At 51.9% G+C, this 66,602-nt stretch overlaps 6 protein-coding genes across 12 annotated transcripts in view; 4 read left to right on the top strand and 2 right to left on the bottom strand.

Annotated features, from left to right (window-relative positions):
• Nucleotides 1–16,032: 16,032 nt before the first annotated feature.
• On the top strand, nucleotides 16,033–37,924 carry AGFG2 (ArfGAP with FG repeats 2). Of its 3 annotated transcripts, none has more exons than XM_027125976.1 (13): nucleotides 16,033–16,417; nucleotides 24,857–24,950; nucleotides 25,800–25,915; nucleotides 27,028–27,181; nucleotides 27,748–27,913; nucleotides 28,589–28,714; nucleotides 29,359–29,391; nucleotides 34,427–34,547; nucleotides 34,736–34,818; nucleotides 35,009–35,089; nucleotides 35,957–36,100; nucleotides 36,382–36,467; nucleotides 36,796–37,924. In XM_027125976.1, exons 1-13 carry the CDS (start codon nucleotides 16,197–16,199, stop codon nucleotides 36,853–36,855), a joined length of 1,485 nt encoding a protein of 494 aa, XP_026981777.1. In that variant the 5' UTR covers nucleotides 16,033–16,196; the 3' UTR covers nucleotides 36,856–37,924. The 3 variants fall into 3 exon arrangements, with proteins under 3 accessions (XP_026981777.1, XP_026981778.1, XP_026981779.1); XM_027125978.1 differs by lacking the exon at nucleotides 16,033–16,417 and adding an exon at nucleotides 16,430–16,899; XM_027125977.1 differs by lacking the exon at nucleotides 29,359–29,391.
• Nucleotides 37,925–39,890: 1,966 nt separating this feature from the next.
• Nucleotides 39,891–44,655, top strand: LOC113630495 (insulin receptor substrate 1-like). Of its 3 annotated transcripts, none has more exons than XM_027125975.1 (3): nucleotides 39,891–41,665; nucleotides 42,038–42,467; nucleotides 42,751–44,315. In XM_027125975.1, the coding sequence occupies exons 2-3, from the start codon at nucleotides 42,074–42,076 to the stop codon at nucleotides 43,992–43,994; spliced, it is 1,638 nt and encodes a 545-aa protein (XP_026981776.1). In that variant the 5' UTR covers nucleotides 39,891–41,665; nucleotides 42,038–42,073; the 3' UTR covers nucleotides 43,995–44,315. The 3 variants fall into 3 exon arrangements, with proteins under 3 accessions (XP_026981776.1, XP_026981774.1, XP_026981773.1); XM_027125972.1 differs by having other exon boundaries at nucleotides 41,333–42,467; nucleotides 42,751–43,883; nucleotides 44,273–44,655; XM_027125973.1 differs by having other exon boundaries at nucleotides 39,891–42,467.
• Nucleotides 44,656–44,805: 150 nt separating this feature from the next.
• SAP25 (Sin3A associated protein 25) lies at nucleotides 44,806–46,351 on the bottom strand. The gene is given in 7 exon segments (XM_027125982.1): nucleotides 44,806–45,173; nucleotides 45,256–45,353; nucleotides 45,430–45,577; nucleotides 45,673–45,793; nucleotides 45,869–45,969; nucleotides 46,180–46,202; nucleotides 46,205–46,351. Coding segments are annotated over 7 exon segments (906 nt in total). The 5' UTR covers nucleotides 46,326–46,351; the 3' UTR covers nucleotides 44,806–44,879.
• Nucleotides 46,352–46,662: 311 nt separating this feature from the next.
• On the bottom strand, nucleotides 46,663–59,450 carry LRCH4 (leucine rich repeats and calponin homology domain containing 4). 3 transcript variants are annotated; one of them, XM_027125971.1, is made up of 18 exons: nucleotides 59,195–59,447; nucleotides 55,539–55,683; nucleotides 55,264–55,390; nucleotides 54,963–55,068; nucleotides 51,161–51,297; nucleotides 50,926–51,041; nucleotides 50,686–50,785; nucleotides 50,349–50,439; nucleotides 50,176–50,252; nucleotides 50,006–50,067; nucleotides 49,779–49,895; nucleotides 49,599–49,667; nucleotides 49,402–49,505; nucleotides 49,181–49,264; nucleotides 48,873–48,958; nucleotides 48,562–48,699; nucleotides 48,392–48,469; nucleotides 46,663–47,047 (listed from the first exon to the last, which is right to left on the bottom strand). In XM_027125971.1, exons 1-18 carry the CDS (start codon nucleotides 59,412–59,414, stop codon nucleotides 46,943–46,945), a joined length of 1,962 nt encoding a protein of 653 aa, XP_026981772.1. In that variant the 5' UTR covers nucleotides 59,415–59,447; the 3' UTR covers nucleotides 46,663–46,942. The 3 variants fall into 3 exon arrangements, with proteins under 3 accessions (XP_026981772.1, XP_026981770.1, XP_026981771.1); XM_027125969.1 differs by lacking the exon at nucleotides 46,663–47,047 and adding an exon at nucleotides 47,455–48,077 and having other exon boundaries at nucleotides 59,195–59,449; XM_027125970.1 differs by lacking the exons at nucleotides 46,663–47,047; nucleotides 49,599–49,667 and adding an exon at nucleotides 47,455–48,077 and having other exon boundaries at nucleotides 59,195–59,450.
• On the top strand, nucleotides 51,888–52,490 carry LOC113630498 (dihydrofolate reductase-like). The gene has a single exon (XM_027125980.1). The coding sequence runs from the start codon at nucleotides 51,888–51,890 to the stop codon at nucleotides 52,449–52,451; it is 564 nt and encodes a 187-aa protein (XP_026981781.1). The 3' UTR covers nucleotides 52,452–52,490.
• Nucleotides 59,451–61,627: 2,177 nt separating the features above from the next.
• Nucleotides 61,628–66,602, top strand: part of FBXO24 (F-box protein 24) — a 7,915-nt gene continuing 2,940 nt past the window's right edge. The window contains exons 1-8 of the mRNA XM_027125981.1: nucleotides 61,628–61,940; nucleotides 62,182–62,280; nucleotides 62,378–62,561; nucleotides 63,514–63,743; nucleotides 63,982–64,216; nucleotides 64,648–64,806; nucleotides 65,073–65,194; nucleotides 65,460–65,591. Of these exons, the coding sequence (XP_026981782.1) occupies nucleotides 61,869–61,940; nucleotides 62,182–62,280; nucleotides 62,378–62,561; nucleotides 63,514–63,743; nucleotides 63,982–64,216; nucleotides 64,648–64,806; nucleotides 65,073–65,194; nucleotides 65,460–65,591 (1,233 nt within the window). The 5' untranslated portion in view covers nucleotides 61,628–61,868. The remainder of the gene's footprint in view (nucleotides 61,941–62,181; nucleotides 62,281–62,377; nucleotides 62,562–63,513; nucleotides 63,744–63,981; nucleotides 64,217–64,647; nucleotides 64,807–65,072; nucleotides 65,195–65,459; nucleotides 65,592–66,602) is intronic.

Raw genomic sequence — 66,602 nt, forward strand, 5'->3', positions numbered from 1 at the left:
ACGAGGAGTAGCCCCTGCTCGCCACAACTAGAGAAAGCCTGTGCGCAGCAACCAACACCCAACGCAATCATAAATAAATAAATAGCAAAGTGAGTGGACCAACCAGTCTCTGTTCTCTGCTGAGGCCAGGCTGACCTTCTGCCTGTGGCCACACTCGTTGTTGATGGATTGAAATGCTCTCCTATCAATTGGGAAATAGCAGCCCAGAGTCCCCTGATGCCTCACCCCCACCTACCTGCCTCCAGGCCACTGGACCTCCCTCTGATCCTGCTTCTAAAGGGTTAACACCCAGCACAGCTCTTGGCCTCCTGGAATCTATCTCTGTGCTAAAGTCAGTGCCTATTCTAATTGGCTGGTGGCCATGTGGTAACCAGCTGCTAAATATGTTGAATATCACCCCTAGCTGTGGCCACAAAAAAGGCCAAAGCCAAGTAGGTGTGGTACTTTTGGTACAAGAAATGGCCTAACTCACTGAGTTGAGGTTTTGGCTTCTGCTTGAGGCATGGGCAGGAACAGGACAGATGGGCAGGTCTGGGTTCTGCTTGATTTGTACAGCAAAATAATTCCTTAGTTTAACAAACAAAGATGTAACTCAAGCCAGCACACTACACAGTCACATGCCCTCTGACCGTGAACATCCCTGAGTCAGTTATTGACCTAGAGCTTGGGAACCTTGGAGCAAGGCTGCTAAAGCACCATTCCATTCTCCAGGCTGGTTGGTACCAAAGGTTGACAGGACTTGAAAAATAATGGAGGGTTACCTCAAGCTTAATTAGGTGGGTACTTGATATATGATAAAATTTTTTTTTTTCCTGATCTCTTTACCCATACCAGCAGAAGCTATTTCTCTTCCACTGGCAGGTAGAACAGCATATCTTCACAGGGACCTAGTCTACCTTAGCAAAGATGACCAACTATCGGGTTTGCCCAGGGCTGTCTGAAAGTTCTGCATCCCAGGAAACCCCTGGGTCCCTAGCAAACAGGGATGCTTGATCACACTAATTTGCTCTTCCATGAATGTCACCTTAATCTGCTACACTGATGATATCATGCTGATTGGCCTGGACATTACAAAGGAACAAGCATCTTTGTTATCTTCTTGGGACATGAATGTAATGGGGGTGTGAGCGAAAATTTGCAGAAATAAAAGGACCTGCCACATCAGTGAAGTTCTTAGGAGGTCAAAGTATAATGGAATCTCTCCCTCAAAATGAAGGGGCAGGGGGAGACCATGAAGGACAAGTTGCTACATTTTATACCCTTTCACCTAATAAGGAGTTTTGAAAGCACCGCATATCTCTATTTTAGCAGGGCTTTTTTTCATTGCAAGAAACAAAAGTTCACAAAGCTCAGGTAAGGGAAACATTGATGAGAGAGATGAAGTCTCCCAGATCTGAGGCTCTAGTGGGATCAGGCTTCACATAAATTGAAACCCAAGGAAGTGTGGAGTCCAGGAGAACTCTGGGAATAGGAATTTGTGGATTTTCTTCTATCCCAGATTGTTTGTGTGGCTTAGCCACTGTCTACCACTCCTGTTAGTGTTTGTCTCCTACCATCTGATTCCACATTTCTCACCTGAAGAGCCCGAGAAAGAGAATCTGATTACCTTTTCTTTTTAAAAATTTATGTTTTATGTTTAATAAAGTTTGGCGTGTACATAATTTAAAGAGTTAGATACTTCCAAAGGCTTGTTAGAAAAAAAATGGAAGAATCCTTTCAACCCTTCTTTATTTCCAGCTCTTCGGAAGTAGGCACTTTTTCAGTTCTTTAGCTGATTATTTTGGTACTTGGTATTTATCTCCATATTTCCAAATAATATGGTTATATTTAGAATTCTTGATTTTTCCAGTTTTAACCATTATCTATTGACTTACCACTGTGGGACAAGGAGATCTAGCTCTCTTCCATTACCCAGTCTCCACGCCCACCCACCCCCTACACACACCCCATGTCACCATGCTCCAAATATACATTTAGAATTCTAGTTAGAAAGATATTTAGGATTATAATTTTATAACTATGTAAATGCTATTCACAACTGAGCCATATGTTATAATGTTATTACTTTCCCACATGTTTTCCTTGGAGTTCACTGCCTTGGAGTTCATAATTGCCTCATCTTTTCGTTTGCCTCGTTTTCTAAGCATTTATTCCTAATTGACCCCCTGATACATAAATGTCTTCTCATTATATTCAAACATATGGAGTAGACTGTCACAGAAGTAAAGGTACGTTGCTGTGCCTGCCAGGTGAAGGTTAATTATGAGGTCTTCTGTCAGTTTCATCTTCTTAAAGAAATCCCTACTAGAACCATCTGACCTTCTTTACCCTGGGCTGGCTGCCATTTAGGCCTGTAGCTCAGCTGTCATCTTGAAATCTCCTTTAATCAACACCCCGGGGAGTCCCTTTATCTTTCTGGTGTTGGACCCTCACTCATGGATCCCAAGTCTTCCTCTTTCTTGCTTTAGTCCTTCACTTTGGTCAGTTGACCCTCCACAGAACCCACGGATATGGAGGGCCAACAATACTGTGCCATTTTATATAAGGAACTTGAGCATCATGGATTTTTGGTAGGGACGGTTCTGGTCTGAGTCCCCTGCAGATACTGAGGGACAACTGTATACAAGTAGCTTCTGAAAAAGAGTGCTCAGGAAATGTTCACGACTGTGTAGCAGAGACTGCTACTTATTCCACACGTCTGTCTTCTGTTTTTCCTTAGTAATAAAGTTTTTAGCTGGGCACAAGATCATCCAAAATCAAGTCTTTATTTCTACATTTCCAGCCTCCCTTGCAGCTTCGTGTGGCCATGTGGCCAAATTCTGACCAATGGGATGTAAGCAGAAGTGTCATTTAGCACCTTCTGAGAAACTTCCTAAAGACATAGCTGGCAAATGCCCCTTGCTCCTTCTTCATCATCCCTTTCTCCATCTGGTGGCTGGTACTCAGATGCTACCATCCTGGACCATGAGGATGAAGCCCACACTCTGGGCATGGCAGAGTGAGGGCTGGAATGAACCTGAGTTGCTGAGAGTTTCATGGAACAGAACCACTCTAGTGACCTGGATTTTTATGTGAGAAAGAAAGAAAATTGTAACTATTGTTTTGGGTTTTCTGTCGCTTGCATCCGAACCTCGAATTAATGAATATGCCTTTATTCCAGAGTAATTCATAATTGCAGGTTAGCTGTGTACGGAATTGCAGGTTGGAAATTATTTTTTGACAGAATTTTTAATGCATTGCTCCTTTGCCTTCTAGCTTCCAGAGGTGCTATTATAAATACTAATTTGGACCATTTGTTTGTATCCTTAGAAATATATATGTATTAAATACATATATTTAATCTCCACTATTTTCAGTTTCACAAGGATGAGCCTTGGTGAGGTTCTTGGTTTTTCTCAGTTGTGTTGGGACACTTGATAGGCCCTTTATATCTAGAAACTCATGCCCTTCTATTCTGGGAAATTTCTTAAATTTTTTCAGTTACACTTTTCCCTCCGTTTTTTTCTCTTCTCATATTTTTTCGTATTTTTAATTTCCAACATTTCTTTCTCGTTCTCTGACTATTCTTTTTAAAAAAGCATCTTATTTTTGTTTCATGAAAGTAGTATCTTATCTCTCTAAGGATATTAATTATGGGGTTTTTTGTAAAATCTTCTCTCTGCATTGTATCTGTTTCTTTCAGGTTGCTTATTTCTGTTTTCGGTTTTGGTTTTTTGTTTGTTTTTGTTTTTGTATCTATGCCTTTCACACAAGGTGTTTCCCTCAGAAATACCAGCGATCCTTAGCAGGGCACCGCAGTGAGTACTAAAAGGTGACTGGCAGCTCTGTGTGCCTGGGTAGAGCTTTCTGCCTGTGGGGTTCACTGTAGGGTGATCCAGCTCAACCATTTCCATGGAGAAACTCCAAACTCAATGTCTTTAAGTCTATTCTCTTCGGCTAGTCCTATTTCAGAAAATATTTCTTTGGGGCCAGTCATATTTCAAAATATACTTTTAAGCTTCTGCCTGGAGGATAAAGGCCGGCTACCAGCATTTTGCGAGCTGAGGTCGGGGGCGGAGGTGGGTTTGGTGTCCCAACATTTGGTGCACTTTAGCTTTCTTTAAATCCCCATATTTTCAATAAGGTACCTTCATCTTCAACTGGGCTTGGATCCCACAGTCCAGAAACCTTCTGTTTTACCTTCTGCAGGAATAAACTTCCAGTGTTCTTTCGAGGTAGAGAAGGGGCAGTCACCTACCTGTGGGCCCTAAAGGGGAACGGAACCTAGTTGTCTAATGTCTTTTTTATAAATTGAGGTGAAATTCACATAACATACAACTAACCATTATAAAGTATACAGTTCAGGGGCATTTAGTACATTCACAGTGTCTATCTAGTTCTAAAGCATTTTCATCACCCCCAAAGAAAGCCTCACAGACCTTAAGCCATCACTCCTCATTGCCGCCTCCCCCAGACCCAGCCACCAGCATGCTTTCTGTCTCTATGGATTTACCCATTCTGGACATTTCCTATAAATGGAATCATACAACTTGTGCCCTTTTGTATCTGAACTCTTTTACTTAGCATAACGTTTTTGAGATTTCTCTACACTGTCACAGGTGACGGTACTTCATTCCTTTTTATGGCTGAACGATATTCCATCATATGTATGTACCACAATTTCTTTATCCATTTAACCACTGATGGACATTTGGGTTGTTTCCACCTTTTGCCTATTGTGAATAATGCTGCTATGAACATTTGTGTACAAGTATTTGTTTGAGTACCTGTTTTCAATCCTTTTGGGTGTATACAGGCATACCTCATTTTACCGCACTTCACAGGTATGGGTTTTTTTTTTTGTTTTGCTCTGTTTTGTTTTACAAATTGAAGGTTTGTGGTAACCCTGCACTGAGCAAGTCTATCTGCATCATTTTTCCAACAGCATTTGCTCACGTCATGTCTCTATGTTACTCTAAACTCTAAATTACAGTTTAGTAATTCTCAAAATATTTCAAGCTTTTTCATTATTATTATATTTGTTACAGTGATGTGTGATCTTTGATGTTACTATTGTAATTGTTTTAGGGCACCACAAACCGCGCTCATATAAGACAACAAACGTAAGTGATAAATGTTGTGTGTGTTCTGACTTCTCCACTGACGGGCTATTCCCCCACCTTTCTCCCTCTTTTGGGGCCCCTCTATTCCCTAAGACAACAACATTGAAATTAGGCTAATTAATAACCCTACAATGGCCTCTGAGTGTTCAAGTGAAAGAAAGAGTCACATGTCTGTCACTTTAAATCAAAAGCTAGAAATGATTAAGCTTAATGAGGAAGGCATGCTGAAAGTCAAGACAGACCAAAAGCTAGGCCTCTTGCATCAAACAGTTAACCAAGTTGTAAATGCAAAGGAAAAGTTCTGGAAGGAAATTAAAAGTGCTAGTTCAGTGATCATATGAATGATAAGAAAGCAAAACAGCCTTACTGCTGATATGGAGAAAGTTTTATGATCTGTACAGAAGATCAAACCAGCCACAACATTCCCTTAAGCCAAAGCCTAATTCAGAGCAAAGCTCCAACTCTCTTCAATTCTGTGAAGGCTGAGAAAGGCTAGGAAGCTGCAGAAGAAAAATCTGAAGCTAGCAGAGGTTGGTTCAGGACGTTGAAGGAAAAAAGTTGTCTCCATGGGCTTCCCTGGTGGCACAGTGGTTAAGAATCAGCCTGTCAATGCAGGGGACACAGGTTCGAGCCCTGGTCTGGGAAGATCCCACATGCTGCAGAGCAACTAAGCCCGTGCGCCACAACTACTGAGCCTGTGCTCCAGAGCCCACATTACTGAGCCCACGTGCCACAACTACTGAAGCCCACGTGCCTAGAGCCTGTGCTCCACAACAAGAGAAGCCACTGCAGTGAGAAGCCCGCGCACCACAACGAAGAGTAGCCCCCGCTCACCGCAACTAGAGAAAGCTCACATGCAGCAACAAAGACCCAATGCATCCAAAATAAATAAATAAAAATAAATAAAGAATTAGGCTAAATCTACTCTGCTCTATAAATGGAACAACAAAGCCTGCATGACAGCACATCTGTTTACAACATGGTTTACTGAATATTTAAGCCCACTGTTGAGAATTACTGCTCAGAAAAAAAGATTTCTTTCAAAATATTACTGCTCATTGACAATGTACCCGGTCACCCAAGAGCTCTGATGGAGATGGACCACAAGATTAATGTTTTCATGCCTGCTAACATAACATCCAGCCCATGGTTCAAGGAGTCATTTTGACTTTCAAGTCTTATTTTCTTCCCTTTGCTTTGTTTTTAAATTTTATTGAAGTATAGTTGATTTACAATGTTGTGTTAGTTTCAAGGGTATAGCACAGTGATTCAGATATGTATCTTCTTTTTCAGATTCTTTTCCCTTATAGGTTATTACAAAATATTGAGTATAGTTCCCTGTGCTGTACAGTAGGTCCTTGTTGGTTATCTATTTTATATATAGTAGTAAAGTCTTATTATTTAAGAAATACATTTCTTAAGGTTATAGCTATCACAGATAGTGATTCTTCTGATGGATCTTGGCAATCAACTGAAAACCTTCTGGAAAGGATTCACCATGAAGAACATTCATGATTCATTAGAAAAGGTCAAAATACCAACATTAACAGGAGTTTGGAAGAAGTTGATTCCAACCCTCATGGACGACTCAAGACTTCAGTGGAGGAAGCAACTGCAGATGTGGTGGAAAGAGCAAGAGAACTAGATTTAGAAGGGGAGCCTAAAGATGTGACCAAATTGCTACAATCTCATGAGAAAACCTTCATGGATGCAGAGTTTTCTCTTCTGGATGAGCAAAGAAAGTGGTTTCTTGAGGTGAAAACTACTCCTGGTGCAGATGCTGTGAAGACTGTTGAAACGACAACAAAGGATTTAGAATATTACATAAACTTAGTTGATAAAGCAGCGGGAGGGTTTGAAAGGATTGACTCCAATTTTGAAAGAAGTTCTACTCTGGGTAAAATGCTATCAAACAGCATTGCAGGCTACAAAAAAAATCATTTGTGGAAGGAAGTGTCAATTAATGTGGCAAACGTCACTGCTGTCTTACTTTAAGCGACTGCCACGGCCACCCCAGCCTTCAGTAACCATCACCCTGATCAGTCAGCAGCCATCCACACTGAGGCAAGACCCTCCACCAGCAAAAAGATTATGACTTGCTGAGGGCTCAGATGATGGTTAGCATTTTTAGCAATAAAGTATTTTTTTTAAAATGTTTCTCACCCCCTCTTTTTAAAAAATATTTATTTATTTATTTGGCTGCGCCAGGCGGGTCTTAGTTGCGGCACGTAGGATCTTTAGTTGCAGCATGCAAATTCTTAGTTGTGTCACGTGGAATCTAGTTCCCTGACCAGGGATCGAACCCGGGCCCCCTGCATTGGGAGCATGGAGTCTCAGCCACTGGACCACCAGGGAAGTCTCAGCAATAATGTATTTTTAAATTAAAGTATATACATTGTTTTTTAGACATAATGCTATTGCGCACTTAAGAGACTACAGTATAGTGTAAACATAACTTTTATATGCACTGGGAAACCAAAAAATTTGTGTGACTCACTTTACTGTGATATTCGCTTTATTTCGGTGGTCCAGAACCAAACCCACAATATCTCCGAGGTACGCCTGTACCTAGGAGTGGAACTACTGAGTCATATGGTAATTCTATATTTACCTTTGTGAGGAACTGTCAAACTGTTTTCCACAGTGGCTGCCCATCAGCAGTGTACAAGGGTTCCAATTTCTACACATCCTGTCTGACAACTGTCACTTTTATCTTTCCTTTTTTTGAAAAATTATAGTCATCCTAGTGGGGGTGAAGTGGTTTTGATTTGCATTTCCTAATGACTAATGATACACTGACCATCTTTTCATGTGCTTATGGCTTTTCATATATCTTCTTTGGAGAAATGTCTAATCAAGTCCTTTGCCCATCTTTTAAATTGGGTGGTTTTTCTTTTTGTTGTTGAGTCTAATGCCTTTGTAAACTGACTTTCAATTAAATCTCACATCTTATTTTTAGTCTCTATATTAACCCCACTTCCAGAGGTACCTGCTGCCACCAGTTCCTGAGGGGTGCACCTGAAGTTGTGCCACAGCTTACTGGGGTTCTGTTTGTTTGTGGGTGTTTTTCCCATCTTTTTATCCCCCCTATATTTCATTTTCAGTAGTTTCTATTGGTATGACTTCAAGTTCATAATCTTTTTTTCTGTAGTGTCTAGTCCACTGTTTACCCCATTCACCATACTTTTCATCATAAAATGTCTATTTTATTTGTCATTTCTAGAACTTAGATTTGGGCCTTTTTATATCCTCTTTATCTCCTCTTATCATGCTCATACTTTCCTCTACCTTCTTCAACATAAGATATATATTTTGAACAGCTGTTTTGCTCTCCTTGTCTACTAATTCTATCATCTGTGTCATTCCTGGGTCTGTCTCTATTGTTTGATTTTCTTGCCTCACTATGGGTTGTTTTCCTGCTTTATTTGAATCACTGATTCTTTTTTTTTTTCTTCCATGCTGCATGGCTTGTGGGACCTTAGGTCCCGGACCAGGGATTGAACCCGCACCCTTGGCAGTGAAAGCGTGGAGTCCTAACCACTGGACCGCCAGAGAATTCATATCTGATTCTTTTTATATTAGATGTCAGACACCGTGAATTTTACATCTGGGTGCTGAATTTCTTTGTATTCCTTTAAATATTTTTGGCTTCTCTGTTGGGATGCAGCTAAGCTATTTGGAAATAGTTTGTAATTTTTTTTCAAGGCTTGCTTTTAAGATTTGTCAGTGGGGACCAAAGCAGTCTTTAGTCTAGGGCTAATTTGGCTACAGTACTATTTAGCAAATACCTTTTGGAGTACTCTCAATGCCTTGTGTATTATGAGGTTTTCCATTCTGGCTGTTAGGAATGTGAAATATTCCTAGACTTGTGTGCTCTCTGGAAAGTGTTTCACCTGTTCCTTTCTGGTGGTTCAGTATCCAGCCTTGAGTAGTTTCTTCACCCACACGTGATGATGAGTACTCAGCCAAAGACTCAAGGGGAACCCTCTGAAGATTTCAGGACCTCTTTCTCTGTCTCTGTGCAGCTCTCCTTCCAATACTTTGCCCTGTAAACCCAAGCTCTCTTGGCCTAAGCTCTATCTCATCAACTCAGGGAACCCAGTGGGCTGTGTGTCAGGTCCCCCTTCTTGTACTGCAGCCTAGGAACTCTATCCAGACAGCAAGCTGGGGCAACGATAGGGCTGACCTCGTTCTTTTCCCTTTTCTCAGGTATCAATGTCCTGTGCTGCCCACTGTCCAATATCTGAAAACAATTGTTTTATATACTTTGCCCCTTTTTTCAATTTGGCTGCACCGCGCGACTTGCGGGATCTTAGTTCCCAGACCAGGGATTGAACCCGGATCCTCAGCAGTGAGAGTGCGGAGTCCTAACCACTGAACTGCCAGGGAATTCCCCTTTGCCCATTCTTAAGTCATTTAAAGTGGGAGGGTGAATGCAGTCCCTGTTACTCCATCATGGGCAGAGATGAAGTGTCCTTGCTTGTCTCATCGCAGCAGACAACTCTAAAGGCCATAGGTCATGGTATGATTTGTCTGTCTTAGGATCATGGGTCTTCCCACCTTTCCCATCAGTTGCGGTCAGTGACACTAAGCACAAAATTCTACTGCTACAGTGGGCTGCCCACTCAGTGTGGGCCATGGGAAGACGGGGCTGATTTCCTTAGAAGAATCTGTGAGCCCGGATGGGCCCATGGCCAACTTGCGTAGAGTGAGTCTGCTTAGGACTCCTTCTTTGACTCATTTACCAGTTGGCCTGAAAATATGTCCATTCGAGGGAGGAGAGGACAAAAAAGGAAGTTTTGAAACTTCGAGGGAGGAGAGGACAAAAAAGGAAGTTTTGTCCAGGCTGCAGAGCAAAATGCCCTTATGGCCTTGCCAACCATAGTGCTGGAGGTGTCTAGTCCACTGAACTTTGGCATGGCCAACAGAGCATCACAGTGGGGCTCCTGCGGGTTTGAAGCAAGATGACATTTCAGCAGATAACCATTCTCCCTTCAGGAAGCATCTTCTATTGTGCTCCTGAAGTCTGGTGTAAATATCGGGGATAGAAATTTATCATGAAACCTGAACTGAGCACTGTTTATCCATCTCGCCTCAGAATGGGGCAACCCAGAGCTTTCCATAACTAAGTAGACTCCAGATTCTGAAGGCCTAAGTAAGTTACCTGAGACATTGTTTACATCTTTGTATGCTTCTCCCCTCCCCCGTCACATATGTTTTCACTTGGCCCATTTGGGAGCGAGTCCCCTATGACGAGGTAAACGGGGGTAAAAAGACCCTAGCCAGATTTACAGATGGTTCCTTGTAGTATGCTAGTGCTACCTAGAAGTGAACTGGTTCAGCATTATTCAATCAAAAGCCCATAGACAGTTTCATTTTGAAGATGGCAGCATTTGCCTTATGCAAAGGCAGCATTTCCTCTCTACCTTCTCGCAACCATCCAAGAGCAATGGAGAGAATAAGAAACAAAAACACAAATTCCAATTTCAGCAAAACAATCAACTAGCTCCAGCTTCAAACCACAATTCCAATGGAATGGCTGCCGAAAGTAGTGGAGTTCTAGAGGTGTGTGTGGAAGGAAGGGTAGCAAGGTCACTGCTATTGTAGATCTCAAAAACAGCCAGGACAATACATTTCTCAAGGATGAGGGGCATACCATAGCACGCAAAAGGCCTTGAGGGTCTGTCTCAGGTGTTTGAGATGGGGAACTGAGTAGGTCAGAGAGGAGCTTCCTGGACCCAGTTTAACTCAGAGAAACAGAAGAGTTGGAGTGAATGACAGTCAGACTGGCAAGTCCCGGCATGAGGCCCTCTCTCTCTCTCTCTCTGGGGTAGCAAGGTAAAAGAGGGACTTTACCGGACATCCCTGGTGGTCCAGTGGTTAAGACTCCGTGCTTCCACTGCAGGGGACGAGGGCTCGGATCCCTGGTCGGGGAAGTAAGATCCCGCTTGCCACATGGTGCAGCTAAAAAAAAAAAAAAGAGAGAGAGAGAGAGACACTTTACATTATGAAAAACTCTACAAGTAAGTAAACAGGGAGTTGGATGAACTCAACAGCATAATAAGGTAGGTCTGATATTATCAAACACACCTTAGTTTCAGGTACCCAAAGAAAATTCACAAAACTTGGCTATATATTAGGCTACAAAGAAAGCCTTGTTAAGCTTGAAAAAATAGAACTAATACACATCCATCATTCTCTGATCACTGTGTAGTATCACTAAACATTAAGATTAAAACTAAGAGAAAAAAAATGTCCCTATGACCTGAATATTTTTTTATTTTTCTCTTTTAAAAGAACTCTTTTTTTTTTTCAGGCTGAAGGCAAAGGGAACATGAACCGGCTGGTGAAGAAGGGAGGTTATTCATACCAGCTACAGCTTTGTTGTAGAAAAGTTCTATAGCTTCTACATATATTTCTTTAAAAGAAACTTGAGTCAATAAAGAAGTACAAATCAAAATGCAGAATATTTAGAAAATAACAAAACCACAACCTTACAGAATCTATGAGATACAGCTAAAACAGTGCTTTTAAAAAAAAAATTTTTTTTTTTTTGGCCGCACCATGCAGCTTGCGGGATCGAACCCGGGCCCCCAAAGTGAAAGCGCCGAGTCCTAACCGCTGGACCGCCAGGGAATTCCCTAAAACAGTGCTTATATGAAATGTTTTTAGCCTCAATTAATAAAAAGTTAAAATAAAATAAGTAAGCATCCAATGCAAGAAATTAAGATCTTTAAGACGTTGACTGGTGTGTGGGTCACCGTGGAGCCACGCCTCTCCATTGCCTGCTGGGCTGTGTGCCCCCTCCTCACTCTACAGCCAGCAGTAAGCACGCCCCACCTCACATTCTGCCTATGGCCCACCTGCCAGCTCCCAGCCCTTCCCAAGGTACATCAAAGGGCACTGGTAATACTTTGTGAAGACCCCTTTTAAAGCTTTACATGCTTTGCCCTAGTCCATGCTGTTACGAGTCCAGTCAGCAAAGGAGAAGTACCAAACCACCAGAACCCTGGCAGATGGTCACAGCCAGGGCAGCTACAGCTTTCTTGTAGAGTTTCTTCTGACATTTCTCTCCTTAAAGAAGGAGAAAAGATATCCACTATTATTTAACTAGTTCTAGATGCTCAAAAACTAAATTACACAAGAGAAATTAGAGATTTTAAAAAATCAAAAGAAGTTAAAACTATCACTATTTGAATGTCAGGGGATCTCTACCTAGAAAAAATGAAGAAAATAACCGAAAAAAAAAAGTATTATAAACAGTAAGTGAAATCAGTAGGAGGTTGGATACAGTCCTGAGGCCCGAATGGAGCACCAGGTTTCTTGGGAAACTGTCAGGAATGTAGTGGCAGGTCATGTCTATCAGATCCCTTCACTGAGGGTGTGGTCATTTAAACATTCTGGAAGAAACACTTATTCTGTATTTGGGTTTTCTTTCCCAGCAGGTCATGCCTCTGAGTATTTCACCAACCCTGGAATTACGGACTTTGCATAACACAGGGGGGTCCAGACAAAATCTCTCCAACCAGGAAACTCATTTCCTAGTGAGAGAAATAAGACAGTTGGCCAGCCATGGACCATGATCATATTTCCCATCCACAAGAAGCAGCTGGTCCTATAGAACAATGAAACGGTGTTCTGAAAGCAGATCTAGCAGTACCCAGGAGACTGCACCTGTGAGGCTGGGACACTTTCTTGTAGAAAATGATACGTGGAAAAAAAAGAAAAGAAAATGACATGTGATCTCACACAGTGACTGAAACGCAGTGTCAATTCTCCCTCAGCCGATATTAGATGTTCAGAAACCAAGGGCTGGGGTCGGGGGTGGAAGGTGGCAGCTCTCACTATTACTTTGATCTCTAAAAATATTTCCTTTCCATCCCCCAAATCACTCATGTTCTGTGGACTTGACTGTCCAAGTGGGCGAGGTATTTTCACCAGGGAACCCGGTGAGGGTTCCACCTGGCCATCTGGGACTCCTCCCACCACAGGCTAATGGCAGAAAAGGGTGTTCCCGTGCTAGCTGTGCTCTGATTATACAGGGGAAATGGGGTTGTTACTCCCCGATAGGGTTTGGGAGGGGCAGAGGAGGTTGCCTCCTTGCACCACCACACCCAGTGGCACAAATTAACCGAAAACGATCACAGTGCATATTAACGTTCTAATTTTCCTCCCCCACGACTATCCTGTACACCAGGGTTTGCGGTAGCTAAGACTACCAATTTGTTCAAGGTTTCAGGATAGTAAGAAACAACCCTCGGCTGACGGGAAATACAGGAGGAATGGGCAGCACTTGGAAACTGTGAACTCCAGAAGGAATGTTTAAAGTGGTCCGAGATGTCACAGCTGCATATCTGGATGTGACTTGGTGTCATCTTTTTTTCTAGGGGGCAGGGTGGGGGCAGCATTTAAGTGCATTTGCGGCTGTGATAACTGGAGAGATGAAACCAAGTACACATCAGGGTGCCCAGAGCTTAGTTCTGGGCCCTCTTCTCTGTCTACATGCTGCACCTAAGCAAACTCACCCAGTCTCATGGCTTTAACTAGCTCCTGTACACCGATGACTCCTAAACCTACATTTTCACTTCCGGCCTCACCTGCAAATCCAAACTATATATCCACCTGCCTACTTGATCAACTACTTGGAGGCCTCACAAGTGTCTCAAATCAATATATCCAAAGCAAAGCTACTGATTTCTGGCTATCAGCATCCCCTAACCTTCTTCTGCCACAGTCTCCTTTTTTTTGTCAATAAATGGCACCATAAGCCACCCAGTTGCTCAAAACAAAAATCTAGAGCTGCCCTGTCTAATATGGTAGCCACTAACCACATGTGACCACTTCAATTTAAATTTTAATTAATTAAAATAAAGTAAAATAAAAATTTCAGGTTCTCAGCTTTATTAGCCACATTTCAAGTGCTCAATGGCCACACGTAGCTAGTAGCTACCATACTGGACAGTCAGATACAGAACATTTCCATCGTCACAGAGAGATCTATTGGACAGTGCTTCTCTAGAGAGGTTGCCATTGATTCCTCTTTCCCTCACCTCCCACATGTAATCCATTGAAAAACCCCATGGATTTTACCTCCAAAACATTCCCTGAATCAATCCATTACTCTCCAACCTACTCCTACAACCCTAGTCTCTGCCACCATCACCTTTCACCCCGACTGCTGAACTCACTTCTTAATTGCCCTAGTTTCAATCATCCCCACTGTAACCATTTCCGCTATAGCAGACAGAATGATTCTTTTTGAAACTGAACATCAGATCATCTCTTGCTCCTGCTACAATCCTTCCAATGGTTTCTGTGGCAGAGGCTGTGGTTTTATCCTAATATCCTTTCTCCCCTTCCACCTCGGTAATAGAACCTCTGAAGTTTAGGTGAGCACATAGAAGCCCAAAATAAAGAAAACATTTTCCAGAGTCCCTCCTTGCACTTAGGTGTGGTCATGTGACTGAATTCTGACCAGGGTGAGCCAATGAGGTTGTGTGTATGTCCTTAAAAAGAGCAGGTTCTTCCTGCTGCTGTAACAGACATGATGGCTAAAGCTGGAATAGACCATGAGGTGAACTTGGGAGGGGAGGTAATGCACTGTGGAGCAACAAGATAGAGGGAGTGTGGGTCCCTGACACAGTGGAGCAACCCACCAGCCCTGGAACACCTACCTAGACTTTTACATGAGAGAGAAATAAACTTCATCTTGTTTAAGCCCCGATTATGTGAGGTATTCTGTCATAGTGGGACTTAATTCTAATACAGCTTCCCATCACACTTAGAAGAAAATCCCAAGTTCCTTACTGAAGTCTGTAAGGTTCTACACGATCAGGTCCCACTCCAGTATAATCACTCCAACCTGCTTTGTTCTTTGCTGCTTCCACACACCAAGCTTCCTCATGCTTTAGGGCCTTCGAACTTGCTTTTCCTTCTGCCTGGGTTGCTCCTTTTCTGTTACTCAGGTCTTAGCTTTAAATATCACTGCTTCAGAGACAGTCCCCTGACCAATCTGAAATACCCAAGTCACTCTCTTTTACAATACCTTACTTTGGTTCTCTGCATAGAACTTACCAGAGCTGATGAGTCTTTGTTTATTGTCTGCCTCTCCTACTAGAATGTAAATTCCATGAGGATAGGAATTTTGATTGGTTGGTTCACTGCTGTATTCCAAGTGTCTACAACAGTTCCTGAAACCTAGTAAACTACTCAGTAAGTGTTTGTCAAATGAATGCTCAAATACTGTTCCACGGATAGGGTGGTGGTTAAAAGCAGGGCTTCTAAAGTCAGACGTCCCAGAACAGAACACTGGCTGGGCCACGAATCAGTCGTGTGACCTACCTAAGTTGTATACCTAAGACTCTCCGTAAAATGAGATTTCCTACAGCATAGGGTAGGAGTAAAAAATATATACATATATAGCGTTTATAAAGCACTCCCTCTCCTTCTCCCTTCCTTACTCTGACAGCTCCCGTCTTTTCTCCCTCTCTTTGGCCCCTCACTTGGCCACTTCCCTTCGGCTTTGCGTTCCTCTCGGCACAATATAGCTGAAACTAGTCCTTTGAAATTTAGCGGGAATTATCATCCCTCAGGAGGACCATAGCTGCGCACGCGCAGGACACCCACTCTTTCTCGTCAGCAATCTTTGCAGCCTCGACAGCCAATCAGAGTTATCGTCGGAGCCGAGTTCCGAAGACTCACCAATCGAGTGTGGGAGGCGGTCAGCCCTGGAGGCAGTGGCGAGAGGGGGCGGGAACAAGGAGAGAGCACGCACAGTTCTCGCAGCCAGGGTCTCAGCAGCCCAATCCGAGAGGCCTGAGGTCTGAAGGCAGTGGGGCGTGGCGTTGGCAGCTCCCGCAACTCGAGGCCGTCCAATGCCGGGCCAATCAGACTGAGGAGGTGGAGGAGGCTAGCCAATCAGCGTGCAGGACAGGAGACGCAGGGGGTTGAGGAGTCTCGCGCGGCTGCTGCCGGCTCCCTAGCTTCTGTCGGGGGAGCCGGGCGTGCGGGGGCGGTTGAGGAGGCGGGAAGGCGGCAGTGGTTGAAGGGGCGATTCCTGACTTGCAGGGAGGAGGTCCGAGGGGTTGAGCAGCCATGGTGATGGCAGCGAAGAAGGGCCCAGGGCCGGGTGGCGGGGTCGGCGGGGGAAAGGCGGAGGCGGAGGCGGCCTCGGAGGTGTGGTGTCGCCGGGTGCGGGAGCTGGGAGGCTGCAGCCAGGCCGGGAACCGCCACTGCTTCGAGTGCGCCCAGCGCGGGGTCACCTACGTGGATATCACCGTGGGCAGCTTCGTCTGCACCACCTGCTCCGGCCTCCTGTGAGTGGACCGGCGCGGGGGGAGGACCGGGAAGGAGCGGCGGAGAGTTGGCGTTGAGGACAGCGGGGACCCGGGGCGAAGGGACAGAGCCGGGGGCGGTGGGGAGGCCTGGGACGCGCAGGATGTGCCGAGAGGGTCGTCTGCTGCAGGGGTGTCACGGGGAAGGCGAAGGGTCAGGGGCGACAAAAAACGATTGGAGTCGCGATGCAGGGGAAAGGAAAGACAGCGTGAGAACTGGAGAAACTCCCTAAAGGAGGCGAGGCGATCCGAAAGTGGGGAGAATTGAAGGAAACTGGGGTCGGGTGGGGGTTAGAGATTTAAGGGGCCAGAGAATGATAGACACCTTGAAAGGGAACTTCATGTAGGTGGAGGGCAAACAGGAAAGAGGTAGAGCAAGCTAGACTCAACATGAAGGGGAAGCTTTCTTCCTTCTGGCTTGTGCCCATCCTGGATTGTGAGACGGAGAAACCAATTTAAAATAGGTAAGTTAACCCAGGTTGACAGCACAACGGTAATGGCAGGTAAAGAGCCACGTTCCAGTGTTCAGGAACAGATCCTAATCTTGCAGGGCTTTAGAATGCTACCCAGAGGGAGATTTCTTACAATTCTAAGAGATGAATGCTGATGGGTTGCCCTGTTAGAGAACTTAACTTTTCCAGAGGTTTGGGGGTCTGGATGAGCCATCCTTAAGTGTAATAATTTACACCTTTAAGCTCCTTGTTACCATGGCTTGCTCGTGGTAGTAACATCTGGCGACTCTTTCTAGATTTGGGGGGGGGGCGTTGTTGAATAATCTGCAGTGCTACCTTGGCACTGGCACCGAATTTGGTCATGCCTGAGCTAATTTAGAGCCACAGATTTCTAGCCCAGATTTCTGGTTATATAGTAAGGTTCTTTTTTCCCCCTAAGGGAGTTATCTGGTTAGATGCATGACTAACATTTGATACCAAGCCTGCATGTCTATCTTTATAAGCTTATCAGGGGCTTTATTTTGACTTTTTTAGTATTAATACATTAGTTTGGTTGGTTTCATTTTTAACTAGGAGCGCTTTCCTTGTTCTTACATCTTTAGGAGCTGAGGAGGGAGTGGTATTGTTCTTGCGTGACAGATGGGAGAACAGAAGCAAAGAGAGGTTTAGTAACTTATCCAATGCCAGATGGGGGTTGCTGTTTTCAGCATTTGTTGTTCCATATTAGTTATGATCATGGCAGAGCAGAAATGAGGGTCCAGGTCTCCTCATGCAGTTTAGGATTATTTCTCTATTCGATTCTTACTTCCTTAGCCAAACTTCTATGTTTTAATCAACCTTACTTGTGTGTTGTGAGGATAGACTTGACTTCCGTCTAAGTAAAAGCATTGTGGCTCTTGGGATAGTGGTTTAGAACACGAACAGTAACGTGTCAAAAGTTGAGATAGAGGCTCAAAGGAAGTCAAAGGATAGAGACTCGAGACTGGGACAAGTACTTTGAGGAGAATAGGAGCAAAGTTTAGGAATATTTATAGTGCAGAGTACAAAGAGCAGATTCCTGAAGATCCTGTTATGAGAAGGCAAATCTGATTACAGAGTCTGGAGAGAAGTCAAAGGAAGCAGGGGGATAACACTGATGGCATATCAGAGTCTAGGTCCCAGGAAGAAAATACCAGGAAGCAGTGTTAACTCATTCCCCTAGTCAGCTGCGAAGGCGTGAAAGCTAAAACGCTGAATAAATGGAAAGTGCTGACATCATTATCATTATTTTATAGATCTTGGTTTAAAGTATCCCATAGACAACACTTCCCTTCTATAATGAATGTCCCTCAATCAGGACAGAAGGAGGGCCAAGGGATCTGGCTCACATTAAAAACCCGGTTTCTTTTGCTGGACAAGTTAACTCCTTAAACATCAGTGCACAATTTGCAGAACTTTACCACTTCCTCCTGTGGTCACTATTGTTGAGCTCACTGGTGAAAAGTCAAACACCTGTGATCTGGACAGACAGTGGGTGGGGCTGACGATGGCCTAAGGTTGCTTAATAGAGAAGTACCTCAAGAGGCCTGTCTCTGTCTGTGGCGCACGTAACTTCCAACTAGGGGCTTAGCTCCTTAGGAAGCTAAGTTCCTATAGGACCAAGTGGTGGGAATCTACCAGCCTCCCCCTTTTCTTTTAGTTTCAAAAGATTCTCGAAAGGACATTTTTGCTTAGTGTTTTGGTAAAGCATTATGGGAATCACTCAGAGTGATTCTCAAGGTGGTAGACTTTAGGGAACGCATTTTGGTGGTGGGGAAATCAGAAGCTAGGCCAACTGTTTGTTAGCAGGAAGTGAGGGTAGAGTGAAGGGTCAAGAAGCTGGACCAATAAATGAAGCTGAACTGAAGGCATGTTGAGATTATAAAGAGACAAATTTCAGAAGAAACTCTACAAGAAAGGTTTAGTTGCCCTGGCTGTGACCATCTGCTGGGGTTCTGGTGGTTTGGTACTTCTCCTTTGCTAATTGGAGTCGTAATAGCATGGACTAGGGCAAAGCATGTAAAGCTTTAAAAGGGGTCTTCACAAAGTATTACCAGTGTCCTTTGATGTACCTTGGGAAGGGCTGGGAGCTGGCAGGTGGGCCATAGGCAGAATGTGAGGTGGGGCGTGCTTACTGCTGGCTGTAGAGTGAGGAGGGGGCACACAGCCCAGCAGGCAATGGAGAGGCGTGGCTCCACGGTGACCCACACACCAGTCAACGTCTTAAATCCACATGGTTGCTTGCCCACAGATTTGGATTTTGTGGTGCTAGTGAAAATCGTAGTAGTAGGCCAATATCTTGCATCAGTCTATCAGTCAACAAATGTTTGTCAAGTGTCTTTGAGCCCCAGACACTGTTTTAGGCACTGGAGTTGTGGTAATGAACAAAACTGACAAAGTCCTATCTTCATGTAGCTTGCATCCTAGGGGAGGCCTTGGACTCTAAATAAACCATGAAATATATAATTTCAGGTAGTGATAAGTGCTACGAAGTAAACTAAAGTTCAGCATGGGCTAGAGAGTGATGAGAACTCATATTCAGCTATGATGATGAAAAGAGAAGAAATATTCTTGCTTAAAATAAAGAGGATACTGAAGGGGAAGAAATTGAAGTATCATACTTCACACCATAGCCAGAGAAAGGAGACAGAGGCTTGGCTTTCTTTTGAAAGCCAGTTTTCTGTTGAGTGTGTTACAAATATGTCGACCACTTAGGGGGCTGGAGTGTTCTGGGGCAGTGAGCAGAATTGCCAGGGTTCCCTTCGGGCTGGATTGACTGATAATAACAAAGTTGACTGTTCCAGCCAAAGTTGAATTTCCCAAGATCTGAAGAAAAATTGAGATTTTAATAGTGGGGGCGGGTATGGCTGTGCCTTCAGCTCTGCATATGCGAGCTCATTCTTTCTGTCTTTTTCAATGAGAAATTTTTTCTCAGCTCAAGCAGAAACCCACAGTGTTGGTGTGAGGGCCTGAGAGAGAGGCTGCTAATTTCTGCCGTTTCTAAATTTACATACATGCTGCCACAGTGGTAGGTCCCAAATTTGACCTAGTTTTATTCATTTGGTTTTCTTCCAATACCTAATTTCCTTAACCTGGATAGAGATCCTTTTACTCTCCCTAATCTATTCATGCGCTTGTCTGTTCAGTTATACTTCTAACTCTTCAACTAGAAGACGAATCTGCCATCTGAAGCTAGGGGGGGTAAAAATTGCCACTGAAAAGGACTTCTTTCCAAAGCAGTGCCTCAGTGTTCCTTCTTGTTCTGGTTTGCTTGGATGCCTCAGTGGAGAAATGAAAAGAAAAGAAAAATGCCTCAACTTTTCTTTAAAAAGGAAATAGATGGAGAGGCCTGAGATCTCATTGGCATCTGGGCTAGGCACTATCTTTGACACCCAGTTTTTCAGCCAAGTATGTGACATGCTTCCCTGACCTGTCTGTCTGAGTCTATCCTTTAATCCATCATCTTTCAGGTCTCAGTAGTGGCTATTTGTCTCTTCTACTTCTTTACAACTTTATTCTGACAGTGGGATTAAGTCAGGATTGAGGCGGACGGAGACCTGGACTGGATGTCAAGAGATGTGCTTGACAGCTCTTTATTTGTGACAAGTTGCTACCCTCCTGGTGCCTTAGTTTCCCTGTCTGGCTCGCTAATAGCTGTTCCTAACCGAAACACTTTTATCTCCATGGAAGGAAAGGTATAGTATGTTGTTCAATAATTCAGTACTTTTCCATCTGTCTGGGCTGGAGAGGTAGACGTATGCCTTGCCCTTATTTTAGTCCTGTCCCTCCATCCCCTCGCACCTCACCTTTCTTTTTTAAAAAAAATTATTTTATTTTATTTTTGGCTGCGTTGGATCTTTGTTGCTGCGTGCGGGCTTTCTGTAGTTGCGGCGAGAGGGGGCTACTCTTCGTTGCGGTATGTGAGCTTCTTGTTATGGAGCACGGGCTCTAGGCGCACGGGCTTCAGTAGTTGAGGCACAAGGGCTCAGTAGTTGTGGCTCGCGGGCTCTAGAGCACAGGCTCAGTAGTTGTGGCGCATGGGCTTAGTTGCTCCACGGCATGTGGGATCTTCCCGGACCAGGGATCAAACCCGTGTCCCCTGCATTGGCAGGCGGATTCTTAACCACTGCTCCACCAGGGAAGTCCGCATCTCTCCTTTCATATTCACTTCTGCCAGGCAGAGATGGACAGAGTCTCTAAAATTACAGATTTAGGCATTTTATTGTATAGGGCCTTTGGACAACTTGAAAAGCTCCTAAGAAAATAATAAATTAACAAAGGGATGAGAAGAAAGGGGGCAAAATGTGAAAGGATTGAGATTGAGCCTGAAGAGGAAGGTAGCTGGTAGTATCAGGATTCCACGTGTCTCTACGTGAGGGCAGCTGTTTATTATTGTCACTGAGGAAGAACTTCAGGAAATGGATCGAAGCAGGGGACTTTCAGTTAGGAAGGAGTTCCTTAAAATTAGTGAAATTGACCCTGGAGCAGGGTAATGGGGAGCCTTCCTAAGAGGAACTCTTCTTGGTAATGTTTGGGTCCAAGATAAGAGCTAACCTGGTTTAGCTGAACCCTGCTCAGAGGCAGAGGAATGGAATCCCAGGGGCAAAGAAACACAATCTAGAGTGTATGAATTTGAACACAAATATTCAGAGGTAAGGAATGCCCGAGTCCAGATCTGGCACAAATGAAGGAACTTGGGTGCTGGGTAGAACTGTTTTTTTCCACTGCCGACCTGGCAGAACCCTTCTTATCTGGGCAGCTGAGCAGGTTTGAGGCTTCTATGAAGCAAGATAGAAACAAAACATGGGCCAGTTTGAGGGTGATGACCACAGAGAAACAAAAGATGTGGTATTTGCAGAAATAGTAGTATGCTTAATACAAGCAAAGGGAAGGGAGAGAGGCAAAGAGAGGGAGGATTGGGCAGACTTTAGGATCTCTGCAAGTCGCTTCACTTGCCAAGTGATTCAGAGTGCTTCAGAGAGTGAGTCAGAGTACTTCAAGTGCCATTTAGGTGCCCTGTGAAAAGGAAACTGAAGTAGAAGAAGACATCATGACTGGGCTGAAGGCTTGAGCCCTAATAATGTACTTGCCTTCAACTAGAGAAACTTGCCCTATTCTGGGCAAATACCTTTATCTCTATTTCCCCAGCTCCTCCTGGTTAGAAATAATAGAATAAATTTGCTGTGATAACCAAAGAGCAGTGCCTCCTTCAAGCTCTCACTTCTTCTTGTTTTGGGGAGAACCTGAGAGTTATGTTGGGGAGACTGGCTGCAAGTTGGAGAGTTGGGTCTGTTTAATTCCAGGCCAGTGATTCCCATCTGGCCCAGTGCATGACCCTGGTTTGTACCCGGTAACACACAACACTCCTAGACCATTTGATTTCGGCTCCTGGGAGGAGAGGGGCTCTCATTTCTAAATTGCTTCTCTTGGCCAGCAGTGGCCTCCCTGTGATTCAGAGACAAACGCTCTGACTCATAGGCCGTGTAACGAGGCCCTCTTCCTGGGCTGCAGTGTTGCCTTGTAGACTCTCCCTGCCCCCAAACCGTGGCTCTGGTTATACATGATCCAGTCTACAGACATCAAGGTCAGAGCAGTGCTTTTTGTACTGTGCTATGGAAACATCCTGTTCCACCAGATTCATTTGGCCCAAAGCACCTAAATCACTTCTTTTCTCTGCCTTTCCTTTAACCTTTCTCCACCCCACCTCAAAACCCCTCCAATCCAAGCTCAGCCAGAGGAAGTTCTGTTGCTCTAAGCATCCCCTCTAGACTGATGAGTGGGTCAAGTTCCCCGCCCCCCACCCCTGCCAAGGAAGCACACCTCCCTGTTTATACTTTGCTAACAGTTCCTGGTTGTCCTGTCAGGAAATGTCAATGACCTTTTTGTGATAGGCTTAGAATCTGTTTTTCTAGTGTAAACATAATACATTTTACTTTTCCCATGACCATTTCTCTTCCCTCACTGCTGCATCCTGGTGCCACGTCCTCCCCCATCTGACTGTGCGCCTGCTGCATTGCGAAGTACCCTCTCCGGGCTCTTTGGCTCCTTCTTGGAAGCAAGTGATCGAGGACTAGGTCCTATAATTTTTGCATCCCCCACAGTGCCAAACGCAATGCTTTGTGTTTTATTTAGCAAAGTAAATATTTGTCAGTGGGAGGTGATAGGGCGGCCTGGGATCATAGGAACAGAGAGGTCTGCTCTGGCTAGACCTCGGAAAGGCCTGGCATTCCCAGGGGGAAGGGCACAGTGGTTAAGGTGAGAAAGGGCAAGGGAAAGAGTATCAAAGTGGGAAGTCTGGACTGCGGGATGTCTGGACTTCAGGACCAAAACAGAACCAAGCCACTGGTAAGAGAGGCTTTAGGAGAGAAAACTGGAGTCTCTGAAATGCAATCAGAAGAGAGTCTTCAGGTCAAATCAGGTTTAAGAGCTATGGTTTGACACCGAGTTACAAAGCCTGGCTTTTGGTTTTCCCGGCTCTCATCTTTCCTCAGGGCATCCGTCCTCTTTGATATTGCTTATCTTTTAAAGGGGTATTTTGAAACCCATCCAAGTCTAGTAGCAGAATTGCTGAAAACACCCCCAGTTGTAGCCTCCAGTGTCCTTCCTGTCCTTGGTTAGAATCCCATAATCGGTAACTTGTCCAAAAGAGCAGCTGTCCTTCACTGTTTACCTTGTACTCTGTCTTCTGCCCATTCTCCCCGCCCAGGCTGCCTTCACTCATGCTAACCCACGCACTGCCGTTCTGCCAGGCTTGCCTGGGCACCTGTATTCATCGTGTGTACCTGTAAGCCTGCATGTGTGATTTCTCCACCTTTCCCTAAGATTTCCATCTGGTAAATTTTGTTCGCTTTCCTGAGGGCGTCAGCCAGGACCGTATTCTAGAGTTACTTTTATTTTCACGTCTTGCTTTGCCCATTTTTTCCAGGGGAGTGAAAACCAGAAGAGGGCTTATCAGTTGAGACTGTCTTTCTTGCATGTGCCCGTGGTCTTTCACTCTGACCCCAGGGTCTAATTTATTTGTTTTGGTTCAGCCAGTTGTGTTTTCATGTGATGAGGGCCATAGGTTCAGACTAGAGTAAAACTGAAGGTAAGGAAAGGGGAACCTCTGAAAGCCTGCCTGGCTTGGCCCCAGGCTCCCGTTAGAGCACTCTGGAGGGCAGCTGAGTGGGGGCGAGGAAGCCTTCTCAGCTGTAATCTCCACAGGGCATCTGTGGGCAGAGCTGGACTCCCAGGGAGTTAACAGAATACACAGAGCTGGCACAAAAGCATCCCTACAGGGTATATGTTCCTGACTCATGCCCGTCTCATACTCATGATTGAACCTGACTTCCTCCTGCTTCATTGAAAGATCTAGAAGTGAAAGAAAGTCTGGAATACTTCTTTTCCCAGAGATCACTCCCTAAAAAGGGGGGCCCGCTCCATCCCTCCACCACACCGCCCTCCTGTGTAGTCAAGAGGGGGAGCAGCCAGCCTAGGGACTCTTGTCTCCAAATCTTATCTGTGTTGGTATTATCAGGGATAGTCACGGGCCTTCGTTTTTGCTTTCCCTCATGCATGAGGGATTTGTGTCTCCATGGGCTCTGGGACCCTGAGGATGTGCTATAGGTCTCAAACAGTGATGAAGCAGGAAACGGGAAGTGGGCCCATGCCAGAGTTCCCAGAAATACCCCTCAGCCTGAACACTCAGCTGCTGTGGTCTGAGCCGAGGTAGAGGAGGCTCCTGGATGGGCAGGCTCTACCTTTCTCTCCAGAATGACTGGGGTTCCCTGTCTCTCATGAGAAGCCTCCAGAACATTCTTGCCTCCCTTCTTTCCTTGAATTAGGAAGTAGCTTCAGTCAGAGAGTTTCATGTACGTGTAGTTTTATCCTTTCCCCCTCCCTCTCCTCCCATAAACAGACCTGCAGTGCTGGTGGCATTCTACTTCTCTTTTTTTCTATTTGTCTCCCACAGGAGAGGCCTGAACCCCCCTCATCGTGTCAAGTCCATCTCCATGACAACTTTCACTGAGCCTGAAGTAGTGTTCCTGCAATCCCGTGGAAACGAGGTGAGCCACCCCAGACGGAAGGGTTCCAGGCTGCAGTTGCCCTATCTGTCGGTGGAGCTTTGCCTCAAGAGTATAGAAAAGCCCTACAGTTTTCTTTTTTGTTCGAGTTTCCCTTATTTTTTAATATGTAAGGTATCTTAACTTATGTCCAGGTGTACATTTACAGACTTAGTTATAAAATTTGGGGTTTGTCCAGGCCCCTTGTTGGAAGAATCAGGGGAAGAAGCAAAATCTCTGTCGGGGGTGGCTCCTGGGCACTCGAGGGGGGAAATGCTCCACAGTGACGAGCGTTCAGGGTTGACTGAGCCAGGCCCTCCGAGCAAGAGCTCCTGGAGCCAGCTCTGCTGACTGGAGCCTCGGCAACTGGGTCTAAGCCATGTCGTTTACTTGAAAGGGAGTTAAACCCCTTCTCCAGCTAAATCTGCTGGTGGGAAGATGCCAGCCTTGGTGTCAGCAGTATCCCTAGCTTATGGGTGACAGACTTAACTTGGAGGGTGCAAACAAGGGCCTCTAGGGGGTGTTCTGGAAGCCACAGTTCTGAAAATTGCTCCTGACCCCACCTCCATCCAAATTTAGTCCCTCTTAGTTCTCATGGCCCTCTGTTTTCTTTCACAAGATGTGTCACAGTGTGTCATTATAAATGTATTTTTATTTATCTAAGGCATGACCTCCCCGTTAGATGATCCACTCTGCGAGGGCAGGGATCATGTCTGTTTTGTAGGTGTACCCAGATCCTCACATTGTGTCCATGCTCGATAAACGTCTATTGATGAATGAGCTGGAAATGGTTTGACTCCCATTTCATGCTTTCTGCCTCAGTTTCTTTGCCACCTGACTTCATTCCTTTAGGTTTGCAGGAAGATTTGGCTGGGTCTTTTCGATGCTCGCACATCTTTAATACCAGATTCCAGGGATCCTCAGAAGGTGAAGGAGTTTCTCCAGGAAAAATATGAGAAGAAAAGATGGTAAGGAGGAGGAAAGAGATTGCTCTGGAGACATGTGTCCAAGACACACTTCATCTTACAGTCCAGTTTCCAGAGCTGAACTGGGGCTTCTCTCAAAGGCTAGACGAGGGTTGAGTCTGTTCCCTTCAGATTCAGTTAGGGCCGAATTCTGACTTCAAAATAACAAAGGTACAGGAAAGAACAACTTGCTCTTGGTCACTAACCTTGCAGATTTGATGTCCCCTCTTTTGGGGAGACAGTACACTGGTTGGAGGGGAGAGCTAGGGCCCCCACTAGGGAGTCTGGGTTCATTTTTATAGCTCAGCTGATCTCATTTATGGAGAGAGGTGGCTGGGAGCACATGTCCTCTAGCTTCAATGCTTTTAACCCGTGATTCATATGTCCCCTGTTTTCCTGCTGAGGAAACAGCATCTCTGTTCTCTCTTGCCTTTTCTCTCCCCAGGTGTCACTTCCTATTGTTCGATTTCTGGGGGGTGGGGGGGTGTGCACGGTTGGGGGTAACTCTGGGGTGGAGAAGAGAATTCAGGGAGCAAGGAGACTGGTGTGGATAAAACAGAATTTTGGAGTCCCTTCGGGGGGCGGTCCTTGGGATAAAGAAAATACATCCGGAGTAGAGACCACATCCACTGGAGTGGAAGGGGATTTGATCAGAAGGCGCAGCAGCTGGCAGGATAGACCGTGAGCACTTAGAAGACGAGGTGGCAGAGAAGGAGGAACCTGAAGATACTCCCAGGAAATAAAAGGGGGCCCTTGAGTAGGAAGTTGGAAAATAGGATCACCTGTTGCTCAGCATGATTGCAGGTGTTATTACTTGAAACCCAGATGGTTTGATGTGTCAGAAAGAGGAGGGAGAGATGAGGGGAAGACCAGCACAAGCCAGAGCCAACTGAACATCCCTGCAGGAGAAAAATGAGCACCTGACAGTAAAGGGGAAGCTCAAGTTAGGCAGAACTTTGCTAAGTTGCTAAATTCCCTTTGGTTCAAAAAAGAGAATCAGTAGGGAAAGTGAGAAAGGACTTTGACTGCTGTAACCTGTGTTTTCTCAAGCACCTAAGCTGACAAGGTCCAAGGTTTCACCCCTCTCCTCTTAGCCTAACTGTTCTTTCTCCAAGGTATGTCCCCCCAGACCAAGTGAAAGGGCCCACTTACACCAAAGGTGGCACCTCCACCCCCGTCCAGGGCTCCATTCCAGAAGGGAAGCCCCCGCGGACACTTCTGGGGGATCCTGTGCCATCTCTCTCGGCTGCTGCCTCCACTTCCAGCCAGGTAACTCTCAGATGTGCCCTGCAACTTATTTTGGGATTTGGGAGGCAGGGGTATCAGTTTCCTAAATCCAATCGCCTGAACTTAGCAGACGACGGTCCAAGAGGTGTGAGCAGGTTGTCAGCCCTGCTGTTCCCATGTCTTGCATCTCTCACCTTGGATCTGTATGTTTTGGAAGAAAGACCCCAACAGGAAGTGGTATTTAGGGAAGTCAGAGTATCAACTTCAAACGTGACCACTCCTCCAAGGAAATACAGGGGCCAGGACACTGCTTCAGGCGCCTGGGAAAGATGAGGAGGGGCTGTTGGGCGACATCCCTGTGTATCTCAGGGTTGCCTTGACTAACGTGCTCTAAAATACGTGGTTCTGGGAGCTGCTGCACTGAGAGGACAGGAATTAGGGATGAGAAGGGCTCAGGCACCTTCTGCCCGGGAACCCTCTGGGTTGAGGGTAGTTTCTGCCTCTCTTCTCTCTCCACTCGCCTATCTGGGGGCAGCCCGGGGAGCCATGCAAGGGCCTGGGTCATGGCTGGGATTCCGAGTGCTATATGTACTGCCTTCTCCTCCAAGTCTGTCAGTCAGTCTCAGCCCCGGACGTCCCAGCCCCGGAGCTCTCAGCCACCTCCCCCCTCCTCGGTCAAGAAAGCCAGTACTGACCTGCTGGCCGACATCGGCGGAGACCCCTTTGCTGCTCCCCAGGTGGCACCAGCTTTTGCTGCATTCCCAGCCTTTGGGGGTAAGTGGGACTTGGGAAGAGAACCTTCCTACAACATATGTCCCCATCACACAAGGAATTCACTCGGCCCTAGCTCTCTGCACAGGAATGAACGTGATGGTAATTCTGAAGTATCACGGCTGGGAGGGTGTGGGTCAGATGAGTACAGCTGGGATTGGTTTTGGGAGTTTGACCAGAAAGCATGGCAGTTGGGGGCTCCCAGCCCTCCCTCTTAGAGCATTGGAAAGAGCCTTTTTCTTAGTTTCTCTCTCTGTTAAAATGGGGCAAGGGGATTGTCACAGGTTCCATTTCCCCTGCCCTCTTCCAGAAGATCAGTAGTAGCCAGTAGAGGGTGGAACAAAGTGATTATCTAGTTTCCCTTTTTCCTTTTTAAAGCCCTTCCCCACAGCAAAATCTTTTTCCATGATTCCGCCTAAACTAGGCCCTGACAAAAATGTTAATGCCTCACGGAGTAAGGATAAAAAGTGGGGAGTGAACTTGGAGGCCTCTGAGGTGCCCTTTCCCCTGCATGTTCTGGCTCTCTGCCCCAGGCTCCTGCCAGCTCCCTCTGAAGAGGACCCTGCAGGAAGGCAGATGTCCCATTGAGCAGCCCTTGGCCTTCAGAACTAGTCCGTGTGATATGGATTACATATACATCATATATAAACATAACCTTTATATTCTCTCCACCTATAGGCCAGACGCCTTCCCATGGGGGCTTTGCCAACTTCGATGCTTTTGGCAGTAGCCCTGGCTCTTCTGCATTTGGAAGCATGCCTCCAGCTGGCCAAGCCCCGTTCCAGGCGCAGCCAGCACCCCCAGGTAAGCTCTGCCCCTCTGGCTTCCTTGCTTGCAACTGTGACCCACTGTCCACACCCATACATCACCCTGCATTCACATCCGCACCCACCCAAAGTACCGCACAAAGAGGAGAAGCTCCAGGAAAGGATGAGGGCAGTCTGATGAGGTTCTTGTCAGGAAGAAGGGGCTCTGTTCTCTTTCTTCATGTAAGGAAATGGCTAAAACTGCATCAGGAGTTGTGCAGGCTGTGCACTAGGAGGTCGCTGACTGGGAAGTAATGGAGACCCGAGTCCTAGAAAACATGAGAATGGACATGACCTTTCCCCGAGAGGGCCCCCAGGGCAAGGTCTGAGTCAGCGTCCTAGGTGGTCTCCAGAAGTCCTCAGGCATCCCTCTTAGAGCAGAAGCTTGCCAACACTGCGTCGTGTTGTTCCTGTGGGATGGAAGGAGAGTCTAAAGGCCCCTAAAGCACTTGGTCCCTCCTGAAGCTCCCAGACATCAATCAGGCTTCAGAGCTTTCGGGCTGCCTCCTTCCTTTGGGCACCCTGCACACAGGAGGGCAGCCGGAGCGCTGTGAGGACAGATGTCTGGGGACGGCCAGTGACTGACACTCTCTCTCTCCTCCCCACCTACCTGCCCTTTCCCTGCCCTACCCTCACTGCCAGCCAGTCGGATGCTAACTGGAAGTCACAGCTTCGGTAAGTTATTCCTCCCACTCCACAGCCGACCCAAGGCAGAAGCCTCTGTCTCAGGTCCTCTGACCCTAGAGTTTTGAGGTCTGGAAGGAACCCCTCAAATTTAGCCTTTAACAAAGGAGGCAGTTAGCAGTTTCCCTAGTCATGCAGCCCACAGCCCAGCAGAGCCCATCCCACAGCGCAGACTTCCTGACTCTCTGCTCTGTCCACAGCGCCCCCACCTCCCACTGTTGCTCTTGTCTTTAATTTTTTGAATGGAACAGGAAGAGACATTTTATATTGACAGAATTTAAAATTCACAACAGAGTTCTCACATTGTGAACTTAAAGTAACTGACAGAGTAGCCTTGAAATCCATAAAGCAAAAACTATTAGACGGAAAGAAAATCTGATAAATCAACAGATGGAGACTATAATAGATTCTCTCACAAGATTCATAGGTGGAGTAGATAGACGAGGAGGGAAGAGAGTTGACCATTTGAGGAACACTTTAACAAGTTTGACCTAAGAAGTATAAGTAGAACTTTGTAACAAAAATACAGAATATACATTATTTTCAAACATATAACCCTTTTATAATTTGACCATATACTGGGAAACAAAATCTCCATAAATTCTAACAAGGAGAAATTGTTATGTTATTCTATATAACATGTTATTCTATATAACATGTTATTCTATATGGTAAAAGATGTCCTAAAAAATATCCCCACACAATGTTTCATGTCCTTAAAGGCATGAAGCAGATGAGGAGAAGACACTTACAACATGGAAAACAGACAAAAAGCTAATAACCATAATGTGCCTTTTTAAACTCCTATTAATAAGAAAGACTAGAATAATGGACAAGGAATAGAAGCAGATAATACCCAGAAAAAACATGAAAATGTCCTCAACCTAACTAATCAGGGGAAACACAAATTAGAATAAGATAGTAATTTTGCACATTATATTCACAAAATTTTTAAAGATGAATAATGGCCAGTATTGTGTGGGGAAATAGGCCCTTTTGTATGCTGTTGGCAAACGTGTATACTGGTACAGGAATAATCAGTTTAGCAAGAGGGAACTATTCCCAGGAATGGGATCTGGAAAGGAAACAGCCTATTACAAGGTGGTTATAAATTGGTTGGTTCAGAGATGCATTCCTAGCGCAACTGATTAGTTTAAAGGGAGTGCTTAAACTGCCAAGCTTTAAAGGAGAGAAGGGAGGCGTCAGCCCTGGAGCCATCCCAGGCTGAGCCTGGGATGGACCGTCTGTCCAGTGTCTGCTCATCTCAAGAAGCAGACAGCCCACGGCCGGACCCAGAGCCCACCAGCGCTGACGGTGCTTGGGGAGCACCCCCGTATCATCTCCATGAGGAAAGAAAGCTCTGTTTTGCAGCTGAGGAAACTGGCTCAGCTTGGCCGAAATCAAATGTGTGATCAGTGGCAGATCCCATTCATTCCCAGCCACACCATGACCACGAGGGGGTTACTGTGAGTGTGACGTGAGGAACCACTGGGGAGGAAGTAGGAAGATTTGGGTGAGAGGTGGATGTCTCTTCTGACAAGGCTGGTTGTATTGTTATATATCTGAGGGGGAGTATGGAGAAGGGGGGTTTCTAAAAGTGCGGTTTCCCCTGAAACTGTTAGAAGGCAAGTCTACTAATCCAGCTGTGTGGAGTGAGGCTCTGGCAGTGGATAGGAAGCAAAGGAGCACAGGTATTGGGAGCGTCGGCCTCCTTTCTGAGGACGCGCCCTCGGTGCAGGGAGCCCAGCCTGCCTGAGCCAGGGCCGCTCTGCCCTCTAGCGCCGGCCAGGAGGCACACAGCACTCTCTCCCCGCCCTCGGCGGAGAGCCTGGTCCTCACTGAGGGGAGCACCCTGACCCAAGGGCCCAGAGCAAGACTGAGGAGTCGGACCCCAGTAAGGACGGGGAGCTGTGTCCGCTGGGAAAGTCCATGTACCTCGAGTCCGTCGGGCAAAGGAAAGGCCTGGGGTCTGAGAAGCCAAAGATCCACCACCGCCCTGGTGGCTTCCCAGCCTTCCTCACAGCCTGTGGGTGCGAGAGGACTGAAGACCAGGGCTCGCAGTGGCCACAGCCTAGCACTGTCCCTCAGGAAAGCCCAGGGGTTGGGGAGGGAGAGGGGCTGAGGAGAGCACTGTCCCCTGAGTGCTGGCTCTCAAGAAGCGGCCCATCCCTGGAACCTCGCAGGCAGGCCCTGGGCACTCGGCTTCCCTGCTGGCTTCTCGGCCCTTCCACGTTACAGCCGGTCCCCCATCCCCATCAGGTATGCTCTGTGCCTGGCACCAGGAAGATACCCTTAAGAGAGGGGTTTGGATAAACACAGCAGCCTCACCCTTTAGAAAAGGAAGATCCACATTACAGTTCTGAGGTGCTCAGAAGAAAGCCCAAAACTGTACTGACAAGAAACGAGGGCTGAGGTTTGAGGGGACCAGGGAGCAACGCGGATTTGAGAACCACCCCGGCCCTGCCATTTCCTTCCTTGCCTTGTGTCTTTATCTTTTCCTTTCCCTCTTCTTCCTCTCGTGTCTGAGAAAGAGAAGTATCTTCCCTTGTGAAGGTTACCTCCCTCGTCCTTTCCCACTTTCTGCAGGGCTTGGTCCCATCAGCTTTCCTATCTGAATTTCACCTCCACTTTCTCCACCTCTACCAGCATGTCCCCTTTTTCCCACAAATACACTTCAAGCTCCCGTCCTACAAAATGTCTCTGCAGCCTGACCCACGCTGGTCTCTCATCTCACCTCTCCACGGCTGTGCCTCTGGTGCAAGGAGTCAGTAGCCTTCACTTACTCATCTTTTATTGTCCTGTTTTCTCTCTTTTTTTTTTACTGAGCATTTTATGGCATAATATACAAGCTGTTCTGAACCTTGATTTTTCTTTAACTTAACAGTACTATTAGGGACTTCCCTGGCGGTCCAGTGGTTAGGACTTCACGCTTCCACTGCAGGGGGCATGGGTTTGATCCCTGGTTGGGAAACTAAGACCCTGCAAGCCGCATGGTGCGGCCAAAAAAATAAATAAATAAAATAACAGTACTGTTAGTTTTTTTTTTTTTTTTTTTTTTTTTTAGCGGTACGCGGGCCTCTCACTGTTGTGGCGTCTCCCGTTTCGGAGCACAGGCTCCAGACGCGCAGGCTCAGCGGCCACGGCTCACGGGCCCAGCCGCTCCGCGGCACGTGGGATCTTCCCGGACCGGGGCACGAACCCGCGTCCCCTGCATCGGCAGGTGGACTCTCAACCACTGCACCACCAGGGAAGCCCTAGATTTTTTTTTAGTAGTACATTAAGAGCTTCCTCATTCTTTTGTATAGCTGCACCACTGTCCAACTTATGTCTAGACCATAATTTATCTGCTCAGTTCCCTGTTGTTGAATATTTAGGATGTTCCAGTCTTTTGCTGTTAAACAGCGCTGCAGTTAATAACCCTGCTTCGGCACATTGGCAAGTTATATCTGTAAGGGAATTCTTGGCAGTGGAATTGGTATAGTGGGGACCCAGTTGATACAGAAATAAACAAAAATACATCACTATAAATATGTCAAGTGCTAGGAAGGAAAAGAACAAGGTGCTAGGAGAGGAAAACCAGGATCAAACACTGGAGTCAGGAAGGCCCATGGAAGACATGGTTCTGTTAAGCCTGCAGGGTGAGTAGGAGTTAGCAGGCCAAGGCCATGGGCAAGGCCTCTTGTTCAAGGCAGCGTGGAAAGGCCAGAGCTGAGGGCTGTGGGTCGGGCCCTTTCCGCTCGTGTTTACCATCTGAGCCAGCCATCCTGTGTTTCCTTTGAGACCTTGTCTTGCTTCTCTGACCCTGGAAGTAGTATCTCATAGGTATGATAATACCTCACATTTGTGTTATGCTTTGTAGATTTCAAAATACTTTATCTCAGAGGGCCTTTACAGCCACCCTACAGGGGGCGGGGTTGGGGAGCAAGAACAAAAGTGGGCTCCGGAGAGTGAGAGAGATGGTTTGCTGAAGTCACAGCGGTAGCAGGTGGCAGAACCACAACTGGAATCCAGTTCTTCTCCCTCTGCCTGTTCAGCTGTTCATTCAGCAAACCCTTCCGGAGCACCGTCAGGAGGCGGGCACTACGTAAAGTGTGTTTCCCTTCGGTAACAAAAAGTCTTCCAGCACTCAGAAAAATCAAGCTTTTCCCCATTTGTAGCCTCATTTTACCCTCACTGTAGCCCAGAGTAGTTGGCAGGACCCCACACTACAAATGAGACTTAGACACTCAGATAAAGAGGCTTTCTTAAAATGACAGGGCCTCAGGCCTCTTCCTTCGAGACCAGGTTGCTGATTGGACCCTAACCCTAACCCTAACCCGCCCCGAGGGCTGTTCTGTAAACTTCCCCTGTGAGGCTCTTCCATGTTGACTATGAAGACCAGGGAGGGCAGGAGAGCCCTGCTGTCGGCCTTGCGCCGTGGGCAGTGCGTCCCAGCCCTGATCTGAGGTCCTGGCGTCAGGGGGCTCCCGAGAGGGGAGCAGGCGGCTCGATGGGAGTGAGAAGGGTGCTGGCGAGGCCGGAGATTTATGCTCAGCACCTCCAGTGCCATCTCCGCGTTCCCCGAGTCACCCAAGTGTCCCTGAGCCTTTCTGCCCTTCACAGCTCCTTCCCCACCCCTCTACCTGCCCCTTCATATGATTTATTCATAAATGGAAATGCTGGTTTAGGCAAAAGACAGACGTTTCCATCTCTTAAGGAAAAAAATGGGAAGTGTAATCCAGACTAGAGCAGGAGGGACGGTGACCTGGACGAGGAGGAAGAACTGCTTCTCTCTCTGCGGTGGCGGTTTTGAGCACTAGGGAGATCAAGAAGGGCTGAGTCTCACATCGCCTAGAATTCTCGGTGGGAGACAAACCCTCCTGAACTGGGTGATCCGATCCGGGGGAAGAACGGGCTGCCTCAGAGGACCCCGTTTGTGCCATCCCTCCCCTCCCCCTCCACTGCACCTCTGCCTCCATCTCTCCTCCTGCCCTTTCCGTCCTGTCTCATGCCAGCACCCCCTGTTTTACTTCCTGTGCCTGCCCAGGGAGCAGCCAGGGGACTCCATTTGGTGCCTCTCCTCTGGCACCTGCCAGTCAGCCCAACAGCCTTGCAGATACGGGCAGCCTCCTGGGACCCGGGGCATCAGCTGGAGGCATCCCTAGCAGGTAGGTCCAGATGTTGGGGAGCTTGCCATCGGGCAGGAGAGCCGGCCAGGAAAGCCTGGCCTTGCTTATACCAGCCACTCGGCTCCTCCCGTCCGGCAGGACAGAGTTTGCCATCTCCTAGTTCCTTGCCCAGCTCACCTCCTTGGTGCTAGATGATGTGCACGCCGACTTTTCTCCCCATATCACAGCATGTTCGGGATGGCCAGCCAGGTCCCCACGCTCCAGTCGGCCACCACTGGTGGAGGCGGAAGCACAGGGCTCTCCTTTGGAGGTGAGTCTTGTGTGTAGAGACCCAGGGAGGGGATCTAAGGCCAAGAGGAAATTGGGGACCCTGGAGGGAGGGGAGTGGGGAGAGATGCACACCAGGATTTAGAGGAATGCTCAGTTATCACGATATTAACCAAATGAGAAAAAAATAACCAGCTCTTCATCCCTCCTCTACCCCATTCCACCCTGAGCAGCCTTCAACCCTTTCACCACACCTGCTGCTCACGCCCAGCTGCCTTCCACCAACCCTTTCCAGCCCAATGGCTTGGCCACAGGTAAGCCTCCCAGACTGTCCCCTGGCCCTGACTCTCTCCATAGTCACCAGCCCAGGCCAGGCCGGTTTAATTTCCAGTCCACCTAGTGGGCAAAAACTAGAGGCCCCTAAGTCACCAAATCAGAATTTCGGAGTTAGAAAAGACAGGCTGCCCCTTCCCTGAGCCAGTTCCGAAGGGTTAAGGCTGACTGGTAGTGGTGGTGATTCTTTTTTCTCCAATCCTCAGTTTCCCTCTGGGAGCCCAGCCTCCTTCCCTTCTGTGTCCCACCTGAAACCATGGCCCTGTTCCCTGCCCTCCTCAGCTGGAGTCCTGTGGTCTCCTGCCCCTCCCCAGCCCCTGCCTCTGCTTTTCTCTCTCCAAACTCACACTCATGCCCCCCTTCGTTTTTTTGTTTGTTTTTTGTTGTTTTTTTGTTGTTCCTCTAAAACCTTCAGGCCAGGAAGAGAGAATAATATTCGCTACCAAGCTGACCCACGTGGCAGGCCCAACACTTAGGGCTTTACATCCATTATTTGATTTTCACAGCAGTCCGAGGAGATAGGCATGGTCCCCGTTTTAGAGATGAGAGAACTGAGGCAGAGAGGGCTGGTAATTTGCTTTGATTTATGCAGTTTAAGAGGTGGCAGAAAGCTGACCCCATGATCATAACTACCCTGCTGTCCGAGCCACAGGCCACAGGCCGGAGAGGGCAGGGTTGACACGATGCTTGGATGCTGAAGGGTTTCGTGCTCATTTCGGGTACTTCCACACCTCTGGGTGGTGAAAAACTATATCCCATTTCTGTGTCTTGGAGGGACTTAGGAAGAACTGTTCTCCTGCCCACCTTCCAGAACCTCACCTACCTCATGTCCCTCCCTCCCTCCACAGGGCCAGGCTTTGGGATGAGCGGTGCTGGGCCTGGCTTCCCCCAGACGGTGCCACCCACCGGGGCTTTTTCCAGCCCCTTCCCCCCACCGCTCTTCCCCCCACCGCTCTTCCCCCCACCGACCTCAGTGACTCAGCAGCAGAATGGTAAGGGATTCAGACCGCGCCCTCCTTTCTTACCCCATTCCCACCCCCAGGGCATCTGAGCTAGTTCCCTTTTGGACCAGCAGGGGGAGACCAGGGAAGCAACAGACCTGCCTGTGTCCTCTGATTGTTCCACAGATTTCTTCCTGGCTTTGGGGAGGCCCCCGTTGGCTGCCCACCTTGGGATGTAACTGGGCCTGCCCTGCAGGGAGGCAGGCGAGCTAGGCAGCACTAGCCCCGAGGGGCAGGGTTCCCGTCAGCTGAGTTTTTGCTCTTCCTGCCAGGCTCTTCCTTCGGAGACCAGGGATCTGCCAAGCTGGGGCAGAGGCCACTGAGCCAGCCAGCTGGGATCTCCACCAACCCCTTCATGGTGAGTGGCCGGTGCAGGGCCCGGGCCTGGTGTGGGTGTGGCCTTTCACTCTGGGGGTTGGGACAGAATCCTTCCAGGAGAAGAGGGCAATGTGGGGCGGAACCACGCCTCTTCCTCGTGAAACTGCCTTGGCCCAGCCAGGGATGAGTGGGCTAGTTAAGGAGCCTCTGCGCTCCCCGCCCCTCTGCTTGCCTCCTCGCTCCCTTATTTTCCCTCTTCCCTCAGCACAGTAATTTTGAGGGAGAAAAGAATCCTGAGCTGCATTTCTTCTGTGGCCTCCAGCTTTTCCTCCCTAATCTAACAATTTGTGGTGATTGTTTCTTTCCAGACTGGATCCTCATCAAGTCCGTTTGCCTGCAACCCTCCAAACACCAACCCATTCTTGTAGCACTGTGTCCGGGGGGCTGCTCTCTGGGGCCCCTCTACTCCCTGGAGCTCCGATGACCACTTGCCTGTGGCAGTTTTGCGGGTCTGAGACCAGATGGGTCTTCTTTCGCAGGGTAGGGGTCTGGGGATGGTGGAGGTGCTAATGCTTTGCTTGGGGCTTGCAGATAAAAGGGCAGCTTCCCGGGTCAGCCACCCCAAGGCTTCCTCCTTCCTCCTCCAGCCCCCACCCAGGCAGGGGGCCTGGGAGGCGGGCTGGCAGAGCCTGGCCTAGAGGAGCCTTGGTGTTTTATTTTTCAAATTACTAATTATGATGACAAGAGTCCTCCTCTCCTGCCCCCAGCGCTCCCTTCACTCCGAACCCTGTGGGCAGAGGAAGCTGGGGGCACAGGCTGAGCTGTGCTCCTTGTGGGAACAACTCCCCACTGCCCAGCTGTCTAACACTGTTCTCCTCGTGGGAGGAAGCACAGTGGGGAAAGCAGGGCGGAGGTGGGGATGAGGCGTGCATGGTGTTGACATGGGATGGCGATCAGACGGGACGTGGAGGTCCTGGGGAGCCAGAGTGCCCTTGGGGCCCTGGCTTGGGACAGCACCCCTTTCTCCATGTTTTCGCTTCCCCAGCTCCCTCAGGATGAATAGTTTTACCTACATACTTATACATGCCCAACTTCCGTCAAGCACTTTAGTTAGCTGTGGTGTCATGTTTGGATACCAGTGTTTTATATTTATACATAGAGAATTTTCTAATATAGCCTATTATATATATATATCTATATGTATGCATACACATACGTATCCAGATGCAGCCATTCTTCCTCTCCCAGACAGCTCTTTCACACGGGGAATGGGATCTGTGCCTCGCAGAGCCGGAGCTCCAGGGGATGGTGGGGAAGGAGGCACACTTCTCGACCACCCCGAGCCTGGGCTTTTCCAGAGAAAGGCTTTGTGCAGCTGGCTTTTTTTTTCCTTTCTTCTTCCCTTGTGCCTCTCCTGCTCCTCCCCCTGGCCCCAGATCTCTGCACCGAAGCTGTTGCAGGCAATGTTGGAAAAGAACTGCATTTGAAAGGAAAAAACGGCTCTCATGGTCTTGCTTTGGGCCAGCTTGAGGGGCCTCGTGTCAGTCAACGTGACTTCTTGGGTCGGTGCCCATGCTGCTGTTCGCCAAGGACAGAGCCAGTCCCTGTCTGAACTGGAGTCCAGTTTTAGCAGTGGAGGGAGCGGGGGAGAGGGTGCAGAGGAGGACCCGGCATGGGGGTCGGGCAGGGCCTAGTCCAAGTCCAGCTGTCCCAGGTCAGCTGCCTCTTCAGCCCCTCCCCAGACCCTTGCCACCTGGGGATGTTGTGTCAACAGTGTCTAGGCTGTGTGTGTGGCAACAAGACAGCCGGCTTGGGTTAGACACCTCACCTGGGGGAGGAGAGGCCCCGAACTCAGCCCTGCTGTGAGCGCCTCTCCCTTTCCTAAGGCTGCCTGGGAACTCTGGCCCCTTCAGTCTTCCCTTCTTGGGATTTCTCTGAGTCTTTCCACCCAATGACCTTTAACCTGACAGCAAGGAGAGGCCGGGACAGTCTTATCACTGATTTACTTTGAGGATTTTTCCTGTAAATACCTTCAGCTGCTGTTCTTTGCACAGCCAGGCGTGGCCTCCCCACCTTCCCAGGGCTCAGTCCTCATCCTGTCTTGTGTCTGTGGTTCCCGTTCTCCAGCCTCTACTCTCCTTCCATCTCCTGGTGGCGCTCCCAGGGTGGACCATCTTTATTTTTCCCTGGGTATTCTCTGTCACCCTTGATTGTCTGTGTCTTCCCCATTCTCTGCTCAGAGCCAGGGACAGGAGGAAAGCTGGAATCTTGTGGTGGAGAAGGAGGGGGAGGAGGAGCCTTCTTTTTCCCCAGCTCCCTGGCGCCTCCTTTCCTAACCAAAAACACTGAGGTTTGGAGGTGAGATTTAAAGGACCAGCAGCTGCAGTGCTTCTTACTGTTTGAGTCACACTGCCGCTGTTTCCCAGGGATCTCCTCAACTGCTCAGTGCCTGGGTGCAGGACCTCCCTGCAGTCCCCACTCCATGCTTCTCAGTCACTCTGTCCGACATGGACCCCCACCAGCTCACTGGCCAGGGCAGGATGACCAGTCAGAGAAGTTACAACGGGTCAGCGTCCAACTCCAGGGCAGAAAAATCAAGAGTTCACAGGGCGTAGGCTGAGACCGGGACTGCAGCTGCCTATCTCGGTGTGGAACAGCCTGGTGCTGCCTCCACCCGGCGTCCTCTCTCCAGGCAGGCAGCAAAGATGGAAGAACCCCTGGCCTCAGGAAATGTCTAAATGACTGGGCTGTGCTCCCCCCGCCCCATCACCCAGGGCCTCCCTGCAGGCCCTGCCTGGTGGTTACAAATCTGGACCCACACCATGGGGCTGGAAGGACTCACCCAGACTGCCACCAGGCTTCTGACCAAGTGCTCATGTCCCCCTGGCCAATGCTGTGACAGTGCTCTGCAGGCAACAGTCCTCTGGCTTGACCCCAGCCTTCGGTAGGTCACTGATGGCTGCCTCTGCGGGTGAGGAAGCAGGAGCCAGTGCCCAGGACCTCTATCAAGCTCTCCGATGGAGGAAGGGGCTGGCGCTGTCCCTGCAGACCCCTCCAGAGGAGTGAGAACCTGGAGGGAGGAGAGAGGGGCACACGGGAAGAGCCTGGCCCTAGTGCCCCAGCTTCCTTCCTGGGGGCTCCCCTTTGGTAACAAGAGTCTTCCATAGGCACTTAGAATGTGGAGAGCCCATCCCACTGCTGCCCTGCACCTGGCAGCGGGATGCACAGGTGGACCTCCTCAGGTTGGGGGAGGTGTTCTCACCCAACGGAGCTGAAGTTCTGTTACTTCCTGTCCTGGGGGAGCAACACGAGTTACCAGGGCAACAGGCTCAAATCAATCTTGTCTGGGTAGAGCCAAGGGCAATGTTGTTGCCAGGGCAACTGATTAAGTCAGTCGTTTGGCTCCAGGCTTTTCCTGGTACCCAGCAGGCTAAATCACCTGGCATTGATTACCAACCCACCCGACCACGTTTGCTTGTCCAATCCCTGCTGCTTCCTGCTTTATCTTTACCCAGCACTTAGGGGTTCAATGACACAAGGCTGTCTGGAGCTGGTCTCTGTGACAGCGGCTGTGATTTCACAAGGACTGGGGTGCTCCAGGGTGGACTGGTTGGTGGGAAGCGGGAAGGAGCAGATGTGAAGAGACCCTCCTGTGCGTAGCTTCAAATCAAACCTGGGGAGTAAGGCTCCAGGCAGGAGCGCAGCAGGTACGTGGCCCCCATGGGTGCCCTGCTCCTCAAGGCAGCACCAAAACTAGGAAGGGGAAAGGCCTGCAGATGTCTTTTGTGTCCCTGCCACTTCTCCATGGCGCATATGTTGAGGCCACACTGGAGGCTATGACCTTGAATATACTTCTGGTGTCCACTTCAGGATCTCTCACATACCTGCCTCTCCCTGGCCAACACCCATCAACGGTGGAGGCTGCCGCTGGCCCACGTGCACCACCTGAGCTGCCGCCACCTCTCTGGCACCTTGGAGAGGCTTTGGCTGACCTGGGGTGGGGGGGGGGGCACCTGGAGCAGAACCTGGGCGCTGCTGCCTGCTGGCCAGATGCCCATCCTCATGATGCCAGGTGGTGCCCTGCATCACACTTTCAGCATGACCCTTAAAGGGCGTTCAAGAATCTGAGCCTTCCTGCACACCGCACGCACTGTTGGCTTCTCCAGTATTCCAGCTCATAGACCAACCCCTTCCTCCCACGCCTGGGAAGTGGAGGAGCCGGGGTGGGAAGCCCAGCCCTTCCTACTCAGGCTTTCCTGGCCCTTGGACTAGCTGGAGAAAAAGAACCAGGTGGCCTTGCTTCAGTACTCCTGGTACAGCTCCTAACTCACCTGAAGGCACTCCTCCCCAAATACCATCTTTAATAGGGGCCACAGCTGCCCTCTCCCAAACCCTCAGCTCCCCCACTGTAGGTGTCCTACTTGCCATGACAGTGAAATCATAAGGTCCTCTAAGGCCCCCACCCATGTGTCAACGACCGGTTTGTCTCACAGAGTGTGCACTGACCGGCGCCATTGCCCCCAACGTGAGTCAGTGGTCCTTGGAAGGATCAGAAGTGGGGTGTAAAAATGTCTGAATCCCAACCCCATTTCAAGCCTCCCAGGATGCAAGGGGCAAAGGGTACCTCCGCCAGTGCAGAGAGTCTGCACTTATGTGATCAGAGCCTTCAGCTGGCCTGGGCAGCGTTATTTTTGAACAGGTGGTGAGAAGGGGCTGAGGGCAATGGTGCAGCAAGAGGGCAGTGCCCCTGAGAGATGGTCTCTTCCTCTACTGGCTCTCCTTCAGTGCCACTTGACTGGAACCCTGGTGGGTATGGTCTGTGCACAGGGACCGATCCAGAAGTTAACTTACCCCAAGACACCTCCTATGGCCCCAACCCCGCAGAGAAACTGAACCTCCAGCTCCTCCAAGATCAGCATAGGCCAGTGCTCCGTAGCCCTGGCTCCTGGGATTACTTGGGAAGGCAGAGAACAGAGCCACTCCTGGGTGGGAAGAGGAGACACCATTCTGAGTGGGGAGTGGCAGAGGCCGGAAGGGGGTGCCACTGTAAGGGTGGCCCGGCTCAGTGACCCGCTCACCTCCAGGACTGCAGACGCCACCAGCGCGGTCACCACAGACGTGGCTCCACGCACACTCACCTCACCTCACCGCTTTCTCGGCCGGCCGGCAGCTCAGACCAGTAGAGACGCCACCCCACCCCCGCCCCTGCAAAAGCCCAGTCCCAGGACACGGGGTGGAGTGAGGCGGAGGCCGCCTCTCCTGCATTTCCCCACTCACACTCCACTCCCACCGCCCGGCGTCCAGCTCCGGGGCGCGCAAGGGTTAACCTCGCAGGGGTGGGGACTTCGGCGCGATCCGCGCTGGGAGGGAGGGGAGAGGACAGGAGAGGAGGCGACGAGAGGCGCAGGGGTCAAGCCTCAGAGTCTGTCGGAGCCTCGGGTGTCTCAGGCCACCGGGCAGCCACTGGGGCACACGGTGCGGACCCCCTGCCCCAAACTTCAAGTCGGGAGTGGGGGGAAAGACGCTGGGCATCAAGACGGGTGGTCGCCTGTCAGGATGCCGCCCCCCTCTCCAGGGGCCGCTACGTCTACCCCACCTCTGCCGTTCCAGCCCCTGCTCCGGACACTTTACTGCTTTGGGTCCGGGATGAAGCCCGGAGGCCCCACGACGACCCCGGAGTTCGAGTCGGCCGACGTGGCCCTGGGTCCGCCGCGGCCCTGGGCCTGCCCGGCTGACGTGCGGCTCTGCGGCCACCTGCGGAAGCAGAAGTCCCAGCGCCGCCGCTTCTTTGTGCTCCGCGCCTACCCGCAGCGCCTCGAGTGTTACGAGAGCGAGAAGAAGTTCCGCGCCGGCCGAGCGCCGCCTAAGTTCAGCGTGAGCCTGGAGGGCGCGTGCACCATCAGTAAGCGCGTGGACGCGCGTCAGCGACACCTGATCGTCCTGTACACGCGCGACCGCAGCCTGGGCGTGGCGGCGGCCAGCGAGGCGGAGCAGCAGGCGTGGTACAGCGCCCTGCTCCAGGCGCGCGCCGCCGCCGCCGGTGAGGCCCGAGCCCCGGCGGGGGGGGGGGGGGGCGGGGGGGGGGGGGGCCCCCGGGCCGGGGGGGCCCGCCGCCGCGGGGGGGGGGCCCGGGGCCGGGGGGGGGGGGGGGGGTGCGGGGGAGGTGGATGATCGTGGATTTGGTTTATCCGTAGTCTGTCCCTTCCCCCGCTCTGCGAAATCAAGACCAAACGTGAAGGGTTTACACGTTTTCAGTTCCCGGGCCACAGTGAATCCAGCCTGCCGGCCCGGGAGCCCCTGTCACCAGACCATTGTCTCTCCAGGTCCCGACTCCCACGAGGACCCCGGGGCCTGGATCCTCGCTCCGTTTCAGGACGTCTGGCCCGTGACGCTGCGGCCCAAGGGGCTGGGGCGGGCACGAGGCCTGGGCAGCGGCGACTACTGCCTGTGCCTGGGTTCTGGGGTACTGAGCCTGCTGCGGAAGCCCGGGGGCAGAAGCTCCAGGGCCTCCCGGCCATCTCCGCCGCCGGCCCTGCGCTTGTCCCTGCTCAGCGTGCGCCGCTGTGGCCATGCCGACGCTTTTTTCTTCCTGGAGCTTGGCCGCTCGGCACCCACGGGTCCCGGGGAGCTGTGGCTACAGGCGCCCGACGCCGTCGTGGCCCAAAGCATTCACGAGACTGTCCTGGCCGCCATGAAACGAATCGGGGACAGTGGTGCCGGCGGCAGGGCTGAGCCACTGCCAAGAAAGCCCCCGACGAGCGCCTCCACACCCTCTGTCCCTCAATCTTATGAGACCCCAGCCTCTGCGGCCCAATCAAGCAGCCTGTACCGTCCGGGGCGCCTGAGTGAGAGAAGCGAGCAAGCAACCCTCAAGACCCTGGCCAGGCCGGGGGCAGCAGCCTCACACCCCGAGGGGTTGGAGCTGGGCGGGGTCTACATAACCAAGGGAGCCAGGAGTGACTACGAACCCATGGGAGGCGGCCAAGCCAGTGGCTACGTGGTGATGGCAACCCCGGGCCTTCCTGCCTCAGCCAAAGCCGCTTCCCACCAGCTGCTCCAGGATGGAGGGATCACTGAATATGTGTCCATGAGCCTCTGTGCACCACGGTCCTTTTCCTCGAGCTTCTTGCCTCTTTCCTACAGGCCTGGGGCCGGGGAGCCTGGACCCGGGCTCCAAGGCCCTCATCTAGGCGTGGGAGACGACTGGGGATCCGCAGGGGCTCAGCGCTGCTTGCAGCCGCCGTCAGAGTTAGCCGGGGAGTACGTGTGCATTGAGTACGCGGCCGCCGACTACATAGGAATGGGCACTGACATCCCCGAGCCCCCTGACGGCGGCCTCAACTATGTAGACCTGGACCTGGTCCCTCCCCTGGAGGTGCAAGGCGACGCCCCCGGGGCCAGGAACCGCCCACACAGCTACGCACACATCGAGTTCCAGAACCTCGGGGAGGCCCCGGTGAGGAGACCCCCGTGGCCCCTGGGTATAGCTGATGGATGGAGAGACAGACGGGAGTGGAGGAAGAAAAAAAGGGCAAAGTTAAGAATGCCTTCCTGCCCACCCCGCTGAACCCCATAATCCCCTTCTGCCCGATGGAGAGGCTCTACAGCCCAGATGTCTCCTAGGACGTGTGACCAGCAGAAGCGCTGAGCTGCCCCTTAGGACGGGCTGCCTAAGGGCTCTGCCCCTTCCAACTGTGGCACCTGTGAAGTCTTCGGGAGGAGGTTCCCCAAGAAGTTGGATTCTTTTAAGGGAGAAAATTCTAGAACTCTTCCCCCCTTAAAACAAAACCCCTACAAATTTCTGGACCTTCTCAGCCAAAGCCCTGACCCTCTGTTTCCCCACAGAGTTCCTGCAGCATCGCTCCAGAGTCTCAAGTCAGCCTTGGCCCCACACCCTGCCTCCAATGATGACGACCACGAAGACAGAGATCTACCCCTCCCCACACACACACACACCTGCTGTGCTTGCCTGGTGTCGGCTGAACTCCTGGGACCCCAGAGCAAGAAGGATGAGAGCAACAGGTCTCTTACACTAGTGCCCTCCCGAAGTGATGACACCCCCTACCCCCTACTTTGCCTCTCCCAACGCCAGCTACGTGCTCACACAATTCTCCTTCTCCCGGGCCTGGCAGAACTGATGGAGTCCTTGCTTCTAATATACTTAATCTAGTCTAGGGGTCTATACTGTGCACCCCACCCCCATTAAAGTTTCCCTGCTGGGTGAGCCTGGAAAAGTCTTAGGTCCATGGATTCCCCTGCCCGACTGTAGGGGGAATGAGTAACAAGAATCTGAGGGGAGAGCAACCAAAGCCGTCGTGGAAGAAGAGACCCCATCCCTGCCTCCTCGCCCCACTCTGCTATCTGCCACAAGGAGCCTGTTTGCAAACCAACACTGTTTATTGTCAACAGAATCTGCCTGGGGAAGTAAGGGGCCCACTCTCCCCCAGAGGGGCTATGGACCTTGGCTGTCTGGGGCCCGTGGGAGAGATGGGTCCATGCAGTGAGAACAGCTCTGGCCACCACTGGCACCTGGGTGGTCAGAGGCAGGGTCTGGGGGGCCAGCAGGGGGCATGGGAGCCCCCGGGGAGCTGGGTCTTGGCTCCCCCTGGCTCATCTGCAGGAGGCCAGTGAGGGCGATCAGCTCAGGCCCACTGAGCCAGGCGGTGGAGCAGCCAGAGGATGGAGCGGGGAGGACCCTGGGGGACATGACTGGGGGTGGGAGCAGCAGCTTCAGAGAGCCCATCACCTGAGGAGAAAGGAGAGGCAAGTGTCTCCCCCCAAGCCCTGCGTGAAGGCTGGGGTGAGGCCAGGGCAGGAAGAGCGCTCACCTGCTGACGGGCCTGAGACCGGTACAGGGGAACACGCTGCCCACAGGGCAGCACATGGTCAGAAAGAAAGACATCTTCACGGCACATCACCGGGAACCCTGGGGAGGAGAAGCTGCTAGGGTGGCAAGCGCTGCACTGGTTCTCCACGGAGCCTGAGGGGACCAAGGGCCATACCTGCATCCCTGGGCACCTGCTCTCCACTCTGACGTCCTGCTAGGCTGGGCCTGAGGCCTCTGCCTGAGGCTGCCTCGTACAGAGGGCAGAATGAGGGATGGCGCAAGGTCCGGCCTGAGAAGGAGGTGCCTGACTCACAGCTGAGCCCCTGTGGAGGGATGGGAAAGATTCCTGGCGCTTCAGCCCCCTCCCAAGGCATCCCTGCCCCACCCGAGGCTGGTGCCACAGGTACCCCCAACTCACCCACACCAGCTGAGGTCCCGGTTTAGCTTCACAGTTGGGGTCCTGTGGCGCCAGCAGGGTCATCCTTGACGGGGCCACCTCCCAGGTCATCTGGGGGGGGGAGGGGAACTGGGGGGGAGGACTTGAAGAGATTAAAATCGGCTCAGGAGTCGGTAAAAGGGTCTTGGGGGTAAAGATGGCAGGACCCTGTACCTACCTGGGGTTCCCGGTGACCGCTCGGCAGCCAGGCCTGGGGGCGGCCGAGGCAGCTGCTGCTCTTTCTGGGTCCAGGAAGGCCTTTGGGACCAGGGCTGAGGACTGGGAAGGGGCGGTACTGAGATGCTTCGGTCACAGCCTCCCGCAATCACCTCCCTGCTCCAAGTCTGAATACTTCCAAGGCCGGGCCAAGGGTGCCCGGTGCGGGGAAGCTGATCATACCCTTTCTTCGCTACTAGGGACAACTGAGGTATTCTCACACTGTGGGCCCCCGTCGGGTTTCGCCCAAGTGCCGCTGGCAGAGCCCCTCACCTGTCCTGTGGGGTTGTTCTTGGCTCCCGCAGGGCTTCCTCTCCAGAGTCCCAGGCCTGGCCGGGGTCGCTGCCCGCCGAGGGGCCTTGTTCCTCGGGCGCCTGCTCCTCACCCGCGCCCCACCGCCGGGGGGTCCAGGGCAACATGCCGCGTCCACGGGGAGGGCAGGTCAGGGCCCCGCGCCGCCCGCCTGGCACCTCCCGGCTCCCACTCGGGCGCAGCCTCCCTCAGCGGCCCGCGCTGCCCTGCGCGCCCAGCTTGCGGCCCACCTCTCAAGGCTTCGCGGCGCAGGCGTCCAGCGCGTTTCCGGGCCACGTGGCGCACGGTCCCGCCGGGAGCCCGCGAGCGCCTCCTGGCGGCGCGGACAGCGGGGCCGCACGGAAGGGTGAAAACGGCCAGAGGGAACTGCGGCGCCCGCACGTGGAAGCTACACCGTCCCCAGCACACACCGCTCGTTCGCAGACACACACACACACACAGCTAAGGGGCAACCTAGAGGGCTTCCGGCTTCCGTTTATTGCACGTGACACGACACCCAGCCCCCAGTCTTCCATCCCATACCCTCGACCACGCCCAGAGGCGGCCTCGCGCCTTGCTGGGCCAGCCTGCTTCCAAGCTCCCGGGCAGACAGGTGCCCGAGGCACAGGGCCAGGCCCGAGGCCGCCCTCACCAGTCCTCGCTAGAGAGCAGAACCCAGGTGTGGCTGTCTTCTCTGTTCCTGGGGTTCCCGCCGGGTCGGGCCCCTGCACCCCGACCTCAACCCCTAAGGCCGTTCCAGCAGTGCATGGATGACAGCAGCGATGTAGGGGAGGCCCCTTCCCGGGGCCCCCTCCTCTTCCAGGATGTGGTGGGGCTGGCACAGGGACTCCTACAGGGAGGGGCCCAGGTTAAGTTCCCCTTGTCACCTCCTCCTCTCAGCTGTAGGGTGGGAGACACCCTAAAGGAGCCTGGGCAAAGGAAGCTGACAGAATGTAGCAGGCAAGGGTCAAGGGCACCCTGGACATGGCTTGGGGACAAATGAGATGCAAGGAAGCTGCCAGAGGATAACAGAAGGGAGATGACACAGGGGGCCAAGGCTCAGAGGGAAGGACAGACCTGCCATTTCCAGAGGGAAATGCTGGAGTAGGCAAGCTGGCACATAGAGCCCAGGAGACATGGCCAGGGATGGGCCCCCGGCACAGCAGGAGCAGACGCAAACACACACACACACACACACACACACACACACACGCACACGCGCACACACACACGCACACACACGCACACACACGCAGCCACGGTCTGTACAATTTATACAAGAGACAGAGACCCAGCCTGGGCCCCTGCATCCCCTACAAATATAGAGTTCTCTCTACAAAATATAGATAATTTAGCCCCCTATAGCAGCTGGGGGGGGGATGGTGCAAGAAGGAAGGTTAAGACCCACCCTCTAGGGAAGCAGAGGGCAGGGCAGGGAGAGGACTTAAAAGGCACCATCAGCACTGAGAAGGGAGGGGCTACAGGAGGGTGGCCAGAGGCTGGGGACCCAGGGTCTGGGGGCACCAGAGTGGGGCCTCTGAGGTCAGTGTTTATGAGGGGAGGGGGGTTCACTAGTGTCTTTGGTAGGGGCTGAAGGCACCACCGGCGGGGAAGGGGGTTTGCACAGGAGTCTTATAAATAGAAGTAGGGCAAGGGGGTAGGGGGAGGGGTGACGTCAGGTCCTAGGAACCCAGGAGCCGAGTGTAGACGACACAGAGCAGCAGCATGAGGACCACGTAGAAGAGGACGAAGCCTCCCAGACCAGAGGGGGGCCAGAGGGGCGGGGGGGACCTGCCCCCCGCCCGCTTCACAGCCTCCAGGGTGGTCCACAGCCCCTGGGCAGTGCCCTGGAGGAGATCCGAGGGCGAGCACAGGTCAGCCTGGGAAGGGAGAGTAGGTCAGATGGACAAGGACAAAGGACGTCAGCAGCAGCAGCAGCAGCAGCAGGACAATCCTTCCCACCCCCTGCCCTCACGTGCCAGGGCCAGAGCCACGCCGACATGCAGAGTGCAAGGAAGGGAGGCATGCAGGGGAGACATGCGGGACAGGGGCTGGCGGATGTGCTTCCTGTTGAGAAGCAGACACCCCCGTGAATGGAACCCTGCCATCCATGCAGGGTGCCCCGCTGAGCCCAGGACACTGCACCCTTTATAGGAGAGACCAGCCCTGGGCCCCTGAGAACACACCCCCATACCTCAGGCACCCCCATTTTTCGACAAGCTTCTAAGAAACTCTCCACATTCTTCCGAGACTTGAGGGCACTGAGTTTTGGCTGGGGGTGGGTAAGAAAGGAAAAAGAGAGTAAGGGGGAGGCCCCAGGAGGCCCCGTCCCAACCCCTACTTCCTGCCTGGGCCCCAACTGACCACAGCAGGTGAGGGCACGTGAATGAAGGGCACGGAGCGGGGCCGCAGCTGGTTGGCCAGCTGACAGAGGATGACCCCATTGGCTAGAGCCTCTGCCAGGTCATCGGGTAGGGGCCGCTGCAGCTGGGACTCAAGCACCTGGGAGGCAGGGGAAGGAGGGGGAAAGGTCAGGGTCAGCAGGGAACGCCCTCCTGCCCCTTCCATCTCAGGGGAGGTACCAGGGTAGGCAAAAAGGCTGTTGAGGGAAGCCGGGAACCTCCAGGCACCACGCGGAGCCCAGGCTCCACCCACGCAGACCCCACCTCTCATACCTGGCGCAGCTGAGCCATCACCTCCTTTTCGTCCAAAAGCTGGGGGGATCGCCGAGGTCTCAAGACAGAGTCCGGTGAGGAAGGGCCTGGAGAGAGAGGAGGGTGTGGGGCCGCCTCCACTACGCACCATTGACTTTGCAGCCCGGTCGCAGGGTCTGGCACCCACATCACCTGCCTCTGCGCTTGTGGGATTTTCAACACAATGGGACAACTGACCAGAGAACTCCCAGGCCAGAAGGGACGGCCCCAGCGCCGGGGTTAGTGCTGGATTAGCACCGGGTTAGTACTGGGGAGGAGGGAAGACCCACCTGAGCTGCTCTGAGAGGAAGAACGGAAGAGGAAGCTGTTTGGTCTCTGAATGGAGCTGAGTGGCCGGGGAGCAGGTGCGGTTGCTGGAGGCCGGAGCCAGGGGGCAGGAGAAGCATCCCCTCAGTGTCCTATTCCTCCCTCAGGCCACCAGGTCTCAACTCCCCCCACCCCCGCCCCACCTACACAGGCCCGCACCCTCCTCCCAGCGCCGCCGTCCCACCTGGTCCCGCTGTAGGAAGGGGCTCCTGGGAGGTGGAGGCGGGGGTGGGAGCACCCTGCCCCCCCGAAGCTCCCAGCTGGGTGGCATTGGACTTGGGCGTGCCGCTGAGGAGAGACAGAAGGGGAATCGAGGGGATGCTCAGGGGAAGGGCGTGTAAGGCGAGGACCGAGAGAGGCGGGGTCCAGGAGGACACATACTTGTAGGTGGCCTGAGCGGACGAGGCGGCAGCACCCCCGCCAGAAGCCCTGACCCCCAGCTTCGGAAAACTAGAAAATGAAGGTGTGGGGTCAGCAGTGCCAGGCGGGGCTCCGCCAACCCCGAGAGGCAGGGAAGCTCAGGAGGCCTCACCGCCAGGGCAGCTGCTCCCACGCCCACACCTGTCCTTCCTTGGGGAACCCCACACTCCACTCTGCTGCTGCTGCCGCCGCTCGCGCTCCTGCCACAGCTGCAAGGTGTCTGGGCGCCGCCTCTCCTCCCCTGCCGGCTCCTCCCGCCTGCGGGGCAGAGGCAGGATGAGAGGTGGAGCGGGCCGGAGGAGAGGACAGGGGGGCGGGCGATGAAGTAAGTAAAGGGAGGAGGCGCCGCCTCAGGTGGCTCCGGGTACCTGCTGCTTGGTGCCCTCTCCCCATCCCCTGCCACAGGGCTCGATTCTGGTGGCCGCTGCTCCTGAAGAAAGAACAGCAGAGGGGCTGAGGGGGTTGCCCGAGCCTGCACTGGCTCCCCTCCTCCAGCTCTCTCATGGTGGATGGACAGGCGGACGCGGGCTCCCCTCACCTCGCCAGCACCTCGCTCTTCGTCCTCCCCAGGGACGTGGCTGTCGATGAAGTCAACCTGCTCAGGGTCTCCGTCAGCTGGAGAGAGCAGTGCGCATCAGCGAGCCAATGCGGGCGTTAGGCCCTCGTCCATGCCCCGCCCCCCGGCCCCTAGCCCGTGACCCCACTACACACCAGAGCCATCCTCCCGCCGCTCCCTGGGTCCCCGAGGCTCCCGGGCCAGCTCTGAGATCCGGAACGACAACTCGGAAAATTCATCAGTTGACTGTAAATGCAGAAATGCAGAGATAGGAGACAGCCTCTCTGGAGTCCCGGGGCCCATGGGGTTCAGGGCCCCAGGCTCTGCTGCTGAGCCAGCCCTTCCCCGCGAGACACTTGGGCGAGCGAAGGAAGAGGACTCCAGCCACCACCAGTCACTCAGAGCTTCAGAGGTAGTAGGCGAAGGGTCCCGGCTCAGAGGTTCTCCCCTGGGGCTGAGATCCCCCATGATCCTTGGAAAGGAGGCCCTTACCTCATTTCCAGACCACCTCTTGCTGCCACTGTCAACGCTGTGGAAGCCTGAGTCCAGCCCTCCGTCATACCGACGTCCCGGAAACAAGTCCTCAGCGGGGCTGGGGCCAGCCAGGGAGAGCTGGTCAGCTCCATTCTGGGCAGCAACCCCGTCATCCGCCCTCCAGAAACCATGGGGTCCCTGGTGCTAGGAAGGGGTTTAAGTATCCAGGGGCTTCCTTCCTTCCCACTTGAAACTTACCAGGGGCTGAAACTCGGGGGGCCGGAAGGGGCCAGGTCCCCCAGTGCAGACCCCCCGCGCCGCCCAGCCTCTGTTGACAAATACTTGAAGATGTGAAGTTTCCCCTTCAGGCAGATCTAGATGTGGAGGCGCATGGGGGGTAGTTAGGGGAAGAGAGGGGGGCCTCCCAGATCCTGCTTGGCTACCAAAGGGACCTATGCCCCCAACTCCTGCCCATTCTCGGGCCCGTCCTCACCTGTGCAGGCGGGCTTTGCAGGGGGTTGCTGTCCAGCAAAATGACCTGCAGGTGCCTAAGGCGGCAGAAGGAGACCGGGATGCGGGAGACACGGTTACAGGAGAAATCCAGGCGGACAAGAGGAAGGTCTCCCAGCTCTGGCGGTGGGTGAGGGAAGAGTTAGAAGCATGCCCCGGCACGGGGCCTTGTGCTCACTTCCTCTGCCCCCTGCTCTGGCTAGTGGGTCACCCCTGGGGCCGCCGCGCCTCCGCCCTGGTTGGCTGAGGGCACTCCCCAGGACCCACGTCCCTGCTCCTCTTCCCGCTCAGACCAACTTCAGCTGCTGCCCACCCCACGTGCTTCCCTCGCCTTGTCCTCCCACCCCACCACCACTTCCTCCTTCTCAAGTGTCCGTCACAGGGCCCAAACCAAGCTGTGCCACCGCGTTGCTCAAAAGCCTTCCAGGATCTGCAGGCGGGGCTGCTGCGGGTGAGCGGGCTGCACCGTGCACAAAGGCACGGGGAGAGGGGGCTGCTGCGACCGTACAGCGCTCCACTAGCCAAGCCCTGGCCCACCCGCAGGAGAGGGTACCCTTCTCCACTTCTCAGAAAGGCACAGCTGGATTAGTGGTGCCCTGAGACACAGAATAAGAATAAAAATCACTGCTCTGAAAAATTTCGCGCCAAGCTGGCAGGTAATCCCCGTGTCAGTGTGACATGCTAGCTCGGAAGTGTTTTCTGCCGCTATCATGGTTCGTCCGCTAAACTGCATCATCACTGTGTCCCAGAACATGGGCATCAGCAAGAACGGGGACCTGCCCTGGCCCTCGCTCAGGAACGAATACAAGTATTTCCAAAGAATGACCACAACCTCTTCAGTAGAAGGGAAACAGAATTCGGTGATTATGGGTAGGAAAACCTGGTTCTCCATTCCAGAGAAGAATCGACCTTTAAAGGACAGAATTAATATAGTTCTCAGTAGAGAACTCACGGAACCTCCACAGGGAGCTCATTTTCTTGCCAGAAGTCTGGATGATGCCTTAAAACTTACTGAGCGACCAGAATTAACAAATAAAGTGGACATGGTCCGGATAGTGGGAGGCAGTTCTGTTTATAAGGAAGCCATGAACAAGCCAGGCCATCTTAGAGTATTTGTGACAAGGACCATGCAGGAATTTGAAAGTGACACATTTTTTCCAGAAATTGATTTGGAAAAATATAAACTTATCTCAGAATATCCAGGTGTTCCTTCTGATGTCCAGGAGGAGAAAGGCATTAAGTACAAATTTGAAGTATATGAAAAGAACAATTAACGTGAAAGTGTTTTCTGATCTATTTCAAGCCTCCTCCTTCCCCCGAAAAAATTATGTATTTTTTGTTGTAGAGACTTTTGTTGACTTTAGATCTGTGGATAATTATTTCTAAGCAAAGTACTTTTATTCCCCATTAATCTTAACTAGACTGTATCAGATACCATCTGTGAAACATTTCTTGCTGTAACTTCCTGAATGTCCACCAAGAGTCAAGAATAGGTGAGCAGCACCTGCCTAGGGCAGAACGTCTACCAAGACAGCCCGAAGTGGGAGAGCGCCCTGGCAGCATGAGCTGAAACCAGAGCCCATAGAGCTAGGAGCTAGGCAGATGGGTGCAAGGTCAGAAATGGATTATAAACAGAAGAGTAGCATTCAGTTATTAGAATCAGATCAAAAGAGGGACTGTGAATTACTTTATATCACACTTCTGAAAAAAATTCTCTTCACTCAGACCAGGAATCAATAAGTTGAAAAATCCAGGATATTCCACAGGGATAGTAAAGAGGCAGGTACAAGACTACCTTTTTGGTGGTTAAAGGAGAAGGTCTGAGACCTTAAAAAACTTTGTTTCTGATCTTCAGTAACATTGCATGGGATGTTACAATGACAGAACAAGAATTGGCTGCTCTTTACAAAAAAGAATAATCTAGTATCAAGCATAATGGCTAAAATTAAAAATTCAAAGAGGTAATAAATTGAGAATGAATATTGCTAGAAACCAAAATTAGCAAGTTAGAAACTAAACTTCACAGAATTAAAAAATGAAAATTAAAACATGTTTTACCCATCACTTTAGCAAAGATTTAGATTAAGTATCCAAAAAAAAAAATTAGCATTTTCTGCCTTATAAATTGGTACAACCTTTTTAGAGTGTAAGTTAGCAACATCAATTAAAATTCAAAATATTCTGGGTTTGGACCCAGAACTTCCACTTCTAGAAATTAATCCTGAACAAAGAAATGGACCCAAGAGTATTTGTTGCAACTTTTTTTTTTCAAACTTGGAAACAGCCCAAATGTTGATTAATAAGAAATAACTAACCAATATGTCTATAAAATGTAACATCTACAGCAGTTAAAAACAATGAAGTACTGACAGGAAAATGCCAAAAATTGCTAAGTAAAAGAAGGAAACTGTGTATAATACTCAAAATGTTTAATAAATGTTCATGTGTGGGGAAAAAGCAAAAAAAAAAAGAAAAGAAAAGAAAAAATCACTGCTCTCTGGTCAAGCACCCCTCCCTGGTTAAGGAGTTCATGATCTGGCTCCGCCCATGTCTCGCACCTCGCTGCCCACCCTCACACCACATCAGACAACCCTCCACCCCCTTTGTTCTGGGCCTCTCCACATGCTGTCTGCTCAGGTAGGAGAACCCCATTTTTCTGTCCATGCATCTTTCAAGGTTCAGCTTAAGGGTCATTTCTTCTATGAAATCTTTCTAAACACTAGGTTGGAATTTATTGCTCCTTCCTCTGGGCCCCCAGGGCATTTTGCTGGGGTCTCTTTTATGGCCCAGAGAGAGCCCTGATCAAATGCTTATTTGTACCCCTACTGTCTTAGAAGGAAAGAAGGAGTGGGGGGGAGCCTAGAGAAAATGGATGGCCACCTGACTCCCCTCTCTTGTTCTTCAAAACCATGGGTAGCATGGCCCCAGCCTTCCCACCTAGCCCTGGCTTGCCTTTCTAACCACGTCTGTGCTGGACCTCCGTGCTTTACACACAGGGTTGCTTCTGCCTGGGTTGCAGAAGGATGGAGAACTCTCCTTCAAAGGTCAGCTCCTGCTGCCCCTCTGGGCTGACTGAGGCCTTCCCCGGGTCCCTGAGCAGAGCCACACGGCTCCCTCTAGCCCCTACGGCGCTAAGTTTCCTGTTCTAGCGCTTCCCTCTGCTTGTCTCTCCCCATTAAGCCACTAAATCTTAAGAGTTGGCCCCAGATCTGAGTGACATCACTCACATCTACCTGTTCCCCACCTAAAACACAGGAAACACACACACACAACAATGCTGGCTGAATAAAGGAAGGTGTGCCTGCTTTGGAGCAAAGGCTATCAAGTGTCGGGTGCATCACAATTAGCCCATTAAAATGGGGTTGCCTGAGCTCCAGCTCACTGGTTCAGAATCTCTGGGGAGGCAGCACAGGACCTCACCTGACTCAGGTTTTGAGAGCTTCGTGGGCGCTAAATGGTAACACTGGGTGACCTTGAGGGCTCCTCTTGACTGTGAAATTCTACAGGGTGCCAATGCACTCACCACTCCCCTTCCTGTACCCTTCCCCAGATTTGTCAAGCACGGCTAATAACCCATGCTTTGCCAGCCTCAGAGGGCTGCTGGTCAAGAGCAAAGAAAATAATTTACAGCATGTCTCATGCATTGCAAAACCCTAGGCAACTAAGGCATTATTTTTCCTTGAAGATTCCTTGTCTGTGACTCCTCCAAGGTAGATACACAGACACAGACACACACACAGGCACACACACATCCTCACACCCCTCCAGTGCTTCCTTTTCCTCACCATCAGGCAGGGCGCTGAGCTGGTTCCTCCGAACATTGAGATCCCGCAGGGAAGGGAGGCCACACAGCTCCGCTGGGAGAGATGGCAACTCATTGCTGCTCACATCCTAGGATGAGGAAAGAAGTAGGGAAGGAGCCACAGACCCCGAGCATCAGAAACCACCTCCTGGACCTGGCCACCTGCTTTAGTCTCGGCTTTTCCCCTAGGGTGCATCCCTCCTTTTCCTGCCCTCCCCCGCCCCCCAGAGGTCCCTAGTGCCTGGCTCATCAGTCCCTCTTGTCACCCTGCTCCCCATCCTCACGAGCTGCCGCAGGCTTCCCAGGGCGCTGATGTCGGGAGGTAGGGCCCCCAGTTTGTTGTTGCTGACAATGAGTACTCGCAGGGGCAGCTGGCAGATGTAGGGCGGCAGCGATGACAGCTGGTTTCGGCTGTGGGAGGGAGGAGGGCAGTGGGCTCACCCTCCAGGCATGGCGCTGTCCTTTCAGGGTCACCGGGAGGGTCACTCAGGGTGCTGTTCACTGGTACTTGGGGCCGAGAAGGACCACCCCCTACCCTGCAGTGGCCCTGCCTCCCTACCTGAGGTTGAGGTAGGTGAGAGCTGTGAGATTCCCCAAGGCTGGGTTCAGGCATCTCAGACAATTGTGGTAGAGGCTCAGACCCTCCAGGGACACCAGCTGGCACGCTGCCTCTGGCACCTCGGGGAACCGGTTCCGGGACAGGTCTAGGGGAAGCAAGTGTCAGCGGAGAGCTTGCAAAGACCCAGCCCTGGACAGGAAGACCTTGAACTTCCCCAGAGCCAAGGAATCAGACCTATAAACCTGGACCCTCTGGAGCAAGAAGAAAGCCTTCCGTAACCTGGAGCCCATTCCAAGCGTAGCCAGAGCGGCAAAGGGAAGGCAAAGGCCTTGGGGTCTCTGGGCTGAAGAAGCCTAGACTTGGGGGAAGGGGGCGAGCCATGAACACCATCTTCAAACGCACAAATGCAGGGCTATCCTGTAAGGGTGGCTGGATTCTATAACTCTTGTGGTTTCTGTTGTTCTGTGATGCCTGGAGAGGTGGAAGGCAAAGGTCACAGGAGAAGGTTGGTGCTCCAAAGGAACTAGCAAGGTGATCGGCTGGGAGGTTCAAGGTAAGAATATGAACAACCCCTGGGGGACACGACCGAGAAAGCTCACCCCTCCTAGGCGCCCTGTCTCCTAACCTCTACCTATTTTCCACCAAGGGTTATTATAGCCTGGCTCTGGAGACCTGACACTGGCCACCAAGGGTTATCATAGCCTGGCTCTGGAGACCTGACACTGGCCACCGGTTTTTCACCAGCCCCTGGGATCAGCAAGCCAGGTCCAAGGGACTATGAAGTCACAGATTCCCAAGGACCTGGAGAGAAAGGCAAATGGACCAAGCTGGAGGTGGGAGGTGGAGTCCCAGGCACACCTTCCTCAGAGCTGGCCTCCTTCCTGCCCTCTTACAGTCTCAACGGCCTGCTTCTACTTCCTCTCTTGCTGACCCGGACTTCAGACCAGCTCCTTTGCCTCGAGTCTTGGGCACGGGCGAGGAGTGGACAGGGCGGAAAGGACGGGAGAGTCTACTAGCATCCTTTTATCTCAACCAGCGGCTTGCTAGACCAGTGCAAGGCGTCCAGTACGGGGTTCCTGCCAGTCTGGAGGCTCTCACTGCTTAGACTGCTACAAGCCCGGGTCTCTGCTCCCTCTGCCCAGCCTGTATTGGGAGGGGCCCAGGGCCTGCTGGGGAAGTCCCAGGGAACAGAGCTTGGGTGAGCTTCTTAGAGGGCCCTCTCCACGGAGGGGCAAGCAAAAGCCGAGGGGAGGGGAAGCGGGGGTATATCCCCCAAGGAAATGAGTCTTGTGACAGGAAATGAAGTAGAAATAACCTGTCAGGTTCTGTCTCTGGGCCCTGTGTTTACCAGGGCGGACGACAGCCTGACGCCCCAAGAACCCTCTCTGCTCCCAGCCCTGGTGTGCACAGAAAAAAGACCTGTCACAGGAGAAGACAGTTCCAGAGAGGGTGGGAGGATGCGATGCAGTCCTCCCGCCCTCCCCCTCCATCTGCCCGCTTCCTCTGCATCCACAAATGTGTGTGCTGCACGCGCATGTGGATGAGGGGGGTGGAGGGCAAGCTGTGATGGGGCGGGCCAGGGAGCGGGGGCAAAAGCTCAGAGCGAGTGAGCGGAAGGGAGCGGGGCTGGAGGAGCGGTGCACAGGAGGCACAGGATGCGGTCTGCGAGAGAATGAGCTGCACTTCTCTTTTGTGAGAGCAGCCCTTCCCCCCACCTCAGGATTCATCCTACTATCAGGGCCCGGGGACCGAGTCCAAGGGACAGCAGGGACCTTCCACACAGCACACGTGCAAGGAAAACGCTGGTTCAGAAAGAGCTGCGGAAGCAGGAGGAGAGGTTCCACAAGATTCAGTCAGCAGAGCTGAAGTTTTTAGTCCATCAGGGTTGAAGGGCAAGGAAGTGTGGAGAGCAGGGTATGGGCAACAGACTGGGTTCCTGTCACTTCCTCTTTCCACCCCAAGCTACAGGCACCCTGCTTGGGGAGAGGGACCGGAGGAGAGAGTTCTGGACGAGAGAGACCCACCTGGCCTAGAACCTGGGCCCTGAAAGGACTGAGGATTCCTGTGTGGAGAGCAGGGTAGAGAGAGGTTCTCAGGAAGCTGGGATTGTCCCGCTTGCCCTGGAGAACGGGCTGCACCCTGAGCCGGAATGCTGGGGGAGGAGGCGGAGAGGAGGTGGGAGCTGGGAGGGGGCCCGGGAGGTCTTGGGAGTTTTCCCCAGGAGTCCACTCACACAGACAGAGCCCTAAGGAAGTAAAGAATAACATTTGGTCTCTGTCAAAAAACAAGCAAGGGGGAGGGGAAAGGGAACAGACGGCAAGTGTCACACAGCTGCTGAGGTCAGTCTGGAGCTGGGGGGTTAGGCGGCTCGGGGAGACTGAGAGGGACAGCAGTGGCTCTCGGCTGCCCTGAACTCACTCGCCGAAGAGTGGGCGAGTGAGTTTACCTAGCAACCCAAGACAACGGGAGTGGTTTCAACTGGTTCTCTCCAGAACAGTCGAGGAAAGAGTGTGCGTCGGCGCCCACTAGGGTGTTTGCAGGCGAGCGGGCACCTGCTAGGGGGGCAGTGCAGTCCCAGGGCAGTGGCATCAGGGGGACACTCTCATCCAGCCCCAAGTCCCACCCTGGGCTCGGCTGGGGTGGGGCTTTGGGAATGCAGTCCTCCACCCCTCTTCCAATCCCCACCCCCCAGCTGCCAGCCCAAGGTCAGAGTTTGCCTCCTGAGCAGCTGAGCCTGACTCACTCGTCACAGTGGAGTCCCTGCACCCTACCATCAACAGACACCAGGGTGGAGGGATCCTATGGGTGGGGGACTAGGAAGGACAGTTGGGCCGTCTCTAGCTTCCCAGCACTCCTAGCTGGGAGATAAGATTTCCCTCCTTTCAGCAGCTGCCTCAAGTCCCTCCCCCGTGGGGAAAGCAGAAACTGAAATGGGAATTCTAGGGTCTCTGTGAGATCACAGGCTCCACAGTGACCTCACACACGCAAGAAGGAGGAGGAGTCGCAGATAAAGGAGTCAGGGATAATAGGAGGAAGAGCTCGCGGAGAAAAGAGTTGGGGGAGGTGGGAGATTTGCTTTTTTCCCACAGGCTGGCTGGGGGAAGAATGGAGAGAGTCAGCGGCCTTAGGGGGCGGGACTACAAGCAAAGGAAACAGAAACTTGGGGCTGTCAGGGGCAAACGCATGGAAGCGGGGGCCTGGGGCTGCTCTTATCTTTGGTGGAACAGGGGAAAGAGTTGGAGACTAAGTGGAGAAAGAGAAAGGAGTCATGGGGGGTGGCTCGCGAGGGCTGCTTTATGGAACGATCAGAACTGAGGTTGAAGAGATCACGCAAATGAGCCAAGCAGGTGAGGGGCAGGATCATTCTACAGGTGCGCAGATATGCAAATAAAGAGAAGCGGGGCGGGGTAGGGGGGCGCTCACGACGCTCGGCCAGAGATTCTTGAGCGTTCCGTGCAAACCAGAAAAGCGCTCATTGTCTAGTAGTTCTTAAGGTGGGGAGGGGGTGGTGGCAGACTTATGCAAATCAGCAGAATCTAGAACTCCGACGGCCAGGTGATGGGGCGGGCCAGACTCCCGGGCCCGGGAAGAAACAAGCGAGGGGCGGGGCTATGCAAATGAGGGTCCCGGCTGGGCTCGGAGCCGGGTGCACTCACCAGCCTGGGTGATGTCTGACAGGTCGTAGCTGCGGGCCGCGCCCCGGGGGAAGTGCTTCAAACGCCGGTTAGACAGGTTCAGGGTCCCGGTGGCCACGGCCTCCTCTAGAGCCCGCTCTGCACTGCGGCTCCCGGGCAGACCCGGAGACCCTGGAACGGAGGTCGTGGCCGCCGCCTCCTCACCCCCGGCGGCGAGAGAGGCCGCTACCGCCGCCGCCATCCGCTCCCGGCGGCTCCCGCTGCCTGACTGACGGGACCGGCCGTCCCTCCTTGCCCCTCCCCCTCCTCGGAGCCGCCGTAGTCGCTTCCAGGGGGAGGAAGCGGGCTCAGGGACCCGACGGACCAATCGGGATCCCGAGACGCGTCGGAAGTGGCTAATCAGAACCCGCCGGCGGGGTGGAGACTCCGGCGCTGAAGAGAGGCGAGAGAAGGGAGGGGGACTAGAATAGAGTGCTCGCCAACGGCCTACTCTCCAGGCCGGCCCGCCCCGCGCAGCCGCATCCAATCACAAATCTTAGGAGTGGAGATGGAGCCAATCAGGTCCAATCAGGAGGCGGGGACGTCGGCCCTCCACTAGAAGGGATAGAGGCCGAGAAACGCAAACCCTTGTCCTCTTCCAACGAAAACCAATCGCAAGCTAGATACAGCCGAGTGACTGTAAAGAAGGCCAATTAGACCCTCCAGAGGGAACCTGGCCCGGCCTCTTCTCTGAGGGACTGCTCTACCTACCAATAGCATGGGCGAGAAGTCTGTCCCTTCGCTCAGGAGGAGATGGGTGAACTAGAACTTTGAGGTAGAGGTAAAGAATGTGAGTGCGGCACGCTGGGCTGGCTGGAAGCAGTGCAGGGATTGCAGTAGTGTGTGCGAGCTAGACGTGTTAGGGAGCGAGCCAGCTTTGCGGGCGCCAGGGTGACCGTAGGGATGGGGGGAGCGGGAGGCAAGGTGATGCCTGAGGCTAGTGTACAGGGGGTCGTTGCAGCCGAAGGGACCTTGGATGCCATCCTGGCTGCGGAGACCGAGGCCCCGCGACAATCTCCGGAGTCCGGGCGGACCTGTGGCTTCCCAGGGGCTGGAAAGGCCCAGCTCAACGCCTCGAGGGAAGCTTAAGGGAGACCGGGAAAGCCTCGAAAATACCGCCCGGCCTACACCCCTGCCCAAAGGAGCGCGGCTGGGCAGGAATTGTGATGATCAGACCTGGGGGGTTAGTCTAGAAGGGACCACCCCACCTAGAAGAAGTCCTCCGTTTTACAAATGAGGAAACTGAGGCGGAGGGAAGTCGATGAGCTGTCCAGAGCAAACAGCAGGTTACTGACAGCTCACACTAGAAGCCAGGCTTCCCCCTGCATCAGCCTTTGCGGTGGACTTTTTTCTGTTCGTACCCTCTTCTTTGCCTCCCGAGGTGAAATGGAGTGGATCAACGGGACCCAGTTACAAGAGGAAGCTGCAGATACTCGCTCCGTCTGCTGAGAGATCTTAGCATCCTGTTAGGTGGCATAGGACCTAATATAATCCGCTTCATTGGTTAATAGTTGCCAAGCCACAAATAGCTGAAGGTTCTTTCCCATAAGTCACATCTCACACGTTGACATTCCGAAACGTTTATCGAATTACGAAAATTCCATCCTACGTGTCCCAAACGAGCTGTTTACTAGTCCCTCTGAATAAGGGAGTTTGATTGGATGGTTGACCGTCTTTTAGCTAACACGGAAAACAAATGAGTCTGTAATACTATGCAGCTGAGGGCTGGTTGTCCAGGCCTGGATTCCTCAGTTCATGGGAGAGCCAGCTACCCCTTGGATGGATTGGTGTAGATCCTCTGCCCCTATGTGGACAGACACAGCCCCAGCTCCTGCTGTTTCTCATCCATGTCATCCCTCTCCCCACCCCCCACCCCCCCCACCCCACCCCCGCCATAAGAGTAAGTTAATAGCTTAGACTTCGGGAGATAACCTAAGCTTTCAGAGTATATCCACCCCTTTCTTCCACCTTAAGAGGTTGCCCTTCATACATGCAGTCATGTTACTGTCCCAGGAAAGCAGTCTGCTTTTGGATGTGTTTTGCCTGAGTCTGTGCTCAGCTGTGCCCACTTTCATGTGATGCCTGCTTTCATGAGATAGATGGTCTAATTAGCAGGGTGACCTTGCCCCCTCACCTGTCAAACTGAGTTTATACCTTTTTTTTTTTTTTTTTTTAGTTTATATCCTTGAGCTTACAAATCCCCGGAGGCTCTGGACTGCGGAGATGTGAAGAATTCACCAGTGTCTCTCTACACTTAGTGCTAAAAGGGTATCAAGTGGAAAAACCTCCTACTACTCCCTGAAAGTAAAGGCCTCGTCTACCAGTAGTTCACACTTTATTGCTCCTGTCCTGTGCATATCCCATGAGCCACTGGGTGGCTAGAACTGGGCTAGAACCAAGGAGCTAAGAGAGAAAATCCCGGGCAAGGTTGGGGGAAATAGGTCACAGTGGCTGGGCGGTGAGGTCACAGAGAGGTTTGTCTGACCCGGACTACATAGGGGAGGGGCCTAGGAGGCAAAGCGGCCCCAGAGGTTCCCCAAGCCCAGGCAGGGGGCATGGTGTGGGAAAGGCAGCAGGGACAAAGGCCAGGGAGCTGAGTACAAGGGGCCAAGGGGCCCAGAGATTTGAGGGCAGGAGCAGTGAGGGGGCAGTCAGGATGGTGAGGAGAAGCCAGAAACGAAAGCTGCAAAAAGTCACCGGGCTCTGCAGACCGGAGGTGGGGCTCAGGGTGAGGGGGCAGGGGGTGAAGCAAAGGCCGCAAGATGGCAGCCAGAGATCAGGGGAGGGGTTATGTGGAGAAGTTGGACAGGGAACAAGGCAGACAGGGAAGGGTAAACCCACGGACCTAGAGAGAAAGATGGGAGGATTTGACAGCCCAGAGCCCGCAAGGTAGTGGTTAATAAGTAGTTAACAGAAGGAAGAGGCATGACCCTCATGGAACCCCTGTGCACCCCCTTCTCCTTGGGTAGGTGAAGCGGAGCTGCGCTTCATGTGGCCCAGAGCCTGGGGGTGAAGAGAAGAAGGGGAGAGGAAACCCTATATCTATTCAGTTGTTCCCCCCAGAGCTGGTGAGTCCTTGGGGGGGCGGGTTGGTGCTGAGAATAAAGGACTGGGGGCTGCTGAGGGGCCTCCATGACCCCTGCTTTCCCCCTCCTGCCCCCACAGGTGGAGCACATCATTTCATTCCTCCCAGTCAGAGATGTAGTCTCTCTAGGTCAGACTTGCCACTACTTCCACGAAGTGTGCGACTCTGAGGGCGTGTGGAAACGCATCTGTCACCGGCTCAGTCCTCGACTTCGAGAGCAGGGCTCTGGGGTCCAGCCCTGGAAGAGAGCTGCGATTCTGAACTGTACACCTTCCCGGGAACCTCTAGTTCTCTCTGCTTCTGTCCTACCGTATTCTGGGATCCCTCCTACTCCATAAAATTGCCTAATGGGCCCCTTTCTCTGGAAGAAACTTGTTAGATTTAAACATACTCCAACAAGGACTTACTCCAAATCTCTAAAGCTGCTCTTGGACAGACATTGTCACCCAGAGCCCCCATTCCTAGCATCCCTGCCAAGTTGCCCACCATATTCAAGCTCTTCCATATCTTACCTTGAGACATCCTCCTCTCCCAAAACCTGGAGTTTTCCCTCCTCTAAACCAGGATTTTTCAACCTTGTCACTATTAAAACTTTGAGCCAAATAATTCTTTGCAGGGGTCAGGTGCAGTCCTTTGCATGGTAGGATGTTTAGCATCCTACCCTGGCCTCTACCCACTAGACGCCAGTAGCACCTCCCCCAGTTCTGACAGCCAATGTCCCCCGAGGGACAAAAATCACCCCCAGGTTGAGAAATATGCTCTAGTCCCCTCCCTTCCCAGGGAGCCCCTATCCAATAACTTCGTCTCACACAACGGAGATGAAGGGAGATGCAGATAGCAGATCCAGAGCTAGGGGTGTGGAAGGGTTACTGGCCTTTCCCAGTCATTCCTTTTCACACCTCTTTCTGCTTTTCTATGCATTCTTATATTTCCTTTGATGTCTCTGATGCAAGTTTGGACCAAAGAAGTGCTCACTTAGAAGCATGTGTGTGGCCCTGGGCTGAGGTGGGGCAGAGAACTTTAGTTCAGACATGGGGCATAATTTCAGATATCTTCTGAGCTTTCCACGTGCCCTTTGGAAGAGGTCTTTCCCCAGGCCTGGGGATGGAGAGGAGCTAAACACCCATCCATTGAGAAATCTAGCTTTCCCAAGCTCTGTTTCATCTCCCTTGTGCCTCCCCGACCCCTTAAACCTCCCTCTCCTTCCCTTCTGCAGACACGAAGGGCCTGTATTTCCAGGCATTTGGGGGCCGCCGCCGCTGTCTCAGCAAGAGTGTAGCCCCTGTGCTGGCCCATGGCTACCGCCGCTTCTTGCCCACCAAGGACCACATCTTCATTCTTGATTACATGGGGACCATCTTCTTCCTGAAAAATGCCCTGGTCTCCTCCACCCTTGGCCAGAAGCGGGCCTGCTGCTATGTTGTGTTGTGTCACGGAGCCAAGGATGTGAGTACCAGGACCCCAGCAGCTGAGACCCCACCTCTTTTCCGGGAACCCAGGACCCACACCAGTCCTGAGGTGGCATCCTTAGGACAGCCACCCTCCGATACCAGGAACTGGAAACCAAGTTTGCCTTTCCCAGCCCTGGACCCAAGTATCTCATCTCCCACCCCAGGATCCAGCTGCCCCAGCCTCATCCCACTGCAAGGCTGGAGATCCCGGACACCTTTGTCTTTTCCTACAGTTTGCCTCGGACCCGAGAGGTGACACAATTTACCGTAAATACCTCTATGTGTTGGCCACTCGGGAGCAGCCGGGAGTGGTGGACACAGCCCACAGCCAGTCCTGCGACTGTGTCGAGGTCTACCTGCAGTCCAGCGGGCAGCGGGTCTTCAAGATCACCTTCCACCGCGCCATGAGCTTCAAACAGATGGTGCTGGTTGGTCTGGAGACCCAGCGGACCCTGCTGCTCCTCACAGGTGAGGCTTAGAGCAGTGGTTTGCAAACTGTTTCCTGCAGCTTCTTCAGGACCCCTGCAGTGGAAGCTTTGGACCGCCAGGGAATTCCCTGCTTCTGAACTTCTTAATGCTAGGCAGGGCCCTGAACCCCCAGACATCATTCTTCCCAACACTCAAATTGGATTCCGCCAAATCCAGCTGCTCGGTTTTCTCTGCACTCATCCCTCCCACTGAAGAGCCCCCCTGGTTGGTTTTCAGTGGTGAAGGCTGGAGGCTGGGATACTTGAGGTCACTGCCCCCTTATTTCATCTCTACCCTTTTCCTTCCAGCCCCACTCTAGGGCAGCAAATGTCTCATGCTGTATGGCTTAGGGAGTCTCTTGGGAGGTTAATGTGGTTATTGGAGGGTCCCCTCCCCCACACAATTGTCTGCCTCCCCGCCCCCTCCCCCAGAGGAAGGAAAGATCTACTCTTTGGTAGTGAATGAAGCCCAGCTGGACCAGCCACACTCCTATACAGGTCAGCTGACCTTGAGGAAGGTGTCCCATGACCTCCCTCACCTGTGTGTGGCCTGCATGGCTTCCAACCAGGGAAGTACTCTCTACATTACGGGTAAGAGCCACCTCCCTTCTTCTCCAGACCCCAGCCTTGGACAGACCTTCCAGATACAGAACCCTCCCTTATCCTTACTCCAGCTCTGTGGGGTACCCGTAGAGCATCCTAGTCAAAAGAGGTGTTTAAGCTCCCAGACATCATAGCTGGTGCATTTCTAGTGGGTGTGAGACTCCCCAGATCTTACATCTTTCATCCCAAGTAGGGCCTGATCCCTAGGAAATGGGTGCCCAGAGCTGCTGAGCTGAGGGCTCCAAACCCCCCAGACCAGGGGCGAGTGTATTTTGAGGTGCATACCCCAGGGGTGTATCGTGATCTCTTTGGAACCCTTGAAGCCTTTGACCCCACATACCAGCAGATGCCGCTTCCGGTCTCACTGCCTGCCAAGGTAGGATCCTGGGGTGGGGGGTTGGGGGCAGACCAGTGGGGGCGGGGCCTTAGGGGGCCCGCAAGGTACTGAAGGTCTGAAACAGGAGCAGGAATCAAATGATTGATCAGCGAGGGACAAGGGACCCAGGGAGAGGGGTGACCTAGAGGGCAAGACCAAAAGCGATCAGCTGTGTGTGGCAGGTTAGCAGTTGTGAGATACTGGAGCTCAGAGTTCCCCTGGAGACGACTGAAGGCCCACTTCTCCTTTCTACCTTACCTCCTAGGTCCTATTCTGTGCTCTTGGCTACAATCACCTTGGCCTGGTGGATGAATTTGGCCGAATCTTTATGCAGGGAAGTAACAGATATGGGCAGCTGGGAACCGGGGACAAAATGGACCGAGGGGAACCCACACAGGTGAGATTGCTTCCCAGCTACTCTCATTTTGCCCCTCTTCCTCTAATTCCCTGACTCCTGGATCTCTCCACATCTCTACTTTCCATAGAATCCACTTTCTACTCCCTAGGATGTTAAGCCAACCAGTTTGTAACGCCTGTGCTACTGCATCTCACCCGGGGTTGGCACCACGAGGTGCATTCTGTGTGGCTCATGCTACAAGTGCAGTAGGAGTTTAGTGAAGCAGGGAGACCTGGGTGGGCTGAAGTAACTCCAAGAGGTGAGATGTAAGCAGGGCCTAGTGGGTTAGATAGGATTCGGGTGGGTACAGGGAAAGGCATCCTATGTAATGGGGATGGGGACGAAGCTTGCACATCCCTGGGACGGTGGAAGGCCCGGCCTGACCAGAGCAGAGTGTGTTTTGGAACTCAGTAGCTACGAGGTGGTATAGGTGTTTGCGAGCCTACAGAAGTATCGATTTGGGAAAGAGCCGTTGCAGGTTCTGGAGCAGGAGAAGGCAACCCCCTGGATGATGGAGAACGGGTCACGTGGCCAGAGGGCACAGTGAGAGGCCCACCGGGAGGCTGCTGAATGACACCAGCATTTGAGACAGGGGACTGGGGCTGGTACAGTGGCAGCGGGAACAGAGAGGAATGGAGACATGAGGTGTAGTGAAAGAAAATGAACAGTCTCTGGAAACTGACTAGATATGAGGACAGTGGGGTAGGACAAAGGTGGCTCTGGCAATAGACATGGTAAACATGCCAGTGGGCGAGGAATGCTGGTTTGAGGAGAGAATGTGAATTTAGGCTTCTTCTGCAGTGAGAGTAAAACACTAAAGTAGAAATGTCTAGCTGGATTCCAAGTTGGAACAAGGTTGAAATGACAAAAGTAGAGGCAGAGGGGCAAAGCTGGGTGGCCGCCATGATTGTGGGTGGAGGGACTGAAAGAGTTGTCTCTGAGAGAGAGACACACCCTCAAATGCCACGTCTCACAGGCCACGGGCACAGAAAGTTTCACCCAGGAGGGGGT

This window comes from Aethalodelphis obliquidens, unplaced genomic scaffold (genome assembly GCF_003676395.1).
Source record: "Aethalodelphis obliquidens isolate GAN/ISIS:26980383/991018 unplaced genomic scaffold, ASM367639v1 scaffold30, whole genome shotgun sequence".
Classification (NCBI taxonomy): domain Eukaryota; kingdom Metazoa; phylum Chordata; class Mammalia; order Artiodactyla; family Delphinidae; genus Aethalodelphis; species Aethalodelphis obliquidens.

Excerpts from the sequence above, each read along its gene's own strand:
- LRCH4 (XM_027125969.1), bottom strand. The coding sequence starts at position 59,414 with ATGGCGGCGGCGGTAGCGGCCTCTCTCGCCGCCGGGGGTGAGGAGGCG. Across the intron at positions 50,786-50,925 it reads CCCCCGAGTTTCAGCCCCTG|CCCCGCTGAGGACTTGTTTC; the intron begins GTAAGTTTCAAG and ends GGCTGGCCCCAG. Across the intron at positions 49,265-49,401 it reads CCTTCCTACAGCGGGACCAG|CAACCGCACCTGCTCCCCGG; the intron begins GTGGGACGGCGG and ends TCCGGCCTCCAG.
- AGFG2 (XM_027125976.1), top strand. The coding sequence starts at position 16,197 with ATGGTGATGGCAGCGAAGAAGGGCCCAGGGCCGGGTGGCGGGGTCGGC. Across the intron at positions 25,916-27,027 it reads AAATATGAGAAGAAAAGATG|GTATGTCCCCCCAGACCAAG; the intron begins GTAAGGAGGAGG and ends TCTTTCTCCAAG. Across the intron at positions 36,101-36,381 it reads AGTGACTCAGCAGCAGAATG|GCTCTTCCTTCGGAGACCAG; the intron begins GTAAGGGATTCA and ends TCTTCCTGCCAG.
- LOC113630498 (XM_027125980.1), top strand. The coding sequence starts at position 51,888 with ATGGTTCGTCCGCTAAACTGCATCATCACTGTGTCCCAGAACATGGGC.
- LOC113630495 (XM_027125973.1), top strand. The coding sequence starts at position 41,984 with ATGCCGCCCCCCTCTCCAGGGGCCGCTACGTCTACCCCACCTCTGCCG. Across the intron at positions 42,468-42,750 it reads GGCGCGCGCCGCCGCCGCCG|GTCCCGACTCCCACGAGGAC; the intron begins GTGAGGCCCGAG and ends TTGTCTCTCCAG.